A 71,794-nucleotide genomic window follows, 5' to 3' on the forward strand; every position below is an offset into this window, starting at 1 on the left:
TAACGCCATATCAGCATGGCTTCGTGAGGGATCGGTCATGTCAAACTAATTTAATCAGTTGCTATGATCAGTGTCTGTATGTGGGTAAGTAACTGGCTCAGTGATAGAAAACAGAGGGTGGTTATAAACGGTACACACTCAGATTGGGTCACTGTCACTAGTGGAGTACCTCAGGAGGGGTCAGTACTGGAGGGGTCACCATCACTACCGGGGTACCACAGGAGGGGTCACCATCACTAGTGGGGTACCACAGGAGGGGTCACCATCACTACCGGGGTACCACAGGAGGGGTCAGTACTGGAGGGGTCACTGTCACTCGTGGGGTACCTCAGGGGTCAGTATTGGGCCCTATTCTCTTCAAAATATTTATGAATGATCTTGTACAAGGCTTGCACAGTAAAATATAAATTTTTAGTGGGGAAAATTGGCTTCTACCTCACAAGTTTTGCCTTCCTCTGGATCAACGTGTTGCCAGTCTCACCGATCTGCTGCCACCTGTCGCGGGAACGTCCGTGACAGTCACCCACCGAACTAACAGACGGATTAACTATATTAATTTCCCTGTCACATATGCAGTGCACGTGTATCTTGCACCAAAAATGGGAATATGTCACCGGCCGATCTAACAGTCAGATTAACTATTATATTTTTGTGTCAGGGGTACAAAAATGGTACATTGCACCCACAAAAACTCACTATAGGTCACCCACAAAACAAATAGCCAGATTCCTAACACTCTCCCTCACTTCAGCCGCTTCCTGTCCCTGCACTACTCAGAGCTGATGGGCGGGGCTACACGTGATCCAGCTTGTATAGAGGCTTGGTCACATGATGCACCAGCCAATCACAGCCATGCCATTACTGTGGTGGCTTCTAAGTGCCCACAGCTTAAAAGCTTGTTGATTGGCTGCCCTGCCCTAAAAAGCTTTAATAAATGCCCGAACACCAAACTTAAACCCAAACCTTTCTGGCAAAGTTCTGGTACCCGAACTCACAAAGTTCGATACAGACACGAATTTTACAGTTCGTGTTCGATCAACACTAGTCAGGAACCATTGCAGGTCGTCTATCACCCAGACCCCGTTGATGTAAACGGTTTCCAATAGTCTGATGTGACACTTGGTGCCTCTCACCTCCCTTATTGTGCCTGGAGTTGTGTGGCGTTCATCATCCGATTCCGCAGAGCATTGTTCACAATGAAGCGGTCATCAGTGTGGGATGTGGCCAAAGGACGTCCACTTCTCTGCCTGTCTGTGACTCTTCCAGTCTCTGTATCTCTGATACAACCTGCTGATGACTCTCTGTGAAGCTCTAAGCTCAGGGGCCACTTCAGACTGAGAACATCCTGCTTGAAGCCACGCACCGACGAGGTACTGGTGATTAATTGTTAGGTGTCATCTTAGTCTCATGATGTCACAATGTGAACAGCATGATGAGGAGGACTGTATAAATACCAATTCTAATGGAACCAGGAAATTTATTGGGCGATTCATGGATCAAACAACTGATGTGAATTTTGCTGTTAAGCTCCATGTTAGAGAACAGCAAGTTGTGCAAAAAGTCCGGAAACATTGAGCAGTTGGACAGGAGCATTCAGAAGGTCACATTAAGTTCTCCTGTAAAGTTTAGAGGTAGGGATGAGCGAATCGACTTTGGATGAAACATTCGAAGTCGATTCGCATAAAACTTCGTTAGAATACTGTATGGAGCAAGCGCTCCGTACAGTATTAAAATGTATTGGCTCTGATGAGCCGAAGTTATTACTATTACTCGCGAGACTTCGGTTAATAACTTCAGAAATTAATTTCTACTGTTAAAAACCTTTCACCAAACTTGGGTTCGGTTCCAAGGTGCCACAGTAGAAATTCATTTCTGACGTTTTTACTTTGCGAAGTAATAACTTTGGCTCTGATGAGCCAATACATTATAATACTGACTGTATAATCTGAGGGAGTGGTGGCTGTATAATCTGTACAGTAGTGAGCTCCCTCTAGTGGTGGCTGTATGTAGGGAGCTCCCTCTAGTGGTGGCTGTATAATCTGTATGTAGTGAGCTCCCTCTAGTGATGGCTGTATAATCTGTATGTAGTGAGCTCCCTCTAGTGATGGCTGTATAATCTGTATGTAGTGAGCTCCCTCTAGTGGTGGCTGTATAATCTGTATGTAGTGAGCTCCCTCTAGTGATGGCTGTATAATCTGTATGTAGTCAGCTCCCCCTAGTGGTGGCTGTATAATCTGTATGTAGTGAGCTCCCTCTAGTGGTGACTGTATAACCTGTATGTAGTGAGCTCCCTCTAGTGGTGACTGTATAACCTGTATGTAGTGAGCACCCACTAGTGGTGACTGTATAATCTGTATGTAGTGAGCACCCACTAGTGGTGGCTGTATAATCTGTATGTAGTGAGCTCCCTCTAGTGGTGGCTGTATAATCTGTATGTAGTGAGCTCCCCCTAGTGGTGGCTGTATAGTCTGTATGTAGTGAGCTCCCTCTAGTGGTGGCTGTATAATCTGTATGCAGTGAGCTCCCTCTAGTGGTGGCTGTATAATCTGTATGTAGTGAGCTCCCCCTAGTGGTGGCTGTATAATCTGTATGTAGTGAGCTCCCTCTAGTGGTGACTGTATAACCTGTATGTAGTGAGCACCCACTAGTGGTGACTGTATAACCTGTATGTAGTGAGCTCCCTCTAGTGGTGACTGTATGATCTGTATGTAGTAAGCTCCCTCTAGTGGTGGCTGTATAGTCTGTATGTAGTGAGCTCCCTCTAGTGGTGGCTGTATGATCTGTATGTAGTAAGCTCCCTCTAGTGGTGGCTGTATAGTCTGTATGTAGTGAGCTCCCTCTAGTGGTGGCTGTATAATCTGTATGTAGTGAGCTCCCTCTAGTGGTGGCTGTATAATCTGTATGTAGTGAGCTCCCTCTAGTGGTGGCTGTATAATCTGTATGTAGTGAGCTCCCTCTAGTGGTGGCTGTATAATCTGTATGTAATGAGCTCCCTCTAGTGGTGGCTGTATAATCTGTATGTAACCCTTGGTGTATGCAGGGAATTCAGAGCTAAGAAGATACAGTAAATCATTATTCCCACTGTCACATTTAGCTCTGGTCGTCCGGTATCGGCACCGGTGCACAGTCTCTCCCCTATAAATGATGACGTTGCTGCCGCAGAGCTGATGGTTCGTTTATTTGTACAAATGATAAAGATTCTCATAAGATTGCAGTGAAATGATAGCAGATACCAGTGTAACATTCAATTCTATGACCGTGCCCTCCTCCCAAAACCTGAAAATGCCTGGAGCTAGACTCGATACTCCTCTCCCATATCATATCCTCTCAGAAAGCTGAGGTCTGGGCTGCTGTTTGCAGGGCCCTGTCCATGTCTGTGACACCCTGACAATGACAGATTAAAGGGGTTTTCCGAGATATACTGAAAATCTATCCTCAGCATAGGTCATCAGTATCTGGTTGGTGGGGCCATGACACCCAGGATCAGCTGTTTGAGAAGACGCTTTTCTAAGGCCAGTGATAACATGTTGATCGGTCACGTGGCCTAGGAGCAGCTCAGCCCCATGGAAGTGAATGGGGCTGAGTGCAATACCATGTACGGCCACTACACAATGTACGGCGCTGTGCTTGGTGAGCATGGAGATGGCCGTGGCCCTCACAGGAGCAGAGGCCTTCCAAAACAGTAAAAAAAAATAATAATAATATCTTGGAAAATCCATACAGCAGCCTGGATCTCAGCTTCTGGACTAATGTATTATATAGGGAGGAGGATGAGGCCTCCATTTTCAGGTTTTTGTGGAGTTGTGCCTTCTGGCCACACATATAAGGTGCTTGAGGCTTTAGGGGCCCTCTCCCATCCCTCACTGTAAATGGCTAGAACACAGCACAGGGAGAGCTCATTGTCACAAATGGAAAACAGAAATCACTCCAGCTAAAATCTACACATCATTTGAGGGTGAGGTCCTGTGCTTGCTCATAATACTCTGTGCTGCGGCTACTTCTCAGCTTCCTCCTTGTGACGAGCCTTTCTCTCAAGGTTCATCTTGGCCAGACTTTCCTGCTGCTTGGCGGCCTGTGTAAGAAGGAAACGCAAGGTTAAAGAATACTATCTATAGAAATCAGAGAGGTCAGGGGCCTCGGGGGAGGGGTTATAAATGAGGGGGAGGGGCTAAAGATTTCATGGCATCAGCTAAATTGTGTGCTATTTACTATCATAGCTACACTGGCCACCACATTCCCACCCATTATCTGCCCCTAAAAGTGGCAGTCAGGGCTGAAGGTATGGGCACTGCCCCCTGGGTTTCCTTGGCCCCCAGGGCTGCACATGACACCCCTCCCTGTGCTGAGCAGCAGTGAGGTCTCCTTAGTTAACAAGTAAATTATTTCCGGCCCCTGACTGGCACTTGTGTTTTTATTCCAGATGATAAAATCCCAAAGCCACGACCTTCCCCGTCCTGAGACTCCCTGCCAAGCTCTGAGAGCACAGGGCGGTGCACCGGGCACAGGGCCAGGAGGGAGGGTCGGGGATCTGCACCCTGTGCCACCTGAGATCAAGGTGCTCCACAGACCAGCGGAGACAGAAACTGAGACTTCTACAAGACACACACCAGTCACATCACTGCCAGAGCGCAGCTCTGGAGTATAATACAGGATGTAACTCAGGATCAGTACAGGATAAGTAATGTATGTACACAGTGACTGCACCAGCAGAATAGTGAGTACAGCTCTGGAGTATAATACATGATGTAACTCAGGATCAGTACAGGATAACTAATGTATGTACACAGTGACTGCACCAGCAGAATAGTGAGTGCAGCTCTGGAGTATAATACAGGATGTAACTCAGGATCAGTACAGGATAAGTAATGTATGTACACAGTGACTGCAGCTCTGGAGTATAATACAGGATGTAACTCTGGATCAGTACAGGATAAGTAATGTATGTACACAGTGACTGCACCAGCAGAATAGTGAGTGCAGCTCTGGAGTATAATACAGGATGTAACTCAGGATCAGTACAGGATAAGTAATGTATGTACACAGTGACTCCACCAGCAGAATAGTGAGTGCAGCTCTGGAGTATAATACAGGAGGTAACTCAGGATCAGAAGCTCATTTACAGATGACATCCAGTGGAATCTAGCTTCTTTCTCCAAAGGAAGTAGCCACCGCTCGAGTAAAGTGGGCCTTTACAAACTCAGGTGGCTCAAAACCCTGAGACACACAAGACTCCCGAATTGCCTCTTTAATCCATCGACTGATGGAGGGCTTAGAGGCCTTCCTACCCTTGTGGGTACCGGGAAAAAGGATAAGGAGATTTTTATCTTTCCTAAATACCTTGGACCGCTCCAGGTAAATCCCGAGACATCTCGACACATCAAGGGTATGGAGCCCTCTTTCTTCTGAGGAGGGGAGTGGAGCCAAAACTGGAAGAGAAATCACCTGGTTGATGTTGCTGAATGAAGGCACCTTTAGAATAAAGGGAGGCAAGAACTTGAGCAGCACCCGGTCTTGCAGGAACTTGGAGTACGGCTCAAATGCAGAAAAAGCTTGGAGTTCCCCCAACTCGCTTTGCAGAAGTGATAGCCAAGAAAGGCAAGAAATTTGAACTCCACCTCCTTTAAAGGCTCAAAGGAGGGAGATGATAACCCCCTGAGCACGACCGTTAAATCCCATACCGGGATAGGTCTGATTACTGTAGGCTTTAACCTTGAAGCTCCCTTCAGGAACCTTTTGATAAGGTGTTCTTGAGAAATGGACCTGTTGAGATCGAGATAGTCCTTCTATTTTAGGAAGGGACTGATCAACCTCCAGGCTGTCAGGTTGAACATTTGAGGAGATCTGAGTGTCCCCCGACACCAGTACTCTCTCTGGAGAAAGCCTCCAAAATTGACCCCGACTCATGTGAGTGAGTTGGGTAAACCAAGCTCTTTTGGGCCAGTATGGAATGATGGCGATGACTGATGCTTGGTCCTGCCCGATTTTAATCAATACCCTCGGAATCAAGGAAATTGGAGGGAAGATATAGGCCAGCCCGAACCTCCATGGGATTGACAGTGCATCTATTGCCACCGGGTTGTCCTCCCTGTAAAGGGAGCAGTACCTCTCTACCTTGGTGTTGAACCTCGTTGCCATGAGATCGATCTCTGGCATTCCCCACATGAGCGTTATCTCCTTGAAGATGTCTGAATGAGAGACCACTCCCAGGTTGGAAGACCTCGGCTCAGGCGATCTGAAATCATATTGTGGACTCCAGGAATGTGAAGGGCTGATAAGTGGGTGAGGTTCAATTCTGCCCAATCCAATAGCACACCTATCTCTCTCAGGAGACTTTGTGACTTCGTGCCTCCCTGCTTGTTGATGTGCATTACAGCGGTCATGCTGTCTGACTGTACCTTCACTGCTTTGCCTCGAATGCATGGTGCAAAATTAAGAAGGGCTAGTTTGATCGCCCTGATCTTTAGGAGATTCGATAACTTCTCCTGAGATGTCCAGGTTCCTTGAACGGTCTTATTCAGAAGAAGATGTGCTCCCCAGCCTACTAGGGATGCATCTGTGGTAAGTATGATCCAAGAGGGTTGGATCAGGGACTTGCCGTCCTCTAGATGGGTCCACCATCTTAGGGGGGGACCAGACACGGTAAGACAGGGAGTGCACGGAATTTAGTCCCACCGGACTGCGATTCCCTTGGCTAGTACCTCCGATTGTAGTGGACGAAGGTGCCATAATGCCCAAGGAACAGCCTCTGCGGTTGATGACATTAGTCCCAACATTCTCATCAAAGTACGAATGGTTACTTTCCGAGGTACTAAGAGAGAGCGGGCTGTCTCTTGAACAGATAACGATTCATCTTACTCCTGAAAGAAGGCTATTTCCACTGAGTCCACCACGAATCCCAGGAACTTCACTGAGGTAGCTGGCAGGAGATGGGACTTGTCCCAGTTGATTATCCATCCTAGCTGGTGGAGGAAGGTTACAGCCCGCTGAATGTGTTGGCACAGGATTGGGGAGGAGCTCTGAAGAGCCAGTTGTCCAGCTATGGAATGATGCTCAGACCTTGAAGTCTTAGCTGCCACCACGGAAACCACCACTTTGGTAAATGTGTGTGGGGCTGAAGAAATTCCAAACGAGAGGGCCACAAAGTGATTTAGGACTCCCCAGACTTGCACTGCGATCCTTAAGAATTTTCTGGACCCAGGATGGATGGGAATATGGAGGTAAGCATCCTTGAGATCAAAGGTTGCCAGGAAATCTCCTGGCAATAGAAGATTGGTCACTGACTGGATAGTTTCCATTCGGAAATGCTTGCGCTTGATGAACTGATTGAAATATCTCAGATCAATGATCATCCTCCAGTCTCTGGTCACCTTGGGTACCAGGAAAACTTGGGAATAGATACCTGCTCCCTGATCCTGAAGAGGCACCTCCTTTAAGGCCCCTTTCCGAAGATACTCCAGGATATAGTTTTCTAGAATCTTCTGTTTGCTGGATGGAAGTAGTCTTGTTAGAACAAATTTGTCCGATGGGGGACTGTCCAAGTCTACCAGGTATCCCCGAGATATAATACGAAGCACCCAAAGATCTTGGATCTGCCAGGATTCTAGAAAGTGTTGTAGGCGACCGCCTACGGGAATATGGGGAGCAGGGAGTTCTGAGAATCCAGTCAGACCGGCATGGTACCAAGAGCCTTGAGGAGGCCCGCAATCAGAGCGCTGAGGATTTCTTGGGGGGGGGGGGGGGGGGCTTAGAGACCCTGGAGGATTTCCCCCCTCTATGGGAGCTCCAATCTCTCTGGGCTTCGGGCTTCGGTCCAGACCTGGACCCATAACTTTTGCCGCCGACCATGAAAGGAATGTTGGGGAAGGGACTTGCCCCTCTTATCCGACAGTCCCTCCATAATATGGTCAAGCTCTGTCCCAAAAAGTTTGCCGGGTTCATATGCCATGGTGCAGAGATTATGCTTGGAAGTTGTATCAGTCTTTCAGGTTTTTAGCTAGAGTGGACGCATGCCCGCAGCTGAGAGCGCCATGGTCTTGGAAGCCAATTTTTTAATTGTTGTGGAGCAGCGTCACAAAAAAATTATAATAATAAAAATCAATGGCCAGACCGGCCGTCTTACAAGAGGCCAAGATGTCATCCCTAGAGACCCCCTGTTCCAGGTCAGACTGAACTTGGGCAAACCTGATCTTGAGAAAGTTCGCCACTTCAGAGAACGCTATTGCGACCGAGGCAGAAGCCGATGCAGAGGAATAAACACGCCTAAAGGCGCAATCAGCCTTGCGGTCCATCAGATCCGGAAGACTTGATCCGTTGTCTGATGGTACTATGGTCCTCTTGGAAATGGCCATATCCACCTTTGGTATTGGCCCCCAAGAGGACAATTGATCTTCTCTCAACGGGAAGACAGACTTAAATCTTTTGGTCAGCACGGGACCTTTTTCTGGTTTCTTTCTCTCCGTCTTCATTAATGACACGTCCGCTTTAAAGGCCCTGGGCCCCTTATAGGCGGAGGTAGAGGCTTCATCTTGATAAACATCCTGGTCCCCTGACCGGATGGATCTCAGCAGCCGCTGGGCTTTCTCAGGAGGAGAAACCCATCCTCATCTTCAGAAGAAGAAGAGCTAGATCCTTCTCTAGCATCCCGAGCCCCCGATACCTCCATGGCCCGATGAGGAGAGGAAGGTCTTTGGCGCTTAGATATAAGAGCCTGCTTCAGCTCCTCTATAGAGGAGTTCACCTGGTTCCTGTTGGACTCCATGTAGTTCTTCATCCAGTCAACTACATCATAGACCGTAGGTTCTTGTTGGCGGAAGAAGCTTAGCTCTACAGGGCGGATATCGAGAAAATAAATAATTGTTGTGGCATTGAAGATGGCGTCTTGCCAGAACTCTTCCTGCCAGGGTCCCGATCACCATCCCCTGTAGACGACATGGCTGCAAGAAAAAAAACTGAATTAACTGTTGAGTCTGGAAGAAGGAAAGGAAATCCAAGCAAATAGGCTTTTAGCCAGAAAAAACAAGAAACTGCTTCAAGCAAACCCGCAAGGTAATTAGCAGAGGAACAGCACTAGCTGATCAAAGCAAAACCGCTTGGAAGAAGGGAAAATTCGCTTCAGCCAATATCCAAGATAAGCAGAGTAAAGAAAACCATACACCTGCGCTCCAGGAGGCCGAACGACCACTGGGGTGCAGGATTAAAATAGCAACATTGGAGCCGAAAAATAGTCTCTGCCCCAAAAGGGGCAGAGCTAGCGCTAAATCTAATAATCAATAAAAGTGCCTTCTTAAGATAGAAAATAGAAGTAACAAACTAGAAGGGAGACTATAGTAGCTAAATTCGCCACAAATGGCGAAAAAATACATTATAAAAAGGATGGAAACACTTCCTCCTAAGAAATCAGGAAGTGACGTCACTCCCAAAATGGCGGCGCCCACAGGAAACAAGTGGGGCCGCCGATTCCTAGCTCCCAGCGCTCCCTAGGAGCGTCTAGATAGAGAGGAGGCGTGCTACAAGCATCATCTCTGCCCCGAGCACGGGAGCGGAACAGATTACCCTGCGACCAACCGCAGGAAGGAGAAACAGCCACCAGAGATGGCAATGTTAACCCCAAAGGGCAAGTGTCGAGTTAATTAGATCTCCACCAGTGGGAGATCCCCACCAGTACAAACCACGGGGTGGAATACCCAATCAGTGCCACTGGTTAGGACGTAAGGGAATAATCTGTTCTCACGTCACAGAGCTCAGCGGATGCTCGCTGCCGCCTCCTGACCTGTACATAAGTCACACAACCAACCGCTGTCTCAGCTGCTCCTGGTGGTGGCTGATCACATGATCGCCGGGGATGGCGGTGACAGCAGGCGGCACTGGACTAACAGTGTTACCGCAACACCGCCGATTTCTCCTGTAACCGGGGCTCCTACTGTAAAATTGAAGAAGAGTGGTCACCCAATGCTTGGACCTTCGAGGGACAGAATGCTAAAGATAAGCACGCGGCTCCGTGAATCATGATGAAAAAAAAAAAAAAATTCAAAAATTACATAAAGGGGTTCTCGGGAATTATGTAAAATGGCTGCCTGCCACCTGTCCTAGAATGTGAGCAGAACTGCTAGCCTCCATGGCAGAGCTGCCTGCGGGGGGTAAGGGTTCGGGCCTCCCTACACTGCTCTACGCTAGATGATAATGCAATCCTGCCTACAACACGCCATCATGGCTGAGCAGCCCGACAGGAACGATCACCTGTGTAGCGAGGCCACGTCCCCTCCTACCGCAGCCTGGGGAAGGGGGGGGGGGGGTGTTTGGGGCCGCACTACACTGCTCTACGCTAGATGATAATGCAATCCTGCCTACTACACGCCATCATGGCTGAGCAGCCCGACAGGAACGATCACCTGTGTAGCGAGGCCACGTCCCCTCCTACCGCAGCCTGGGGAAGGGGGGGGGGGGTGTTTGGGGCCGCACTACACTGCTCTACCCTAGATGGTAATGCAATCCTGCCTACTACACGCCATCATGGCTGAGCAGCCCGACAGGAACGCTCACCTGTGTAACGATGCCACGTCCCCTCCTACCGCAGCCTGGGGAAGGGGGGGGGGGGTGTTTGGGGCCGCACTACACTGCTCTACACTAGATGGTAATGCAATCCTGCCTACTACACGCCATCATGGCTGAGCAGCCCGACAGGAACGCTCACCTGTGTAACGATGCCACGTCCCCTCCTACCGCAGCCTGGGGAAGGGGGGGGGGGGGTGTTTGGGGCTGCACTACACTGCTCTACACTAGATGGTAATGCAATCCTGCCTACTACACGCCATCATGGCTGAGCAGCCCGACAGGAACGCTCACCTGTGTAACGATGCCACGTCCCCTCCTACCGCAGCCTGGGGAAGGGGGGGGGGGGTGTTTGGGGCCGCACTACACTGCTCTACCCTAGATGGTAATGCAATCCTGCATACAACACGCCATCATGGCTGAGCAGCCCGACAGGAACGTTCACCTGTGTAGCGAAGCCACGTCCCCTCCTACCAATAAGCAGTTCTACACGTGGTGACAACCAATCCTGCTCACATTCTAGGACAGGTTGCTGGCGGCCATTTTACATCATTCCTGGAGAATCCCTTTAAGTAATTTTTGCATTTTTTCACCATGATTCACGGAGCCGCGTGCTTATCTTTAGCATTCTGTCCCATTCATTCCTAAGGAACACCTTTAATTGACCAAATGCTAAAAAGTTACAGCAAAATCCACAAATGCTAAAAAAAAAAAAAAAATGGAAAGGAAGGGGTTAACACAGACCCAGGACAATGTGCAGCTCCTCCTTATCCAGACCTCGCTCTGCTGGTTGTCAGGACTTTCTCACAGGCGCCTGCAGGAAATGACAGCTGGGGGCAGGAGATGCTGTGAGGGTCCTGTGGGGACAGCAGCTGCACACAGCACAGTCTCGGTGGGCGCCCCCAGGATCAGAGAGCCCCCGTAATCTGCCTGTGACAAAGACTACAAGTCCCATCCGTGCCCCTGTGTATCACATATCCATATACATGCAGTGAGGACCCGCACACTGCACACACAGTCCACTGACTTCAATGGCCACTGTACAATAATATCAGGGTCATCTACAGCAAAGCAGAATGGATGATTGCATCTGAGTGACAACCCCCCAAACCCCCGACTGCCCCCCCAAACCCCCGAAATCTCCTGGTATGAGTCTCCTGGTGGAGCTGACACTTCCTGGATGGAGACAGCAGCCAAAACCTCAGCTAATTATATACAAGCCACGACCTTCACCGTCCTGAGACTCCCTGCCAAGCTCTGAGAGCTCAGGGCGGTGCACCGGGCACAGGGCCAGGAGGGAGGGTCCGGGATCTGCACCCTGTGCCACCTGAGATCAAGGTGCTCCACAGACCAGAGACAGAAACTGAGACTTCTACAGGACACACACCAGTCACATCACTGCCAGAGCGCAGCTCTGGAGTATAATACAGGATGTGACTCAGGATCAGTAATGTATATACACAATGACTGCACAAGCAGAATAGTGAGTGCAGCTCTGGAGTATAATACAGGATGTAACTCAGGATCAGTACAGGATAAGTAATGTATGTACACAGTGACTGCACCAGCAGAACAGTGAGTGCAGCTCTGGAGTATAATACAGGATGTAATGCAGGATCAGTACAGGATAAGTGATGTATGTACACAGTGACTGCACCAGCAGAATAGTGAGTGCAGCTCTGGAGTATAATACAGGATGTAACTCAGGATCAGTACAGGATAAGTAATGTATGTACACAGTGAGTGCTCCAGCAGAATAGTGAGTGCAGCTCTGGAGTATAATACAGGATGTAACTCAGGATCAGTACAGGATAAGTAATGTATGTACACAGTGACTGCACCAGCAGAATAGTGAGTGCAGCTCTGGAGTATAATACAGGATGTAACTCAGGATCAGTACAGGATAAGTAATGTATGTACACAGTGACTGCACCAGCAGAATAGCGAGTGCAGCTCTGGAGTATAATACAGGATGTAACACAGGATCAGTACAAGATAAGTAATGTATGTACACAGTGACTGCACCAGCAGAATAGTGAGTGCAGCTCTGGAGTATAATACAGGATGTAACTCAGGATCAGTACAGGATAAGTAATGTATGTACACAGTGACTGCACCAGCAGAATAGTGAGTGCAGCTCTGGAGTATAATACAGGATGTAACTCAGGATCAGTACAGGATAAGTAATGTACGTACACAGTGACTGCACCAGCAGAATAGTGAGTGCAGCTCTGGAGTATAATACAGGATGTAACTCAGGATCAGTACAGGATAAGTAATGCATGTACACAGTGACTGTACCAGCAGAATAGCGAGTGCAGCTCTGGAGTATAATACAGGATGTAACTCAGGATCAGTACAGGATAAGTAATGTATGTATACGGTGACTCCACCAGCAGAATAGTGAGTGCAGCTCTCGAGTATAATACAGGATGTAACTCAGGATCAGTACAGGATAAGTAATGTATGTACACAGTGACTGCACCAGCAGAACAGTGAGTGCAGCTCTGGAGTATAATACAGGATGTAACTCAGGATCAGTAATGTATGTACACAGTGACTGCACCAGCAGAATAGTGAGTGCAGCTCTCGAGTATAATACAGGATGTAACTCAGGATCAGTACAGGATAAGTAATGTAATGTACAAAGTGACTGCACCAGCAGAATAGTGAGTGCAGCTCTGGAGTATAATACAGGATGTAACTCAGGATCAGTACAGGATAAGTAATGTAATGTACAAAGTGACTGCACCAGCAGAATAGTGAGTGCAGCTCTGGAGTATAATACAGGATGTAACTCAGGATCAGTACAGGATAAGTAATGTATGTACACAGTGACTCCACCAGCAGAATAGTGAGTGCAGCTCTGGAGTATAATACAGGGTGTAACTCAGGATCAGTACAGGATAAGTAATGTATGTACACAGTGACTGCACCAGCAGAATAGTGAGTGCAGCTCTGGAGTATAATACAGGATGTAACTCAGGATCAGTACAGGATAAGTAATGTATGTACACAGTGACTGCACCAGCAGAACAGTGAGTGCAGCTCTGGAGTATAATACAGGATGTAACTCAGGATCAGTACAGGATAAGTAATGTATGTACACAGTGACTGCATCAGCAGAATAGTGAGTGCAGCTCTGGAGTATAATACAGGATGTAACTCAGGATCAGTACAGGATAAGTAATGTATGTACACAGTGACTGCACCAGCAGAATAGTGAGTGCAGCTCTGGGGTATAATACAGGATGTAACTCAGGATCAGTACAGGATAAGTAATGTATGTACACAGTGACTGCACCAGCAGAATAGTGAGTGCAGCTCTGGAGTATAATACAGGATGTAACTCAGGATCAGTACAGGATAAGTAATGTATGTACACAGTGACTGCACCAGCAGAATAGTGAGTGCAGCTCTGGAGTATAATACAGGATGTAACTCAGGATCAGTGCAGGAGACATAATGAATGTACACAGTGACTCTACCAGCAGAATAGTGAGTGCAGCTCTGGAGTATAATAATATATCTACATGGGTCTTTTGGAGAAGTTACAGTGTAATTCAGAATCATCTGTATTTAAATCTGATAATCGACCAATCGAACCATCAGAAAGTTAGCAGTCGTCCCTCCCCTGCAGAGCAGAGGGGCCAATCACGATGTATATCAGTCTGGAGGAGGACTATGGGTGATGCTATGTGATCCCGCTGCTCTTGATATAATCACTGCAAGTTGATTGACGTGATTCCAGCAGAGATGGCGCCGCTGCTCACCTGCTTCCCAGATATCACCATGCCGATGCAGCCCACGATGGTCAGAAGCATCATCAGCACCGAGAACTTGACTCGCACTTTGCTTTTCGCTGAATCCACCATCTCGTAGCTGGGAGAGAATACAGACACCAGTTATACTGGGAGGAGACCCCTGGGGTGAGAGTTTATCTCTGTGTCCAGTCTGGGCCAGCGCTGTAGTACACACGGACATCGGACGTCTGCGAGTCTAAATCACTAGTCCTAATCACATAGCTGAGGCTTTGCTACAATGTAGCAGTGTAGATAATCCCCAGCGAGCGGAACAAAGCAGCAGAACCAATCTCTCCCTGCCCTGAACTGTTACCTAAACTGACACATTGTACCACACCCTCAGCTGTGTGTGCAGGACTGGGCCAAGTCTCCACTGTGGATGTAAGCAATGTCTGTTACATGGAAGCGGAGGCTGTGTCCAGCTCTTTAGCGGGACCATCCAGAGCGCTTTAGTAGGACAGCGCTACTTCCTTCTACCTTGTGTTTTTTCTGTCCTGTGTGGACTTGGACAGATGGTTTGCCTTGAAGAAGCCCCACAAAAATACCTAACCTTAAAGGGGTTCTGCACTTTGGGTGGGAAAAGAGATGGTTGTTCTGCAAAGAGAGGCCTACTTACCTGCTTCCTGGCGCTGGCTCCCTGCTCCGCTCCCAAGATGTCAGCTTTCATTTTAGTGCTGCTGCAGCCAATCACTGTGAATCTGTTTTCCCTTAGTCCTTACAGCAGCTCAAGCTTTCTGCCCCAAGTACGTCACTCTTCTAAACACAAGGAAGGAACTCAGGGGTCTCGGTTTAATTAGCGATTCATTTCGTGAACCCTTTTGCTACCAGCGCCATACATGTACGGTGCTGGAGCGATGGGTAAACATGGTGCCCGCTCGCACGTGCAGCGGGCGCCATGGCTGGCGGGTCTATGCTTTTTCAAACAGAGACCCACGGCAATAACGTTGATTGAGGTCATAACAGCTTTTAGATGCCGTGATCAAGTGTGACCATAGCATCTAAACAGTCAATTACCCTGAAGCGCATGCTTCCGGATCATTACTGGCACCCCCCTGCGACCAACGGGGATCCCGGCAACTGCCTTTAATACACTGGGTCACTCTGAGGAGCTGCAATTCCTTTTATAGGCCAACATAAGAGATGAGCAATTCACATATTTCCTTTATGGAACATGCCAATATTGAGAGATATATATATATATATATATATATATATATATACACACATATATATATATACACACACACACACACACACATATATATATACAAATTTAACCCCCCCCCCCTTTCCTGAGAATGAAAAATAAATACATAAATAACAAAAATTATAAACATCATGGGCATCACTATGTCCGAAAGCTCCCATAGTATTAAAATCTGAAAATATTTTTCCAATACGGTGAAGGCACAACGGAAAAAAAAGTATTAAAATGGCAGATTCGCCATTTTTTCGTTGCTTTCTTACCCCAAATGTAATGAAATGTGATCAAAAAGTCACACACTGCAAAATGGTATCAATAAAAAGTACAGATCGTCCCAGAATATGGCGATTTAAAAAACATTTTTTTTCAGAGTTTTAATTTATTTTTACATTATTCAGACATAAAAACCTATACATATATGGTTTCGTTGGAATCGTACTGACCCAAAGAATAAAGGGCACAAGTCAATATTGCCCCAAAGGGAACGCTGTGAGGACAAAACCCGGAAAACTGTGGAGGAATTGCGTTTCTTTTCCAATTCCACCCCGTTTAGAATGTTTTTCCCGCTTCCCAATACATTGTATGCCATATTAAATGAGGGCATTAGAAAGTACAACTTGTACCGCAAAAAACAAGCCTAAGCTTATATGGATACGTGAACGGAAAAATAAAAAGGTTACGGCTTAAGGAAGATAGGGAAGAAAATGTTAAATGCAAAAACTAAAAAAACTCCGGTATCCAAGGGGTTAATTACAAATTCCTTCTGTCCCCCTAGTACACCGGGGCAGCAGGACCCCAATATTGTGCTGCTGTTAGGACTAAGGGAAAACAGATTAATATTAGAAATCATCGCAGCCATACACAAGTAGTCCTGCAGATAACTTTGAGAGCTGACAACAGGGGGCAGTAGGAGAATAAAAAGTAGTGCTCTGGAGCCCTTATCTGCAGGACTGCTCCTGGATCCCTGCAGATTACAGGCCACCATCCGGGGGACAGGTGCCCTTTAAAGAGACCGCAGCTTCGTGAAACGTCCGGAGCGCATTTTCTGCAGCCTGTTAGAAAGACTCCGTCAGTAATACAACCCTCATTCTCCGTCTGTCATTACATTACTCACGACACAATTTCAGGAATTTCAGACTCGTTCTTGTATCGTCCTCCCCAGATCAAAATCTTCTTCTCAAAGTTGGTGGGTCTGTGTCCAGGAATCTTAAAGGACGGACCTGGAGAATAAGGAGGGGGGGTCAATAATAGGGAGCGATGAGCGGAGATAAGGTAAATATTAGGAAGGGCCGGGGAAGGTAAAGGGAGCGGCAAGTGGGGATGAGATGGTAAAAAAGGAGGGGTCATAGCGAGCTGGTGAATTAGGGTGGGGGTAACAGGATAATTGGGGGGTAATAGGGAGAGGGTGAGTGTTAGGGAGGGGAGATAATAGAGAGCAGGTGAATTAGGGAGGGGGTAATGGTGGGATATTAGGGAGGGGGGATAATAGCGAGCTAGTGAATATTACGGTGGGGGGGGGGGTAATAGGGAGCGGGTGAATATTAGGGTGGGGGTAATAGGGAGCGGGTGAATATTAGGGTGGGGGTAATAGCAGGACGGTGTTTAGTGGGATTAGACTGGATATTCCCAGGACGTCCACCAGACGCTGTGATATCTGCTCTGGCCACAGGGGGCGCTGCACCATTAGATGGCTGTAAGGGGAGGTCCATACAGGTGAGCACTGAGGGCAGGTGGTCACTCAGGGACATTTGCACAGTAGGGTCCCTCCTCATAGCCCCGTGGGCAGCTGCCCATACGCCTGGACCATATCCGTCTTCCCCGATTCCTCTGTCCGGGTGGCCGACAGATTGTGTGAGATCAGGGGCCGCCAGGCACATCCGACGCCGCTTACCATGGATAAAACATGGACCATACAGACAATACTGTAGAGCAGTGACCGTACTCGGAGGAGCAGCCCCCAGGACCGGGGCGGTCACCCACTGAACTCACCTTCCGATTTGGCCGTGTCCCCCTCCGGTTTGCTGCACTGCCATCTCCTGCTCCCCAGAGACTGAGGGACGGGAACCGCTGATCTCCCTGGAAGAAGACAATAAAGTGTTCATAGCCAGCGCTCTGCAATCAGAGGTTGTCAGACTACAACCCCCAGCATGCTCTTACTGTCTGGGCACGTTGGAAGTTGGAGCACCCTATTCTTAAAGGGGTGCAGTACTTTCCAGGGGTTATTCTGCAGGGTGAGCACAGGTTTAGCAGGTTGTCAATGGTAACAACACGAGTCTGTGTGGTTGCCAATGGTAACAGCACGAGTCTGGGTGGTTGCCAATGGTAACAGCACGAGTCTGGGTGGTTGCCAATGGTAACAGCACGAGTCTGGGTGGTTGCCAATGGTAACAGCACGAGTCTGGGAGGTTGCCAATGGTAACAGCACGAGTCTAGGTGGTTGCCATAGGTTACAGCGCGGCATAGGTTTGTATGCAGGGTATATTACAGGTGCACAGAGCCCCTTTTCACACTCCCCCCTCCCCCACTTATTATATCCCCTCATTACACAGTAATTTGGAGTCAGGGAGTGACAGCGCCCCCTCAGGACCGCGGCTGCGTGGCCGGTCTGTGGCCCTACGCGGCTCCGCGGGCCCCATGGCCACTCACCAGCCAATAGGCGCACGCCGCTGCTCCTGAGCACGGCTCCCAACATCTTCAGGCAAAGTCAAGGGCTGTGTGCTGTTTGACGTCACTGCGAGCAGTCCCCGCCCACCAGATGTCAGCCAATTAACTGTCACTGAGAATAGGAGCGTCACCCAATAGAAAAGAGGGACTTGTTAGAGTTTAACCAATGAGAGAGCAGATTAAACAGTCATTTAACCAATAGTAGGAAAGAGCTGCAGAGCCGTGGCCAATGAGATTGAGAGTGGTATGTCCAGGTTTTCAGTCTTTAGTGTGGCGGCCATTTTCTTGTGGCCAAACTGTATTGTTGCTATGAAAAATCACAAGAATAACGGCCGCTCCAACGTCTTTTACCGGAGACATATTTTGAGGGCGAGGAAGAAAATGTCAGACGGAGGCGTGAGATGCAGACTGCGTGTCACGGAGGCCCAGGGTCTCTTGTTGTGATATCAGGTAATTTACAACACTTTACTTCAGGCCGCCCACAAGATGGAGGCGCACCATCGCGGGTCAGGCATTCACCGTGGACACCTCCTGTGGAGGTCAGAGGTCGGGGACGCCGAGGACCCCTGGCTTTCCCAATATGGCGGCGCCCAGTGGAGAGGTGAGCTGCGAGGATTTCACGGAGTTTCAGGTGAGGTTTGAGGATGAACGTGTCCCGGTACCGGGAAGTGTCAGAGCCGGAGGGGGGAGCTCAGGCCCCGGGGCGGGAGGAGGAGGAAGGGGTTCCCGCTCTTATTTATCTGTACTTAATGGGACGCCTCTGACCTCCGGCCCCTCATACACAGCAGTGCAGGGGCCACAGTGCACCGCTCACAGGGCAGAGGAGGGGCCCGAGGTTTGTCAGCAGCCGAGGAACTGCAAGTCCCAGCATACCCTGGCAGAGACTGAAGGTCAGTGCATGCTGGGAGTTGTAGTTCCACGAGAGACCAGCTCCTGACCTTGGACTGTAGCATCAGAGGTGGCAGAACTACAAGTCCCAGCATGCACTGGCCGGTCCTGCTGTGCACATTTCCCTCTGTATGGAGTGTGCACTAGTGGGGGTGAGAACCAGTATTCCAGGGCAGTGACCCTCTGGGGGTCACCCAACTTTCCCTGACACTGATAAGAGTCCCTAGCTCCAGGCCTGTTGGCTGTGGACGTCTCGGTACAAGTCTCCTGGTTGCCATGTCATGTGGGGGCGTCCCACAGCGTTACCGGCGCTTGATTGTATTACATCATGTGTTACGCTCTGGTCACACCCAAAGCTGTGCTGACGAATGTCTGATTTATTAGCTGAGATCCCACAATGCACTGTGACTGCTGACTGAATGCTCTGTATGTGCACTGAACCAGCAGGGGGTGACTGCGATGTGAGAGCCGTCAGGACAGTTCATACGGACTCATGTGGTGCGCGCCGGTCAGGACTCTGAGCAGCCTAGGATCGATCCCATAATGCACTGCTCTGTGACTGCTGACTGAATGCTCTGTATGTACACTGAACCAGCAGGGGGTGACTGCGATGTGGGAGCCGTCAGGACAGTTCATACAGACTCCTGTGGTACGTGCTCCGGTCAGGACTCTGAGCAGCCTAGGATCGATCCCATAATGCACTGCTCTGTGGCTGCTGACTGAATGCTCTGTATATACACTGAACCAGCAGGGGGTGACTGCGATGTGAGAGCCGTCAGGACAGTTCATACGGACTCATGTGGTACGCGCCGGTCAGGACTCTGAGCAGCCTAGGATCGATCCCATAATGCACTGCTCTGTGACTGCTGACTGAATGCTCTGTATGTACACTGAACCAGCAGGGGGTGACTGCGATGTGGGAGCCGTCAGGACAGTTCATACAGACTCCTGTGGTACGTGCTCCGGTCAGGACTCTGAGCAGCCTAGGATCGATCCCATAATGCACTGCTCTGTGGCTGCTGACTGAATGCTCTGTATATACACTGAACCAGCAGGGGGTGACTGCGATGTGAGAGCCGTCAGGACAGTTCATACGGACTCATGTGGTACGCGCTACGGTCAGGACTCTGAGCAGCCTAGGATCGATCCCATAATGCACTGCTCTGTGACTGCTGGCTGAATGCTCTGTATGTACACTGAACCAGCAGGGGGTGACTGCGATGTGGGAGCCGTCAGGACAGTTCATACAGACTCCTGTGGTACGTGCTCCGGTCAGGACTCTGAGCAGCCTAGGATCGATCCCACAATGCACTGCACTGTGACTGCTGGCTGAATGCTCTGTATATACACTGAACCAGCAGGGGGTGACTGCGATGTGAGAGCCGTCAGGACAGTTCATACGGACTCATGTGGTACGTGCTCCGGTCAGGACTCTGAGCAGCCTAGGATCGATCCCACAATGCACTGTGACTGCTGACTGAATGCTCTGTATGTGCACTGAACCAGCAGGGGGTGACTGCGATGTGAGAGCCGTCAGGACAGTTCATACAGACTCCTGTGGTACGTGCTCCGGTCAGGACTCTGAGCAGCCTAGGATCGATCCCATAATGCACTGCTCTGTGGCTGCTGACTGAATGCTCTGTATGTACACTGAACCAGCAGGGGGTGACTGCGATGTGAGAGCCGTCAGGACAGTTCATACGGACTCATGTGGTACGCGCTCCAGTCAGGAGTCTGAGCAGCCTAGGATCGATCCCATAATGCACTGGGCTCCAGGGATTTTCTGGCTGCGGTTCATTGCCTGGTGTCATCAGAGAATAAAGCTTTGTGGAACTGAATACAGCTTTCGGTGTAACTAGAGTAAAGTGCATGTAACGGTCACTTATGCCACAGTCACAACCAGAGCTGCTTTTAACATCCCCAGTGCTGTGGCTGACACACAGCAATATTGAGACTGCAGCTCTAACTGTGACTGGAGTAAAGTTCACTTATCAGTGTTTTTCATTCTACACTCACATCCAGAGCTGCATCTACCATTCTCACTAGTGTGCCTGATATACACAGTAGAATAGTGATTGCAGCTCTGGCTGTGACTGTTGTAAAGTTCATGTGCATTATTTCTTATGCTACACTCCCATCCAGAGCTGCAGCTACATAAAAAAAAATTGCAGCTCTGGCTGTGACTGGAGTAAATTTCCCGTCGCTCCTTGTCTCTGTAGGAAATCCTCCGGGTCACGCGGACAATAGACGACCGGATCGTCCACGAGCTGAACACGACCGTCCCCACCGTGTCCTTCGCTGGAAAGATCGATGCCAGTCAGACGTGCAAGCAGCTGTACGAGTCGGTAAGTGCCCGCCGTGACCCCGCGGCACGTCTCTGCGCCACGCCCGCCTCCGGTTACTCTCCCCTTTTCCTCCGCAGCTGCGCGCCGCGCACTACTCCCGGGAAAAGGCCATAAAGAGCTGCATATCTCAGACGTCCTCTAATGTGAACAGGTGTCAGGAGGAGAGAAAGAAGGAGCCCGACGACCTGACGGTGATGAAGAGGCTCCGGAAAGAGCAGACGAAGGTGCAGGGGCGGGGCCTGTGTACCGCCATATACTGCGGGAGAGTAGTGATGTCACATGGGCAGCAGGATGATGGTGGGGGTAGTCTTTCAGTGACCCAGATAAAAGGTCTATGCTGGGCGACCACCAATATGGCTGCCGGTATTCCTCCCAGCTGTCTGAGCAGCAGATCTATCAGGCAGTGCAATGTAGCCCCCCCTCCGTGTGACCCCTGACCCCCGCCTCATCTTCCTTTTTTGTTTTGCAGTTGAAATTGCTGCAGTCTGAGCTGAACGTGGAGGAAGTTGTGAACGACCGGAGCTGGAAGGTAAGTCCCAGGGTCACTTAGAACGTTACATCTATAAAATCTTGGTTACCATCGGTTACATTGTATCTGTCTCCTCCAGTCACATCCAGAGCTGCATCCACAGTTTCCTGTTAGCTTCCCGCTGGGTTAGTGGGGGTTGTACCATTGGTACCTGCGCTGTACAGTGCAGGAGGGGCCGGGTGCAGCTCTGGATGTGACTGGAGTGGCGAGCGATGCGTTGATTTGCGTTGTCTTGGTGATTGCAGGTATTTAACGAGCGCTGTCGGCTGCACTACAAGCCTCCGAAGGAGCAGTGACCTCAGGGACTGTGTGATCGGGGAGCGCCCCGGGTGGTGCACGTCCTCCTGCCAAGCGTCCGAGAGGGAGAACCGGATGACGTCTGTTGTGTCTCGTCTCTGATTGGACGTAGCTGAAAATGAGCGCAGCCCGTTTTCAGTGTGAAGATGGGGGCGGCCGGTGCCGAGGGGGACAACAAGCTGCCATTTTGTATAAAATCTGTAGTTTTATTACATTAAATATAATTTTCAGATGATGCGAGAATTCCCTGCGTCGTCTCAGAATGGCGCCGGGTGTGAAGTCACTGCTCGGAAGGATCCGGGATTGTCATTAGAGTCCGGCGGCGGCTGCTGCTACAAAAGCTAATGGTAATTTATAGACTGAGCAGATGCCTGACAATTCACTAGAGCAAGATGGCTGCCCTCTGCTGGCCTCTTACACGACAAGGCCACGGGCACCCAAGACTCGCTAACGAGGGGTGTGTTTCTATCCTACCAAAGAGGTACTGACAACTCCTGGTGATCATTGAAGGGTGTCAGGAAATCTCAGCTCGCTCTGTAGTGCCAACAATGGGAACACGAGCATCAGAACTGCACCATGGAGCGATGGAAGAAGGCGGCCTGGTCTGAGGGATCACATTACATCATGTGGACGGCTGGGTGTGTGCGTCACTTACCTGGAGAAGAGATGGCACCAGGTGCACTATGGGAAGAGGGCGGCCTGGTCTGAGGAATCACATTACATCATGTGGACGGCCAGAGGTGTGTGCGTCACTTACCTGGAGAAGAGATGGCACCAGGTGCACTATGGGAAGAGGGCGGCCTGGTCTGAGGGATCACATTACATCATGTGGACGGCTGGGTGTGTGCGTCACTTACCTGGAGAAGAGATGGCACCAGGTGCACTATGGGAAGAGGGCGGCCTGGTCTGAGGAATCACATTACATTATGTGGACGGCCGGGTGTGTGCGTCACTTACCTGGAGAAGAGATGGTACCAGGTGCTCTACGGGAAGAAGGCGGCCTGGTCTGAGGGATCACATTACATCATGTGGACGGCTGGGTGTGTGCGTCACTTACCTGGAGAAGAGATGGCACCAGGTGCACTATGGGAAGAGGGCGGCCTGGTCTGAGGAATCACATTACATCATGTGGACGGCTGGGTGTGTGCGTCACTTACCTGGAGAAGAGATGGCACCAGGTGCTCTACGGGAAGAAGGCGGCCTGGTCTGAGGGATCACATTATTATTATTAAAGCTCCATTCCTCCCCTGGCGCTGTACACATGATAAGCGGTGCACATACATAACACAGACAATTGTACTAATCATAAACAAGGTGAGTTACAGACTGGTACAGAAGGAGAGAGGGCCCTGCCCGTGAGGGCTTACAATCTACATGGTATGGGAGAAGGACACAGTAGGTGCGGGTGAAGTTGGTCATGGCGGTATAGAGGCAGCAGGGTCACTGGTTGTAGGCTTGTCTGAAGAGGTGGGTTTTCAGGTTTCTTTTGAAGGATTCCACTGTCGGTGAGAGTCTGATATGTTGGGGCAGCGCGTTCCAGAGTATGGGGGATGCACAGGAGAAATCTTGGAGGCGATTGTGGGAAGAGGCGATAAGAGGAGAGGCGAGAAGGAGGTCTTGTGAGGATCGGAGATTGTGCGTGTGGGGGTGTATCGGGAAAGTAGCTCAGAGATGTAGGGAGGGGACAGGTTATGGACCGCCTTGTATGTATTTGTTAGTGCTTTGAAGTGAATTCGCTGGGCAATGGGGAGCCAGTGAAGGGATTGGCAGAGGGGAGAGGCAGAGGAGTAACAGGGGGAGAGGTGGATTAGTCGGGCAGCAGAGTTGAGGATAGATTGGAGGGGTGCGAGAGTGCTAGATGGAAGACCATAGAGGAGAGTGTTGCAGTAGTCTAGGCGGGAGATAATGAGGGCATGTACATTTTCACAGATTCAAAGTTAAGGAAAGTGCGGATGCGGGATATGGTGGAAAGGGCTTGGATGTGCGGTCTGAAGGAGAGGGCAGAATCCAAGGTCACTCCAAGGCAGCGGACTTGGTTGACTGGGGAGAGTGCGCAGCCATTGATCGTGATAGATAGGTCTGTTGGGGGGGGTTTCAGCAAGATGGGGGAAAGATGATGAATTCTGGTTTATTCATGTAAAGTTTTAGAGAGCGAGAGGAGAAGAAGGATGATATAGAAGATAGACATTGTGGGATTCTGGAGAGTAAGGTGGTGATGTCTGGACCAGAGAGGTAGATTTGTGTGTCGTCAGCGTAGGAGTGATACTGAAAGCCATGGGACTCTATGAGAAGTCCCAGGCCAAAAGTGTAGATAGAGAAAAGCAGGGGTCCTAGGACAGAGCCTTGCGGGACACCAACAGAGCGGGAATGAGACGAGGAGGTGGTGCGGGAGTGGGAGACGCTAAACGTCCGGTCTGTGAGGTATGATGTGATCCAGGAGAGGGCCAGGTCATTGATGCCAAGAGATGAGAGAGTTTGTAACAGAAGGGAGTGGTCAACAGTGTCGAAGGCAGAGGACAGGTCAAAGAGAAGGACAGAGTAATGTTTTTTTGTTTTGGCTGTTAGTAGGTCATTGGTGACTTTGGTAAGGGCAGTCTCAGTCGAGTGGTGGGGTCGGAAGCCAGATTGTAGGTGGTCAAAGAGGGAGCAGGAGGAGAGGTGGGAGGACAGTTTAGAATGGACATGTTGTTCAAGTAGCTTTGAGGCATACGGAAGAAGTGATATGGGGCGATAACTGGACAAGGAAGAAGGGTCAAGTGAAGGCTTTTTGAGGATGGGTGTAATGGTAGCATGTTTAAAAGCAGGGGGGAAGACACCAGAGGTTACTGATAGGATGAAGAGATGAGTTAGGGCTGGGATAAACACTGTAATGAGGTGGGATTGGGTCAAGTGCACAGGTGGTGAGGTGGGATCTGGAGAGTTTGTCTTCTGTAATGGTGGAGAAGAGGACCGAGCAGTTGTATAGAGGGTCTGTGGGGACTGTGTAGTGAAGCTTTCTCTGATGTGGACTATCTTTTGTTTGAAGTATGGGGCAAAGTCCTCAGCTGAGATGAGAGGGTGAGGGTGCTGGGGGGCGGAGAAGGGAGGTAAAAGTGTTAAAAAGTTGTTTAGGGCAGTGGGACAGGGAAGATATGAGGGATGAGAAGTTGCCTGGTTTTCATCAGCGAGTGAAGATTTAAATATGAGGAGGGATTTCTTGTATGTGGTGAAGTGATCCTTGGAATAGGATTTCTTCCATCGCCGCTCAGCAGCCCTGGAAGCTTGTCTGAGTTTTTGGGTCAGGTTGGTGCCAGGGTTGTCTGTTGATTTTTCGGGTTTTGTTGTGTGTGAGGGGGGCAGCAGTGTCCAGAGCTGTACTTATTGTGGTGTTATATAGGGTGGTGGCAGCTTCTGGGTCTTGGAGGGAACAGATGGTAGAGAGTGGGAGAAGAGCGTCAGAAAGCAAGCTCTGCGGGGGTGTGCTGGTGTGTGGACCGGGGGGGCAGCAGAAGAGACCAGTGAAGAGAAGGTGAGTAGGTTGTGGTCGGATAGGGGGAGAGGCGAATCAGAAAGGTTAGATAGGGAGCAGAAGCGGGTAAAGATAAGATCCAGAGTGTGACCATCTCTGTGGGTGGGAGATGAAGACCACTGTGATAGACAGAAGGAGGAAGAGAGCGACAGGAGATTAGAGGCGGCCGAGTGTCAGGTGTCAATAGGGATGTTGAACGAAGAAACAAAAATGGCTCCGGCAGCATCTCGCATCAGCCAGTATTTTTATTGCGACCTCAAGACAAATACAACAGCAACGTTTCGGCTGAAACTCAGCCTTTGTCAAGCCTAATGACATCAACATCAATAGGTGTATATATACCCCACATAAAACAACACCCCCCTTCAGATCATCAATGTAAATCACTATTCATTAAAACACTTCTATCCATGTATTCATTACCTTGCACCTGGTCAGGGATTCAGTATGGCCATGCTGTTCATGTCGGCGTTGTCCCATGTGAAGTGCGCAGCCGCGCACAGCTGCACTTGCTCGACCGGATGTATCAATCGTATCCACGGCAACTGACGGCGCTCATTCATGTGGCCAATCGGCCATCTCCGAATACTCATGACGCCCGCGATCACGTGCCATGTCCACAGACGTCATCCAAACGCGCCATTGTGCGTCAGATGATCACATCACGCGGACCCTCACGTGCGGTGTCGATACAGCGCAACGTCAGTGCCATTGTAACGGGGACGCATCCGCAGGAATCATTCCTGTCACTCAAGTAAGGCAAATCGACTTAAATCCATGTAGCCAATAATCGCATGGGACAGTTCCGACAAACATCAGTAAAAATAATCGCATACTCAGTACATCATTAAACATAAGTAGTATGTATCTATATCATATATTATGGATACATCCTATAAAGGCTCACATTCATAGAATTATAACATGTCAGTGAATTTATGAATATCTGATTGCCCCACGAAATAGGGGATGGATCCTCAAGGATTATTTTTCACATATTATTATAAAAACAAGATGTCCCAATACCTAGAGGACAAAGTAGTTTCTCACCCTAGTCGATGGAAGTGACGTTAAATTCTATATTCAGGCCAAATGGTTGAAGAGACCTAAGAGTATGAATCCATTTTAGCTCCTTTCTCCTCAGGATTCCCTTTCTGTCCCCGTCTCAGATATCCTACACTGTCAATGGCACGGAATCTTAATTGATTTATGGAATGATTATGTTCAATAAAATGTTTTGCGACCGGTTTATCTAATGCCCCCTTTCTTATTGTACTTTTATGTTTATTGATTCTTTCTCTCAATTCCATCGTGGTCTCCCCCACGTAGATCAAGCTGCACGGGCACTGTATCATGTATACCACATCTGTGGACCTACATGTATAGTGTCCTCTGATTTTAAACCGCTTACCACTGTATGGGTGCGCAAAACCGTCACCTCTCATGATGCCACTACAGTTGCAGCATGAAAGGCAAGGGAAATTGCCACTCTTCAATGGTGCCAATCTCTTCTGTCTCTCCATATCTTTGCCCCCTATATCCGCTTTTACAATTCTGTCTTGCAAATTAGGACTTCGTTTGTAGGCCATCATTGGGGGAGCTGTGAATTCAATGACATTGGGCAATCCTTTATGCAAGATCTGCCATTCTTGTCTAAGGATGGTAGCAATATTACCGCTATCACCCCCAAAGATAGACACAAAAGGGATCCGAGGGGTATCATATTTCTGGAGCCTCCTTATAAAGGTGGAACTACATTCAGTGGACACAATTTTAGAAGCCTAAAAAACCTCTGGAGATCTAACTCCAGCTTTTTTAGGCGTCTAAGATTGAAAGCCTTTTTCTCAGTTAAGGATAATGATGTATCTGCTACACAATCTAATGTGCCCACCAATATTTTATCATGTCAAAATTTGGAATTGAGGAACAAAAGTCATTTTGGTCCGCCACAAAATAATCATGTGGTTGAAACCTACATTGAATTTGTTAGGAAACGTATTGACCAATTGAGGGCCGAGGAAGCTCATGTGTACAGACACAATTTGCCTCAAATAGAGAGACTATTTTTGAGCTGGAACATAACACAGAATTGACAATAAAACCAGCTGACAAGGGGGGCGCCGTGGTCGTGATGGATACCTGCAAATATGTCGATGAGATTACCGGACAGGTAGGAGACAGCGAAGTATATGAGATGTTAACAAAGGATCCCAAGTGGGATATAGCGGATGTCATAGGGGTGATATTGGATGAAGCCCTGAGTCAAGGAATCATCGATGATGATCTGAATAGCTATTTGCGTGTGGGCCATCCTGTCACCCCTGTGATATACGTATTACCAAAGATCCACAAGAGTTTTGTGGATCCCCCTAGCCGACCTATTGTGTCGGGCAGGGGTTCCATCTTTAACACTGTCTCGATATTCCTAGATAAAATTTTGCGGATCCGCGCGACCACGGCCCCCTCCTATATCAGGGATACTGGTCATTTCCTAACTAAGTTGGGGTCACTTAATATACCGGCGGATTTTGTGTTGGTGAGTTTCGATGTTGTATCTCTCTATACGTCCATTGACCATACATATGGTCTTAATGTCGTCAATGTGGCCCTGGCCAGCACAGATCTCTCTCTTGGAGCGCGCCGGCTGATCCTCGCCCTTTTGGAGGTGGTCCTGAGGAGGAATTATTTCCTCTTCAGGGACACCTTCTACCAACAAAAGCGGGGTGTGGCGATGGGGTCCAATGTGGCCCCCACCTACGCAAACATCTTTATGGCAGAGGTTGAGGATCGGCTGGTCTATCGCTCTAAATTTTTTGAGAGAGTTCTGTGCTGGTGGCGCTACATCAACGACATTTTCTTGATCTGGACGGGTACCACATCGGAACTTGATGAATTTCATGTGCACCTGAATTCTGGAGTCCAGGACCTGCAGTTCACTGTGACACACTCGGTCCGTGAGCTGCAGTTCCTTGACGTCCGAATTCTTGTACAGGAGGGAAAGATCAAAACTGATTTATTCCAAAAACCCACAGATAAAAATACCTTATTGATGTATGACAGCAGTCATCCTCACAGTATGGTGAACTCCCTACCCTGGAGTCAATTGCTTAGGGTACGGCGCATTGTCTCTGATGAAATTCAGTTTGAACATAGGGTTGATGAAATGTGCAATAAGTTCAGTAATAGAGGATACCCTAAAAAATTGATTAAACGTACTAAACAGAAAATTGTGTCCACTGAATGTAGTTCCACCTTTATAAGGAAGCCCCAGAAATATGATACCCCTCGGATCCCTTTTGTGTTCATCTTTGGGGGTGATAGCGGTTTTGCGCACCCATACAGTGGTAAGCGGTTTAAAATCAGAGGACACTACACATGTAGATCCACAGATGTGGTATACATGATACAGTGCCCGTGTAGCTTGATCTACGTGGGGGAGACCACGATGGAATTGAGAGAAAGAATCAATAAACATAAAAGTACAATAAGAAAGGGGGCATTAGATAAACCGGTCGCAAAACATTTTATTGAACATAATCATTCCATAAATCAATTAAGATTCCGTGCCATTGACAGTGTAGGATATCTGAGACGGGGACAGAAAGGGAATCCTGAGGAGAAAGGAGCTAAAATGGATTCATACTCTTAGGTCTCTTCAACCATTTGGCCTGAATATAGAATTTAACGTCACTTCCATCGACTAGGGTGAGAAACTAGTTTGTCCTCTAGGTATTGGGACATCTTGTTTTTATAATAATATGTGAAAAATAATCCTTGAGGATCCATCCCCTATTTCGTGGGGCAATCAGATATTCATAAATTCACTGACATGTTATAATTCTATGAATATGAGTCTTTATAGAATGCATCCATAATATATGATTTAGATACATACTACTTATGTTTAATGATGTACCTTCTTCCCCATTATAATCGGGGTTGTTTTATGTGATGCATTGAGATATACCTTGCAGGCTACATGATCATGCTGAGTATGCGATTATTTTTACTGATGTTTGTCGGAACTGTCCTATGCGATTATTGGCTACATGGATTTAAGTCGATTTGCCTTACTTGAGTGACAGGAATGATTCCTGCGGATGCGTCCCCGTTACCACGGCACTGACGTTGCGCTGTATCGACACCGCACGTGAGGGTCCGCGTGATGCGATCATCTGACGCACAAGGGCGCGTTTGGATGACGTCTGTGGACATGGCACGTGATCGCGGGCGTCATGAGTATTCGGAGATGGCCGATTGGCCACATGAATGAGCGCCGTCAGTTGCCGTGGATACGATTGATACATCCGGTCGAGCAAGTGCAGCTGTGCGCGGCTGCGCACTTCACATGGGACAACGCCGACATGAACAGCATGGCCATACTGAATCCCTGACCAGGTGCAAGGTAATGAATACATGGATAGAAGTGTTTTAATAAATAGTGATTTACATTGATGATCTGAAGGGGGGTGTTGTTTTATGTGGGGTATATATACACCTATTGATGTTGATGTCATTAGGCTTGACAAAGGCTGAGTTTCAGCCGAAACGTTGCTGTTGTATTTGTCTTGAGGTCGCAATAAAAATACTGGCTGATGTGAGATGCTGCCGGAGCCATTTTTGTTTCTTCATTCATCATATGGCCTGTTGGATCAAGGGCCAACAGCGAGGCTGCTGCATTGAATTTACGCATCAACAAAAGACCGTCTAGTGCTGCTTCTACCCGTACTTTATTACTAGGGATGTTGAAGTCACCCATGATGATAGTGGGGATGTTGGCAGAAAGAAAGTGTAGGAGGCAGGTGTTAAAGTGGTCAAGAAAGATGGTGGCTGGGTCTGGGGGGCGGTAAATGATGGCTACTAGAAGATTGGAGGGAGAGTAGATGTGAACAGAGTGTACTTCAAATGACGTGAGCATAATGGAGGGTGGCAGTGGAGTTGAGCTGTAGGAGCAGTTGTCTGACAGAAGACCAACTCCTCCACCATGTTTGCAGCCGGGGCGGGGGGTGTGAGTGAATCCACTATATGAGAGTGCAGCAGGGGAGGAGGTGTCAGAAACGTTTTTGAGAGATAAAAAGATCATGAATGTAGGACAGTTTGTTACAGACAGAGCGTGCGTTCGATAATGCTCCTGCAAGAGGAACCAAAGGAGCAGGGGTCAGAGGAATGGTAATTAGGTTTAATGGGTTGCAGAAATTTGTAGTGTGACATGGAGATGATAGTGGGGATTTGCTGAGGGGGGCCTGGATTTGGAGAGATATCACCAGCAAGAAGGAGAACCAGAGAAAGGGTTTGTAGGGGAGAATAAGAGAGGGCAGGAGGTGTCTGTGTGTGTTTGGGAAGGAAGTGTTTTACATTACCAAACAGGTTTGTGCAAGCGGTCAGATGAGAAGGTAAGATGGAGGGAGAGATGAATAGTTCCTTGCTGGGTGAATGGATGTAGGGATACTTCAGGAGGTTGTGGAAAAGTAAGATGAAAGATTGAAACATTGTTTGCAGTAACTGTGTATGTAATCAACTGTGGTCCTCTTCTGGTATAATTCTGTATGTGCACTTGAGAGATGTTGCATTTGGAAAGACCATGTGGACTGCTGAGTGTGTATGTCTCTTACCTGAAGAAGAGAAGAACCCCTTTAGTAGCTTTTAAAAATCAAACTTCTTTCTCAGCGCTCACCAGCAGGTGGCAGTGTGGATTATTACCCAATGGCTCCAGCCTGCTGGGAGTTGTAGGTTTTGTGGAGCACAGGCAGCAGCCGAGCTGTGGAAACGTCACCCTGATAGCAGATATCAGATCAACAAGGGGTGCACGCCCCGCAGCAGGCCGCTCCGTCCTGAGGTCATGCCGGCTTACCGCAGCGTTTACCAGGACCAGCACAACACTACTACCCCCAGAAACTACCATTCCCAGCATGCTCCATTGATTTCTAAGAAGCAAGTATGTAGGGGTGGGCGATATGTGATATAAATTTGTGCCACGATATGGATTTTGAGCATATCGCCAGATCGCGCTCACCATCTTCTCCTGAGCCAGCACAGTGGAGAAGGAGAGGGTCCCTCCCTCCCCACTGTGCGCGGCTGCCGCTGACCACCAATGACGGAGGAGGAGGGGGAGGGGAGGGACTGACAGTAAATCATTAAGTTTTCACGATTTCAGTGAGCGCGTGAAAACTCAAATCCAATGGTATATTCTAACCCCTAGGCGTTCCCATGGTGACAGGGACGCTTGCCTGGGGGTTAGAATATACAGGGCCACGCCGCTGACAGTAGAACATTTAAAAACTAATCAGTAACTTTAACAATTGGTGATGTCTTACTGGATACCTTAGTCTGTCTTGGCTCCGGTAACAGCAGACAGTGCGGGCGGCACTCACTGATGTCACGCGCTTGCTCCTCCCACTAGGCACGTGACATCGGTGAGTGAGCACCACCCCCCGCACTGCCTGCTGTTACCGGAGCCAAGACAGACTAAGGTATCCAGTAAGACATCACCAATTGTTAAAGTTACTGATTAGTTTTTAAATGTATTCCTGTGAGCGTCGGAGGGGATCTGTGGATGGCACCGTTTAGGGGAGGGGGGGATCTGTGGATGGCACCGTTTAGGGGAGGGGGGGATCTGTGGATGGCACCGTTTAGGGGAGGGGAGGGGGATCTGTGGATGGCACCGTTTAGGGGAGGGGAGGGGGATCTGTGGATGGCACCGTTTAGGGGAGGGGAGGGGGATCTGTGGATGGCACCGTTGTAGGGGAGGGGGATCTGTGGATGGCACCGTTTAGGGGAGGGGAGGGGGATCTGTGGATGGCACCGTTTAGGGGAGGGGAGGGGGATCTGTGGATGGCACCGTTTAGGGGAGGGGAGGGGGATCTGTGGATGGCACCGTTTAGGGGAGGGGAGGGGGATCTGTGGATGGCACCGTTTAGGGGAGGGGAGGGGGATCTGTGGATGGCACCGTTTAGGGGAGGGGAGGGGGATCTGTGGATGGCACCGTTTAGGGGAGGGGAGGGGGATCTGTGGATGGCACCGTTTAGGGGAGGGGAGGGGGATCTGTGGATGGCACCGTTTAGGGGAGGGGAGGGGGATCTGTGGATGGCACCGTTTAGGGGAGGGGAGGGGGATCTGTGGATGGCACCGTTTAGGGGAGGGGAGGGGGATCTGTGGATGGCACCGTTTAGGGGAGGGGAGGGGGATCTGTGGATGGCACCGTTTAGGGGAGGGGAGGGGATCTGTGGATGGCACCGTTTAGGGGAGGGGGGGGGGATCTGTGGATGGCACCGTTTAGGGGAGGGGGGGGGGGATCTGTGGATGGCACCGTTTAGGGGAGGGGGGGGGGGATCTGTGGATGGCACCGTTTAGGGGAGGGGGGGGGGGATCTGTGGATGGCACCGTTTAGGGGAGGGGAGGGGGATCTGTGGATGGCACCGTTTAGGGGAGGGGGGGGGATCTGTGGATGGCACCGTTTAGGGGAGGGGGTCTGTGGATGGCACCGTTTAGGGGAGGGGGGGGATCTGTGGATGGCACCGTTTAGGGGAGGGGGTCTGTGGATGGCACCGTTTAGGGGAGGGGGTCTGTGGATGGCACCGTGTAGGGGATGGGGTCTGTGGATGGCACCGTTTAGGGGAGGGGGTCTGTGGATGGCACCGTTTAGGGGAGGGGGTCTGTGGATGGCACCGTTTAGGGGAGGGGGTCTGTGGATGGCACCGTTTAGGGGAGGGGGTCTGTGGATGGCACCGTTTAGGGGAGGGGAGGGGAGGGGGAGGAGGATCAGCTCCCTGCTGTTGTGTGCACAAAGCACAGAGCAGCAGGGAGAGTGTAAAGTCCTATTCACCCTGATAGAGCTCTATTAGGGTGAATATGACAAGGGTTCTAGCCCTTAAGGAGGCTAATAGTTATTAAATAAAAAGTAAAAAAAAAAAAAAGTTTAAACACGCCCCCCAAATATAGAAACAATATATCGCACATGCTTAAAATTATATCGCAATATAGATTTTAGGCCATATCGCCCACCCCTACAAGTATGCATGTTGGGAGTTGTAGTTTCACAACAGCTGGAGTGCAGGAGGTTGCCCACCTCTGTTCTAAGGAGTAGAAGCCCCCTTAAACTGATACAATTACAGAGACCCTCACAGGACTGCCCCCCATACAGTGAGCTCCCCCTGGTGGCGGTTGCAGGAAACACAGCTGCTCAGAACCAGCCGCCTGGCAGTGGTGCCAGTTGTGGCTTGAACTGGGGAAGTAACGCAGCAGGAGGGGTCGTCTCCCACAGTATCCGCCCCGTCAGTGGCGACACCCCAGACACAGAACTAGAGGGATCAGACGAAATCACACACCATTAGTAAGAAATGTCTTTATTGTGCAGGGGCCCCGTCCGAGCATTGGCCCCGGAGCGGGGGAGGAAGCCATCAGATGGCTGCATTATAGGAGATAGAACTGAAGCAGAGTCTAGTAGGATGCGGGGGAGGGGGGACTACTGGAAGTGGACGATCTCCTCCTCCTTGGTCTTCCCGGCCTGGGAGGCGGAGAGGCTGAGCTTCTCGCCCGCGTGGGGGAGGTTCTTGTACAGGCGCAGGTGGATGTATTGGTCATCGCCCACTTGGACCTGAAAACAGACGAGAGACGGTTACACCGCGGCTACGGCAGCCGGGGGGGGGGGGGGGGGGTTAACAAGGGCCCCCTCCCCCATTACCTTAACGAAGTAGTTGGTGCCGGCCACGCACTGGGTCTTGTACTCGGTGGCCACATACGTGGAGTATTTCTTGCCGTGTTTCTCCTCCACCTCGGCCTTCACCTGGAAGAGAAGAGGACGCCGCGTCAGCCGCTGATCTGAGGTCTCACATTAACCCTTTCACAGTCAGCAGGGCGTGGGAGATCTCCATGGTCGGGGGGGGACAGGTGACCCTGCAGAGACGACACCACCCACCCGGTGACTCAGGATCATGAACCGTGTGCAGATTAGTCACATGACCAAAACACCGCAAACATCAAGTGGAGATGAGTCACCGGAAGGGGCGGCCACACAACCACCAGGGACATCTGGTCTTAAAGGGACACACAAAGCCTAAAGGGCATCTGTCAGCAGTTTTGCACTTATGACACCGGCTGACCTGTTAGGCTACTTTCACACTAGCGTTCATGGGTCCGTTCGTGAGCTCCGTTTGAAGGAGCTCACGAGCGGACCCAAACGCCTCCGTCCAGCCCTGATGCAGTCTGAATGGACGCGGATCCGCTCAGACTGCATCAGTCTGGCGGCGTTCAGCCTCCGCTCCGCTCGCCTCCGCACGGACAGGCGGACAGCTGAACGCTGCTTGCAGCGTTCGGGTGTCCGCCTGGCCGTGCGGAGGCGAGCGGATCCGTTCAGACTTACAATGTAAGTCAATGGGAACGGATCCGCTTGAAGATGTCACCATATGGCTCAATCTTCAAGCGGATCCGTCCCCCATTGACTTTACATTGAAAGTCTGGACGGATCCGCTCAGGCATCTTGCGCACTTGCGAAATTTTTCTAAGTTATTAATGCAGACGGATCCGTACTGAACGGAGCCTCTGTCTGCATTAATATGATCGGATCCGATCAAGCGCAAGTGTGAAAGTAGCCTAACATGTGCACTTGGCAGCTGAAGACATCCGTGTTGGCCCCATGTTTCTCAGCAATACGGGCTCATATGAACATGAGGTTTATTATATGCAAATGAGCCTCTAAGAGCAACAGGGGCGTTACCATTACACCTAGAGGCTCCGCCCTCTGCAACTGCCGCATGGTCGCCACTTTGACAGGTCCAGGTGTGATGAGGTTTTCACTGCCTGGTTCTGCCTAAGGAGGGAGCATGACATCTGCAGAGGGCGGAGCCTCTGGGTGTAATGGTAACGCCCCCGTTGCTCCTAGAAGCTCATTTGCATATATTAAATAATCGCTTTTCTGAGCAATTTGGGCGCATAGGAACATGGGACCAACACAGAGGTCTTCAGCTGCCGAGTGCACATGTTACAGGTCGGCCGGCGTCATAGGTGCAAAACTGCTGACAGATGCCCTTTAATTCCTACAGAATCTGAAATTCTAAAACTTGGGTAGAATTTCTGCTTGAATTCTTCGAGATCTCGGCTTGCTCCTGTGAATTAAAACAGTGCCTTCATTTCCCAAAGTATCAGGTGTGAACAATGCTCCGAGCTGCGGTCTCGCGCGTCAGCGCAGTGTTCGGCCTTAAAGGGCCAGTAGCTATAAATATTAGACGTAACGAGCCCCCAAGTGACATCAGTGGAACCGCTCTACGGCGCTAAATACACAGCCGCAGGGTCAGCCACAGCAGCACCCACCACCCATGGGTGCTCCAACTCCCTCCCATTACAGGGGCTTCTGGTCCCAGTCCATTACCTATAAACCATCCAAACTGCAAGTCATACAACTGGTCCTCATGTACTCCCACTAGCAGAGTCACATGACTACATGGTTATCGGGACAGGTAGATAGCAGGGGCAGAATCCCACAGATCAGCTGCCGCCGACTGCAGTCCACACCCCAAGGCCTAACAGCACAGGAGGACACGCCCGCACTCACCTGGTCGCAGAGCCCCTGCACCTCCTCCGTTGCCGGCTTAGCGCCTCCTAGACCCCCAGCGATCGGCATCCTGACTAACAGTCAGCTGATTGACCTGGGCGCCATTATATATCCTGAGCGGAAGAAACCATCGGGAGCACAGAGGGGTGATGTTCCCAGCATACGGCGCGGCATGTCATTCTGCCGACAGCACCTGGAAATAAACATCCCCCGTCCCAAGCGTGGTGTGCTCCAAAGCGATCACGTGATGTAAACGAAAAGGCGCGGTCGCCCTGAGAGGAGTCATGAGGCGATGAGTTCTGCTCCTCCGGTCATTAGTGACGTAGTCTCAGCAGTTTTAACGGCCGCAGTACAAGTCCCAGCGTGTCCCCCAACCCCCAGCTGTGCGGTTATTTGGCTGCACGGCTTTGAAACTGTACTGTACGGCCATAAACCGCAGCACAGCCCTGCGGTTTAACCCCTCAGATGGGAATGTCGCCGGTTCGAGACCCTTAAAGGGACAAAAAAAAAATAATTGGTGTAATCGCGTCTGAAAATACCTAAAATATTAGTGAAACACCCCAGTACCAGAGCTGCCATCTTTGTGGTCACCTCCGCCTCACAAAAGGGAATAAAATATAATCAAAAAGTGGCAAGTTCCCCAAAATGATGCAATTAAAACTCCCAAAAGTACATAAAGCCCCTGTTTTTGGGCTTATTTTATAAAACTTAACTTTTATTAGAGTAAGGCTTCCTGCACACCGTCCGTGGGGCAGCGGATCGCAGACCCATTCACTTTAATAGGTCCGCAATCTGGCCGTTCCGCAAAAAGATAGGACAATTTCTATCTTTTTGCGGAACGGTAGTACGGGACGAAACCCCACGGAAGCACTCCGTAGGGTTCCGTTCCGCATCTCCGGATTTGCGGACCATTTGAAGTAATGAGGTCCGCATCCGTGATGCGGAATGCACTCGGAACGGTGCCCATGTATTGCGGATCCGCAAATGCGGTTTGCAATACGGCAACGGGACATTTACTCTAAAATACCAATGAAAACTACAAGTCGTCCTGCAAAAATCCAGCCCTCACACAACTCCATAAAGAAAAATAGAAATGTTATGGGCCTTGGGAAGCGGTGATGCAAAAAGATTTTCTTCCTTTTTTAAAAAAAAAAAAGGGGTTTTATTGAACAAAAGTAGTAAAACATTTAAAAAAAAAAACTATATGTGTTTGGTATCACTGTAATCGTACTGACCCAGAGAATAAAAGTATTTTGTTATTTATACTGAAAAATGAAAGTCGAAAAATGTATAACGTTAAAAACACAGTGGCAGTGTTGCTGTTTTTCCCATCTCCCTCCCAGAAAGAGTTAATAAAAGTTAATCAGAAAATTGTGTACCCATTAAAAACTACAACTTGTCCCGCAAAAAACAAGCCCTCATGTGGCTACATAGACGAAAAAATGAAAAGGTTATAGCTCCTGAAAGGCGACGATGAAAACAGGAAGAAAAACGTTTGGTAATTAATGGGTTTATTTATCCAACCTTTATAGCTGAGACCCTACATAAGACAATCGCCCCCCCCCCCCCCAAAAAAAAATATATGGCTCTCAGAATATGGAGACACTAAAACATGATTTTTTTTTGTTTAACAAAATGCTGTTATTGTCTTAAACTGAAAAAATTAAAAAAGTTGACATATTAGGTATCGCCGCGTCCGTAACAACCAGGTCTATTAAAATATCACACGACCTAACCCCTTACTCGAGCACCGTAAAAAAACTAAAAGTGTAATACCAAGCGATCAAAAAGTTATATGCACCCCAAAATAGTACCGTCACCTCATCCCGCAAAAAATGAGCCCCCCAAAAAAAAAAAATTATGGCTCTCAGAATATGAAGACACATCCGTAGTGTATTGCATATCCGCAATGCACCCGGCCGGCACCCCGCATAGAACTGCCTATTATTGTCCGTTAATGCAGACAAGAATAGGACATGTTCTACTTTTTGGCCTGAGCCGCAACCCGGAAGTTTGGGTCCGCGCTCCGTAAATGCAGATACAGAGAGCACAAAGTGTGCTCTCTGCATCTCTTCCAGCCCCATAGAGAATGAATGGGTCCGCACCTGTTCCCGATGTTGCGGAACGGATGCGGACCCATTTGCGGAAGTGTGAATGGACCCTAAAACATAATTTTTTTTAAACATGCTTTATTATGTAAAACTGAAACAACCAAAAAAGTAGTCATATTTGGTATTGTCACGTCCGTAAGCACCTGCTCTATAAAAATAGCACATGAAGACTTCCGGTTCCGGCGCTGGGATGCAGGGCGCAGAGTGAAGAAGCTCTGTGCTTCCCTCTTATGAAACCTGGCTCCGCTCAAGCCTAATCGACAGTAAGGGGATCCCCCAAGTGGGAATCAGTTACCTGCATCACCGAACACCCCGGTCCATCTAAAACCCTGTCAGTGTCTTTACAACAACTACATGATGCCGTGGCATCAGCGGAGGAAGACACGGCCAAGGCTAACTATCATTTACAAGACCTCCATAAACAGAATATTATATTGAAAGACCGTCTAGAGGATTTGGGAAACCGAACCAGACAAAATAATCTGCGGCTACTGGGCCTACCTGAAAGTGCGCAACCCCAGGTGAAACCCCAGGCCCTCAAGGACATCTGTGAGGGGGAGCTGCCATTGGCGCTGGGTCTAGAAGGGAGGCACAAAGTAGAGAGAGCTCACCGGGTGGGACCTGCCCTCGCAACGCTACACCACCATAGCGGGGGACCTAGAGAACCGTATCCAAGCCCCGTCAAGTCATTATGAGGTACCTCGACTACTGCGACGAAGAAGCAATATTGCGAGCATTTAGATCCAGAAAGGCGCCGTTGACAATAAGAGGGCACGCAGTGCTGATATTTGCAGATTACTCAGATTCAGCGGCGAAAAAACGGAGGGAATTTAGCCGAATATGCTCAGCTTTATACAAAAAAACAAACAAATCCAATTACAGCTACAATATCCAGCCAAGTTGAGGTTAATCAACAGGGATGGAACAGCGACAACGTGCCATGACCCATCAGCGGCGGAGGACTTGCTACAATTACTACTGGGCGAAGGGGATGATTTGGAACCAAGACTGATACTGTATGGAACTGCATCGCGGCAAGATCCCGCCGAAAGCCCAGAATGGAGAACAGCGACGAGACAAGAAGCAAGCAGATCGGGGTGGGAGACGCAATCCCGGGACAGACGCTCGCCTAGAAGTGGCAGGGCTTTCAATAAGCAGCGCTGACGTTTTTCCATTGCCCTATCCTGGAGGGGCTCTTGATATCGCTATCATTGTATTCTGATGATGTTATATACACTCACCTAAAGAATTATTAGGAACACCATACTAATACGGTGTTGGACCCCCTTTTGCCTTCACAACTGCCTTAATTCTACGTGGCATTGATTCCACAAGGTGCTGATAGCATTCTTTAGAAATGTTGGCCCATATTGATAGGATAGCATCTTGCAGTTGATGGAGATTTGAGGGATGCACATCCAGGGCACGAAGCTCCCCTTCCACCACATCCCAGAGATGCTCTATTGGGCTGAGATCTGGTGACTGTGGGGCCATTTTAGTACAGTGAACTCATTGTCATGTTCAAGAAACCAATTTGAAATGATTCGAGCTTTGTGACATGGTGCATTATCCTGCTGGAAGTAGCCATCAGAGGATGGGTACATGGTGGTCATGAGGGATGGACATGGTCAGAAACAATGCTCAGGTAGCCCGTGGCATTTAAACGATGGCCAATTGGCACTAAGGGGCCTAACGTGTGCCCAGAAAACATCCCCCACACCATTACACCACCACCACCAGCCTGCACAGTGGTAACAAGGCATGATGGACACATGTTCTCATTCTGTTTACGCCAAATTCGGACTCTACCATTTGAATGTCTCAACAGAAATCGAGACTCATCAGACCAGGCAACATTTTTCCAGTCTTCAACAGTCTAATTTTGGTGAGCTCGTGCAAATTGTAGCCTCTTTTTCCTATTTGTAGTGGAGATGAGTGGCACCCGGTGGGGTCTTCTGCTGTTGTAGCCCACCTTTCTTTCCCATTCTGACATTCAGTTTGGAGTTCATGAGATTGTCTTGACCAGGACCACAACCCTACATGCATCGAAGCCACTGCCATGTGATTGGTTGACTAGATAATCGCATTAATGAGAAATAGAACAGGTGTTCCTAATAATTCTTTAGGTGAGTGTGTATATATGCAGGTGGGGGTGGGTTAGCTTACCAATTGGGAGGAAGGTGCATCAATGTTGTGAATAAAAGTTGAGAGAGCAAACAAACGTCTCTACAGCTAGCATCAATGGAACCATGGGAGAGCTAAAATGATGGAAAGTCTTGAGGGACGGGAATGTGTGAGATATGTACGATAACTGTAACGTATACTATAATAGACGAAAATAAAAAAGGTCAAGTGAAGAGGGATAGCCTGCAGCCCAGAAAAAGGGAAGTCAGGAAAGGAGAAGAGAGAAAATAAGAAGAAGTAAAGGAGATGTTTATAGGGAGGAGGTTATGTTTGAAAAGGGGAAGGGGGAGAAGAATTTACAAGTTTTGGGTTTTGATTTAGAAGGTTTGCAGCCTCTCCGGAGTCTCAGGTTATATCCAGGTTTTCCCAGTGCGATCATACACCAGATATATTTACTGCTTTATGAAAGCAATCTCCTGGAACGTTAAGGGCCTGAGGTCCCCAGATAAGAGATGGATGGTGCTTCGACATCTTAAAAAACTTAAACCTGATATAGTTCTCCTACAAGAAACTAATTTGGAATCTGGAGATTTTGACCGCATGAAGCATGAAAAAATTGTGGGTGGGACAGGTGTAGGGGGCGGCTTCAGTTAAGCGGAAGGCGGGAGTTCTAATCCTGATTAATAGTTAAATTGTCAAGTTCTAGGATCTTCTGCTGATGGTCAGGGACGATGGGCACAGGTATCTATGCAGGTTCTGGAGCCCCGATACAGTGTTTATAACATATATGGTCCTAACTCTATAATACGCAATTCTTTCCGGACTTGGAAGGAACCCTACTAGCAGACTCTTGTGTTCATAGAATTGTGGGGGGTGACTTTAACTCGGCGGTGCAAGGGAAAGAGGATAGAGGACAATCTACACATACAAGGTACAAGGCCCACTGATGGAGAGTGTAGGTCTGAGAGATTCATGGCGTCTGTTACACCCAGATGACAGAAGTTACACCCAGATGACAGAAGTTACACCTTTTACTCACACGCACGAGGTTCATGGCCCAGAATTTATTATATCTTTGTTCGACATTCCTTACAGGGCAAAGTAGACCACACCGAAACGTGATCTCAGACCATGGCCCCAGTAACACTAGAACTGAATGACACCTTTCCTAGAGGTTCAGATTACTTGTGGCAATAAATCGGGGCGCTTGCTGACCAACTTATCAAAGGGACAAAGGCAGCCACAATTCATCTCTAGTCTGAGGAATGCAGAGGACAGAATAGGCACAGACCCTGCAGCTATTAACTCCATTCTGGGAACTTTCTATGAATCCCTTTATAGGGACGACTCCAGGGCCGAGTTGACAGATACCCTTCTTAAACATGTGATTCTCCCTAAAATCAGCTCTGAGCAACTCCAGTCCCTAAACGCAGAGATCACCACAGAGGAACTTCAGTCCGTTATTAAGCAACTGGGAAACTCAAAGTCCCCTGGTCCTGATGGATTCACCGAGGAATATTCTAAAGCTCTGGTGACCCAGGTGACTCCAGCCTTGTTGTTGTGGTTTAATGATGTACTGAGAGGTAATGCACCCCCTGATGGGGACAATCTCTCTTATATTAAGCTACTCCCCAAAACCGGGAAAGACCCTCTAGCGCCAGGATCTTACACGCCGATATCACTCATCAATTTTGACACTAAAATACTGGCGGATCGACTGGCGACAATATTGCCATCTCTGATAGCCCCAGAGCAGTCGGGATTAGTTAAGGGGCGGTCAGCTGTAACCAATATAAGAACAGTCCTGTCGGTTCTAGATCGAGTACAACACCTCCCGGGGTGGGTGAGACGCCAGCTCTGCTCACCTTGGATGCAGAGAAAGCCTTTGACAATGTCAGATGGTCTTGGCTGGATGCGGTATTAGATCGAATGGGGTTCGCAGATGTATTTAGGGCTTTCCTATCCAAACTGTATAGCAATCCTCGGGCACGAGTATACACTCAGGGCTTTCTCTCCAAACCCTTTCATCTTCAAAAGGGAACTCGGCAGGGATGCCCACTATCGACCTTGCTATTCAACTTGGCCCTGGAGCCCTTGGCCAGACATTTGTGCCAATCTAACCTGTTTGAGGGCATAAAGGTAGGAAACAGACAGGTTAAGGCTGCATTATTTGCCAACGATGTAGTGCTATTTCTGGCGAAACCAGAGGAGCAGGTAGGGAGGATATTTGGGACCCTACAAAGTTTTGGTGACTACTCAGGCTATAGGGTGAACACTTCTAAATGTGAGCTGATGTCCCTAGCCCCAGGTGATAAACGACAGACTAAATTGGCATCTCACCTCACAGTTACACAGGTTAGATCCCACATTTCCTATCTCGGTATAAAGTAGGGGGATCACCACACTCTTTATATCAGCTAAAGTTTTCTAACCTGATATCCAAAATCCTGAAGGATTTAGACAGGTGGCAAAGTCTGCCGCTTTCGCTAGCGGGAAGATTTCACTTAATTAGAATGATGTGTATATCCAAATTTTTATACCCCCTCCAGACTGTCCCACTGCTCTTATGTCATGCAGACATACAATTGTTGGATAGTAGATGGAATGGCAAAAGATCAAGAATCTCACTGGAGAAGCTAAAACTGAAAAAGGATCATGGTGGGCTAAACTTTCCCGACCTACGGGGTTATAACGTAACATGTATTAGTCGCCATATCCTTGACTGGGTTAACAATACTTCATATTATTCAAACCTAAAACTGGAACAACAACTGGCCAGACCATGGAATTTAGTGGCCCTACTACACACCAAAATATCGGGACTCCCGCCCCCTGTTAAGAGATCCTTAGTTCTCAGAGATACCATAATTAAAGTAATTAGAAAGCATTTTCGCCTACCATATCAATTCTCTAAGCATCTCCATCCAGCCTTTGAGCCTGGTAGAAATAGTAAGATCTTCAGCCATTGGGTGAGCAAAGGAGTTAGAAAAATGGGAGACTTAATTCATGAGAAAGTACCACGATGGGCCACATTGCCCGAGGAAGAAAAGAAGTGGGGACTGAGAGGTCCCAACTATTTCCCCTACTTACAGGTTAGGAATTACGGTAGAATCTTAGTCAGAGACGTGACTCGGGAGTGGTCTCCTAATGGTTTTGACTCCTTCCTTAAATGTACTGGCAGACCATCTATAACATCGTTATATCAAACGTTGAGCACCAGGATAAGGACCAGAGACCCCAAAGAGTTATTTAAAAAATGGGGACAGATACTGGGCATCGCCCGTAAAGGCCTTATATAAAGCAATAATAAATAAGAACTGGAGGGAAACTCATATTAAAATATTACACCAAGCAATTTATGCATTTGACCTCTCCCGGGAAACCAGATAGGCTAATAGCATGTGCAGTGTCCCAGGGGGTCAGTAGTGTATGCTGGGCTTTGTAGTGCAGATTGACCACTAACCTGGGATCCACTGTCGTCTTCAATTGGGGCAAATACTGGAACAGGCAGGTATTTAAAAGTTCGTGACGCCAGTGTCAATTAAACGGTGACACGCCGTGTAAAGTATGGTGGAAGAATGAAGCAAGCACAGGATAGCCAACAAAAACTGGAACTTTTACTGAATATCAGTCAGGATAATACACGGACACTGGTAGTGCACAGTTCCATAAAAGACGGTTGGTTTTAGAAGAATACAGATGGTTCTTGACATTACAGGGAGGCCGGTCTTAGCGATGAATTATACAGAGTGTTGATTACAGGAGATGCAGTACAGGCGGCTTGCACACTATTCCTGACTGGTCCTGCTACATGTGACTTTCTCTCCAAGGTCTAATGCCCTTTATCTGGCGTACCCTTGAAGCTGTCCTTATCTAGTACCTCCTCTGTTATCTTGAGTACCTCTCGCTTTATCTGATCGCCCTCTGTGGTATTCTGTGTCTTGGCTTGTGGCTCGCTTATGCTGCTTCAACTGAACGGATGGTGACTCAGGAGGGGAACCTTTTCCTTGGATCCGGAACCCGGTTACAGGGCCTTTACTACCCTCTCCTAGCCGGCAGGCTTCAGGCCTGCTCTGCTCTCACAGGCCCATAGCCTTGACTTTACTCAGACACAGGATCATCTCTGACTCCTTCTCCCACTGTCTGCCTGCTTACTACTTCCTGACTGGGCCTTATATAAACTAGGGCTCCCTAGCTCCCTCTAGTGACTCAGAGCTGGAACTACACCCTAGCCGGCCTGCAAATGCACGTTTCACAGTAACAGGAAAATACATAGCATGACATTATAAGATATTCTATACCAACCTCCCCAAAAATACAGGGGGAACGACAGTACCCAAGTGACCCTTCAGTAGTGACGGGGTATTACTCTCCCGCACACTACATACCCCGCTGCTTTAAGCTGAGTACGACCTCGTACTCCATCAGGGCCCGCCCAACTGGAATCATGACCGGAAATAGAGGAAGACACATGCATGCATACAGATATGTCATTTACACTCTTATCAGACCCAATTGGAAATGGTGAAGTGCGGTGACAAGGGGCGTCGTTCTCTTCTTCTCAGGATAGTGAGTGGAACGGGGGCGCTGACCTGGCATAGCGGATGTTGAAAGAACCAGGATAGTCCATGACAATAAATAAGTCCATAAATAAATCAACATCTCAGAGGCTTGCACATAGGAAGTCCATCTCTGGGCACATAGACGTGAATAAAAACAACCGGTTATTGAACACTGTCAGCAGCACATATATAAAATGACAATACAGGACTCTGACAATACCAGGGCCATGTTATCCTGGCAAGTCCTGCTTACCCTTTAAAATATTGCTGACATAAAAATGTCTTTTCAACCTGAAATGGGGGTGAAAAGGGAAAAATAGTGCAAAATAAGGCACAACTGGGATTGTAGCAGCGAACCGGATGTCCCAAACAAAACAAAGGCAGCTGGAAGCATTGATACACAGTGGCACATTATTTAACTAGGATGCCACCGGCCGTGGGTAACTGGCAGCGAGGCTCACCAGCTCTGCCAAATGGAGGGACAAACGGCCATTAGGGAGATGGACATGAGGAAAGGAGTACTCACAGGCGAGTGTCATATTCTTCCTCGGATGACGAGTCAACGAACGGCACTTGTAGCAACTGTTCAGGCCTAGCCGGCCACATCTGGAATCCATCCCCTCTTACAATCTTTAGAGGGGGAGGCTTGTCTTTCATGGCCTCCATTTCGGCCTCCGTCCTCGGAAACGGGAACCACCGCACGCCTCCAGCGCAGCCGAGGTCCGCCACCCAATACACCCTCTTGCGTTGGGCCTCTAGGTCAGCTTTGGTGCAGGTGGTCGGAGCTACCGGAGGTTCAGGGACTGTGGCCGCTGGGGTAACGGTGGCAGCTGCTGCTTGTCGCCGGGCCTCAGCACATTCCTCTGCCCGCCGGCAGCTGTCCTGTCGCTCCTTCTCTTCCTCACGTCTCACCGCATCCGGAGGGGGATATCGTTCCTCCAGCCCCTGCAGCACGATGGGCTCCCAGAAAACGTCGGGACTGAGGTACGCCTGGTTATGCAGATGGGTGGTTCGGGCCGGTTCCACTTGCACTCCCTCTGTCTCAACCGGATCTGTCCTCTCTTTCCCAGAGTCCCAGGTCTCAGCCGGCACCTTCGGGCGAGTGACTGCGGTAGCGTAGGGGCCCCGTAGACTTTCGGCGGGGGTATACTCTACGATCTCTCCCATAGTCAGATTATGGAGATGCTCCGGGAGGTAGTGCCGCTTCACCGATCGCCGGTTTACATAGAAGTCCCGGCCAGTCCCCAACTCCTGGATAAACCCGTAGCCTTTTTCCCTATCAAAGGACACCACGATCCCGCGGCGCCTTTCTAGCTGGGGCTTACCCGGAAAGGAGTCTCCTTGTATGGACTTGGCCATCTCTTCAAACCGCTTTTTCCGGCTGGTGTTCTTTTTCGCCACCGCGGCTCTCAACTCCTCCATAATAGCCGGCCATTCTGCGTGCCGGCGACGGATCGGTGGGGACTCAGGACGGGTGATGCTTAAGTCCATGGCCTGGGCCCAGGGGGTGGCCGTCCAGGCTAGAGGGTCCCATGGCCCTAACTCAGGAAAGTCCGGAGGAGTGGCGCCCCACTCGCACGAGGCCTCAGCGCACGTGGTATCGAACTCCGGCTCTTCCGCGTACGCCATCTCTTCACTCACTGGCGGCAGAGTCGACACTGACTCCTCCCATACACGGGGCCGGTCTACCTCAATCTGAGGCCCGCCTCCCAGGCGTAACTTACCAAGGGACTCAGCCACGTCATCACTCCTCAAGGTGGGTGGCGCTCCAGGGCAATCGTCTCCTCCTTCTTCTGGGAAGGTTTCGGCGCCAATTATTCGCGCCTCTGCACATCCTGATGGCGCAGTAAAAAGCCTCATGGCGCCGGCGGCCATTTTAGGTTTCCTGATGCTGCAATTCACTGACAGCAAGCAGGATGATGAAAAGTCCAGTAAAACACAGTCCACAAATGCGATTTTCTCTCTGGGGGTAGCGCAACACAGTATAGCGTCTCTGATTCCTCCCAGGCGCAATTGTAATCCACAGATTGTAGAAATAAAGGGTTACAGTCTTTGTAATACGGTGGTGGAATATTCAAAGCACACAGTTCACACTTCTCTGCACTGTAGAAGTATGCGTATCCTGTTCGTGACGCCAAAAAGAGCGATGCAGTGTCCCAGGGGGTCAGTAGTGTATGCTGGGCTTTGTAGTGCAGATTGACCACTAACCTGGGATCCACTGTCGTCTTCAATTGGGGCAAATACTGGAACAGGCAGGTATTTAAAAGTTCGTGACGCCAGTGTCAATTAAACGGTGACACGCCGTGTAAAGTATGGTGGAAGAATGAAGCAAGTACAGGATAGCCAACAAAAACTGGAACTTTTACTGAATATCAGTCAGGATAATACACGGACACTGGTAGTGCACAGTTCCATAAAAGACGGTTGGTTTTAGAAGAATACAGATGGTTCTTGACATTACAGGGAGGCCGGTCTTAGCGATGAATTATACAGAGTGTTGATTACAGGAGATGCAGTACAGGCGGCTTGCACACTATTCCTGACTGGTCCTGCTACATGTGACTTTCTCTCCAAGGTCTAATGCCCTTTATCTGGCGTACCCTTGAAGCTGTCCTTATCTAGTACCTCCTCTGTTATCTTGAGTACCTCTCGCTTTATCTGATCGGCCTCTGTGGTAATCTGTGTCTTGGCTTGTGGCTCGCTTATGCTGCTTCAACTGAACGGATGGTGACTCAGGAGGGGAACCTTTTCCTTGGATCCGGAACCCGGTTACAGGGCCTTTACTACCCTCTCCTAGCCGGCAGGCTTCAGGCCTGCTCTGCTCTCACAGGCCCATAGCCTTGACTTTACTCAGACACAGGATCATCTCTGACTCCTTCTCCCACTGTCTGCCTGCTTACTACTTCCTGACTGGGCCTTATATAAACTAGGGCTCCCTAGCTCCCTCTAGTGACTCAGAGCTGGAACTACACCCTAGCCGGCCTGCACATGCACGTTTCACAGTAACAGGAAAATACATAGCATGACATTATAAGATATTCTATACCAACCTCCCCAAAAATACAGGGGGAACGACAGTACCCAAGTGACCCTTCAGTAGTGACGGGGTATTACTCTCCCGCACACTACACATGTCCCAGATGTCCACTATCAAATTCTGACTTGTATCACGGCCTATGGAGCTGCCCAAAACTGTATTAGTATTGGATGCGAGTGGGACACATACTGAATAGGGTCAGCAGATCACAAGGAATTATTACACCATCCTTAGCTATCCTACATATAGAGGAGGTTGTGAATGAGCATGGAAATGGGGGCAGGGGGAATAGGGGCCTTCCCCCAATAAGACACAAGTTGCTGATGATAGCCAAAAGATCTCTGTTGGCACAGTGGCTGACCTCGGTTATTCTGGACATGGATGTAGTGATTGGGCAACTCAGGCATATCTTTCATCTCGAATGGCTTGAATCTCTCAAACAACCAGAGACACTTGGGAAAAAAACGTTCCAAACATGGAAACAATTTATGCTAGAATACATCTCGGGTTCGGAATACCCGAGGCTGTTAGGACCCTTCAAACTTTCGACCTGGTACTTGTTAGAAGATCTGAAAGGCACCCTGGGGAAACTAAAGGTTAGTTAAGCCTCTGGTCCCTTGGTGCTGAGAAAAACGATCGTATAGGGAAAGTGAATAGAAACATAATAAGATGATAGGAAAGAGATAGGCTTGTGGGGTGGCTGCATAGGGAATAGTTTCTTTGGGAGGGATGGCAGGGCGGGTGCGGGAGTTGTGAGGGGTAATTCTGGAATTGTTATATCCAAATGAAGAGCACACATTGTGTTGACTATTGGATCGCTTTATTTGTGTATTAATGTACATCTATTTGGAAATAAAAAGCAATAAAAAGATATAAAAAAAAAAATATAATAATGAAAAACAATCAGACTGGCTCACAGTATTTTTGCATATGTGGAAATTTATTTGCCCACTAAAATGTTTAAAATATTAGACATATCCTGATTGCATGTCAACATATCAGCATGAATATATAGATACATACAATGCGGAGCTCGCGCATAGAACTATATAACAGGAGTACTCCAAATGTGACCCAGCTAGTGGTGCGTTATTTCTGTTTCTGCATAAAGGACTTCTTTTGATCATCATATTGAAGCTATCCTGAAAGGGGTGAGCACGTCACTAGCCCCGAGCGGTGTCAGCGGTAAAATACCATCACAGCGGACTAACCTATGCCGATTGGTTTGACATTATACAACAACTTTATCAAACAGAACTGAATCTTACATCGACGCAACTCTGCTTCATCGATTTCCGCCATCCCGACCAACGTAAGTGGATGACATCACCGACCAACAAAGCATCTTCCGGGTTGGTCACGTGAGACGCCACGAAGAACAGGTCGAGCGACTACCCCGTAGGAGGAGGTAGGAAACCAACAATAGTTGAAGGCGGTATAATCGTAGCATTAAACAGTGTTTGAATGCAAAGATCTCTTACCAGCGACCGCAAACCGAACATTCTTTGAACAATCCATGTTCAGACTACCGGCAAAATGATATAATCATGTGAATATTTGAGTGATCTAATCGTACCGTTTTGCAGACAGACACCATTTAGCTAATTAAGAGGTCACATTTTGAGTACTCCTGTTATATAGTTCTATGCGCGAGCTCCGCATTGTATGTATCTATATATTCATGCTGATATGTTGACATGCAATCAGGATATGTCTAATATTTTAAACATTTTAGTGGGCAAATAAATTTCCACATATGCAAAAATACTGTGAGCCAGTCTGATTGTTTTTCATTAATTTACTTGGTTTTCAGCTGGTAACAGAAAGGCTGGGCTCCAGTAGGTTGCCGGTGTAGCTTCTCTAATTATTTACTGTTAGCCTGATTATAAAAAATAAAAACGGTGTCAGAACAGGCATTTTTTCTACTCTAGAGGTGCATCAGGGGGTCTTCAAATGTGACATGGCAGCTTAAAATTATCCCAGTGAAATCTGCCTTCCAAAAACCATATGGTGTTCCTTCCCTTCTGCGCCCTGCCGTGTGCCCGTACAGCAGTTTACCACCACATATGGGGTGTTTCTGTAAACTACAGAATCAGGGCCATAAATATAGAGTTTTGTTTGGCTGTTAACTCTTGATGTGTTACAGGAAAAAAAATGGATTAAAATGGAAAATCTATGAACACTGTCAAAATTGATATTTTGCCAAGGTTTTTATACCTTTTTCAAACTATACCTATACATGTACCTAAAAAATATTTCTTAGAGATTCAAAGGGCCCTCAATAGGTTTATTTGGCACACTAGTAAACCTAGATTGAATAAAAAAGACCTGATCAAACATAAATCCCTTGGGGGGTTTGGATTACCGGATATTCGCCTTTATCGTGAAGCGGCAGTGCTTCTAAGGCTTTTAGACTGGAGACATAAAGGCTTAAAGAAACTCTGGGTCACTCTGGAACAATCTTTATCGCCTCTCTCTCTTCAAGGCATACCCTGGCTAAATACAAAGGACAGACCCCCTCATGAGGAATTCCTGTTCCTTGTACGACATGCTCTTGTGATCTGGGAGGAATGGATTTCCAAGTCTCAAATCACCTTCAGACCAGGTCCTATGACCCCACTTCATGGGAATCCAGCGTTTATACCGGGCATGATTCCATCATCCTTTCTCATCAAAACCACACATAACGATTTAATGAGAATTAGGGATGTCCTGTTAGGTGGGTCATTATCCTCCTTTGAAAATTTACGTCAAAACACAGCATTCAGCATGGCTTCCTGGTTGGGATATGCTCAATTAACTTCCTTTTTTGGAACCACATTCTCTGGAGGAATGGTGAGTCCAATGACAGATTTTGATAGACTATATCTACAACAGGGCATAATTGAAGGTACCCTGTCCACACTATACAGAGTGCTCCTGGATTTACATAGTGGAGAAAGGGCATCATTCTTTGATAGATGGAAAACGGATTTGCAGGTCAGGTTCACGGGGGAGGAGGTGGAGAAGATGTGTACGTTCTCCTATGGAATTTCACTGGCGTCATAGGTTAAGGAAAAGAATTACAAAATTCTCTCACGGTGGTACTACTGTCCTACTAAAATACCACAGATGTTCCCTGCAGTGTTGGATAAGTGCTGGAGATGCGAGAATGATAGGGGTTCCTTGTTGCATATTTGGTGGAGCTGTCCGAAAATCCATTCGTTTTGGGAACGTATCTTACAGATCTATGCAAAGTACTCAAGCAGGACAATCCCGAATACTCCACAACTTACCCTTTTATCCCTGATTCCCGGCTCTCTTGCCCAGATCAAGAAAGGGGTTCTGCGATATTTCCTTTACTTTTATATTTATATTAGCATCTTTCAACGATGTTTTTTCCCCCCACCACCTCCCTCTTCTTTCCATCCTTCTTCCTCCTCTCCTTCTGTCACTCCCCATGTTGTTGTTTTGCTGAATGGCGATATTTTCCAATGTTATAGACTTAGGGCCACTAAGTAGGTATTAGCACTGGCAATCGGTTGCACAGACCATTGAGTATTGCTGGTTTTCATCATCATAGACACATGCAGCAAGTTATATACATATGCATTAATATGTCTATTCATTAATTGATGAAAGTATGCTTCATGTATGTGTAGTTGATAACAAATAGCCTCATTGTTATTTTATATATTAGACCCTGCGCGGTCCGCTTGTAACATTTATGTTCATATAATGTCACCTCTCCCTTTTGAAATGGGTGATTTCAATAAAATTCAGAGTAAACATAAAATGGAAAATCTGCCCAAAAAGTAAAATTCTGAAATTTCATCTACATTTTCCTTTAATTCTTGTGAAACAAAGTTTGTAAAATCAGTTTTGAATAACTTTGTTTTTATTATTATTTTTATTGGATTTTTGACAGTACATCGTAACAACAATGTGCACAACATGTGAAAGACAGAAGATCTTCAATGCGGGAGAGCGGTCATAGTTGGATGGCGGATGATAATCAGTGATGTAATATTCATAGTACACAAATAAAAGAAGAAAATAATCAGGGACAGGTCGGGGGGAAAAGGGGGCAGGTTGGGGCAACTAGTACTGCATCTCAGGTCCCATCGGATGATTGGTTAGTATAATTACTACAGAGGGTCTGAGTAGAGAGTGAGATCGGAATTACTAACAGTCATTAGTGTTTTCCTGTTAACACTGTTGTGTATTATCCTTCTGCGCTAGAAAGCTGGGAACCCTCAAAATTTCTGCCAAGGCTGCCATATTGCTGCAAGTTTTTGTGGTGTACGCTTTTCCCAGTGCGACAATTGTTCTAGACGGTATAGGTGGTCCAATGTTGAATTGATGGGGGGGTCTGTCTGCTTCCAGCATGTAGCTATTAGCTAGTAAGATCCAACAGAGCACTTGTATATGTTTAGACCCTTTGAAGCCAGTAAATATACCAAATAAACACATTTTTGGAGTTACTGGAATCGTTGTTTTACAAAGGTTAGACAGCAATGGGCAAATCTCAGTCCAGTATACTGCAATTTTAGGACGAGTCCACCATCTATGAGCATAGGAGCCTATATCGTTGTTACATCTCCGACATCTGGGAACTTTTGATGTAGACTTTGTGGTGTGTATTACCGTTGAGTCGATATTTTATAGCTGTGCTCCTGCAGCTTGACCCACGTGGTGGTGCCAGATAGTATGAAACTCGTTCTGTAAATTGGATCTTCAACTCTTCTTCCCAAGAGGAAATAAAGGGGTATTTTTTAGGGCTCATAAGACATAATAAAAAGTTGTATAATAATTTAGAGATCTTCTTTTTAGGTTCTGTACTTTGTAGAGCCAGTGTCTCAAAGACAGAGAGCTCTGGAGAAACGGGGGAAGCTACTTGTTGTTTTTTAATGAAATGTAGAACGTGGCCTATCTGAAAGGTAGATAGGCCACGCTACTAATGGGTTTTCTCTTAGGCTCGTATAGGATGGAATATCATCATTAGTGTTGAGCGCGAATATTCGAATTGCGAATTTTTTTCTCGAATATCGCAATTTCGAGATTTCGCGAATATTTAGAATATCGTTCTATATATTCGCGAATTCGAATATTCGTTTTTTTTTTAATATTATATTTTTTTCTTTCCCACTTCTCTAAAGTTGTTCTTACCTGTCCTTTGGATTCCTGGCTTCCTGGCTGCTCCAGTCAGTGGCGTTTTCAACTTACTGCTATATTCCATATTAGCTAAATTACAATCTAATCTATATGTGTATTTTACGAAATTTTGCAAATTGCGATGCGAGTAATATAATACGAAATAATCGCATGAAGATTTCAACTTAGCACTGCTATATTCCATATTCTAGCCTAGTGTGGAATAGAGCAGTGCTAACTTAGCACAGCTATATTCCATATTAGGCTAGAATATGGAATATAGCAGTGCTAAGTTGAAATCTTCATGCGATTATTTCGTAGTATATTACTCGCATCGCAATTTCGGCTTTTGAAAATGTTCTTAATATTGCTCTAACTTCGTCTCTTAGAATATTACGAATATTCTAAAAGACGAAGTTAGAGCAATATTACGAAATTTCGTAAAATACACATAGATTGTATTTAAGCTAATATACTGCTATAGTAATATTTTTTAATAGTGTACATATTTTACAAAACTTAAGTTCAGAAGAGGCAAAAAAAAATTAGAGGAAAATATTCTAAGAGACGAAGTTAGAGCAAATCACGAAATTTCGTAAAATACACATATTAGCCTAGCCATAGTCAATTAGCATAGGAATGTTGCCTTATACTATCAAGATAAATAATCGCAATACGCGAAAAAAAAATTTCGGATATTATTCGCGATAATTGAAATAATTACGAATATTCGATTTCGACGAATATAACACGAATATTCATTCGAATATTCGCGAAATATCGCGAAATCGAATATGGCACCTCCCGCTCATCACTAATCATCATCAGGGCAAACAGACAAAAGGGGGACATTCAATAATTTTTCTGCATCGGTTAGCGTTGCCCAAAAGGTCGGTGAGGATACACAGAGTACGTCTCGTATTCGCATAAGGGTCAGGTAATGTGGTGCTAAGCTGGAAAGGAACTTAGAATCAATCCAAATCCTCACTGTATAGTAGGCAGATTTCCTCTTTTTTATATCAGATAATATTTTCGATGCTTTATAACCATGGGCATAGGATTTATATTGGGTAGTTAAAAGCAGCTTAGCAGTTTGGGTATTTAACATGTTCTTCAATTCTGATCTCAGGGCGTCCAGGCGTGCCGAGGTGTCCGCAGTAGAGATCTCTGGTGTTGTAATTCTAAGGCCGAAATCTGTAATGAAAGGTCCTGAATTCTCGCCCGTCGTTGTTTTTTGACATGTGTCCCCAAAGCGATAAAATGGCCTCTCATGACAGATTTATGAGCGTCCCATAACACTGAATCCGAGATGCCAGGGGATTCGTTTAGAGGGAAGTATTCTTCCAAGTGATCAGCTAGCTTAGTGATATGAGGTCCACTAATCAGAGTTTCATTTAATCGCCATCTAAACTGCGATTTCTGCATATTTGGTATTACAATAGTGAAGAAAACCGGAGCATGGTCAGATAAAAGTATACTTCCGATTTGTGAGGAGATGCAGTGCTGAAGGGAAAGGATTGGGAAGAAAATATAATCCAGTCTTTGGTATGAGTGATGAGCAACTGAAGAATCTTTTTCATTTGAGTGCATTGCTCGCAACGCATCCACTAATCCTCGGGAAGCAAGTGCATTTTTAACCTTGCGCAGGGATGACAAAGACATAGCAGAAGACCCAGTTGACCAGTCAAGACTTGGGACCAAAGCCACATTAAAGTCACCTCCCAGCATAATTGTGCCTTCCACAAAATACCCAAATCTGGCAATGGCATCATTAAGGCAGTATTGGGTGCATAAATATTCCCAAAGGTGAACAATTCAGGGCCTGTAGTACCCTTAATAAAGATATATCTGCCTTCCCCGTCAACCATAGTCGTATGATGGACAAAAGGAGTCTTTCTATGAAAGGCTATACTAACCCCTTTCGATGCAGAATGGGGAGAAGGGTTGTGAAACCATTGATTGTATAACTGGTGAGACAGCTTTGGTATATGGTTGACGCGGAAGTGAGATTCCTGTATTAAAACATCTAGCTTTTTTTATGTAAAAAGTGTCAAATCTGAATCCTTTTTGTTGGATCATTGAGCCCTCTGATAATAAAGGTACATACCTGTAGATTAGCCATAGAGAAAAACACAATAACACGGAACCATATTTTCAGACCTGTATCTGTTCCTGGGGTGTGGGAAGGGAAGGCTAGGGAAGAGGCAAGGGCAAAAATGAATGCAAAAAACATAACCGTCAGCAAACCTGACTCATACGCCATTTGAACCTGGGAGGAGGTGGCCCAATTACCAGAGCGGGCATTTAGGAATGGGCCACATACATACACATTATAAAGTTTTCTATAGAGCGGAACTAGTTGTAGACAATAAGTAGCGCTACATAGTGTATCGAAAGCATCTCCACCATTAACTAAAACTAGCAGAGAACATGGAAAATGACACTCTTATAATATAACATATGAGTAAAGGAAATAAGCAGAAAGAAAAGGAAAAAAGGAAGGGTGTTAGAAAAAGATTAATAGTGAGGATTAGACCGTTCGGTCTGAGCTGGTAGAGCTGTAAAGTTCTTCGATGTTCCTCGTATCTCTCTTTGTTGTTTGAAGGCTAGATGTCTTCTTAGGTCTCTGCGATTTTGCTGGGACAGCTTGCCAGGAGTCCATTACTGGTAAAGGAGGTAGGTAAGCACCAGTCTGGGATGTCAAGACCAGGAACGTCCAAAGCCCCATAGATCCTCTGTAGATCAATGTGCTTGTGATCTGGGGTGTTGATCAAAAGACCAAAAGGATGGAGCCACCTATATGTTATTTGACGTTTCTGCAAAACATCCAATAAAGGTTTTAAGAGTCGCCGTTTCCTCAAAGTCCTAGGACAGAGGTCTTGGAAAACAGTTATTGCTGGTCCTTCGATCTCCATTGCCCTGTTAGAACAGGCTGCCACTAATATTTGCTCTTCAGCCAAAAAGCTTGTCAAGCGACAGATCACGTCCCTGGGGGGCTCCTGAGGTTTAGGCACTGGTCAGAGTGCGCAGTGTATTCTGTCCATTCCAAACGCTTCTGGTGATTCAGTTGAGACAAGGCGTTCAAAAAACCGCGTGCAGGGCATCTGGGCTTAAAGGGAATCTGTCACCTGCTTTTACCATTTTAAGCTGTCACCATCGCTATGTTCACTAAAGTACCTCATTTCCAGCAGTCTTCTTTTTACTTTATTTCGTTTTGTCCTTTTGATATGATATGATATGCTAATGAGGCTCCAAGGTGCCCAGAGGGGCGTTTTTTTCCTTCTCCGGTGCCCAGTGACGCCCCCCAGCAGTGCCCAAGAACGCTTCCTGATCCTCAAATAACCTCCCACAGCCCCGGCAAACGGTTCCACCCCCTCCCCACGTCATAGTCTACCGTCTAGAAATGCCCCGTTCTTCTTCCTGTCGGCGGCCAGAAAACTTGCGCAGGCGCAGTACCGACTGCGGCCTGCGCGATCATCAACCTCCTCAGAACAACAGCGCCCAGGTTACATCACTGGGCATGCGCCGAGCCCAGTGAGACCTTTGAGGCTGTTGCCCTCAGGAGCTTGATGATCGCGCAGGCCGTACTGCGCCTGCGCAAGTTTTCTGGCCGCCGACAGGAAGAAGGACGGGGCATTTCTAGAAGGTAGACTGACGTAGGGAGGGGGCGGAACCGTTTGCCGGGCTGTGGGAGGATATTTGAGGATCAGGAAGCGTTCTTGGGCACTGCAGGGGGGGGCGTCACTGGGCACCGGAGAAGGAAAAAAACACCCCTCTGGGCACCTTGGAGCCTCATTAGCATATCATATCATATCAAAAGGACAAAACGAAATAAAGTAAAAAGAAGACTGCTGGAAATGAGGTACTTTAGTGAACATAGCGATGGTGACAGCTTAAAATGGTAAAAGCAGGTGACAGATTCCCTTTAATGACTCAGCAACCCCCTTAAGTCTGATGGTATTTCTTCTCCCTCTATTATCTTGGTCTTTGACCAGGGAATATAAATAATTAAGATGGGCTTGAGCATTGTCTAAGTTATGAGATACTTGCTCACCGATTGTGGCATTCTGAGCGGCCTCCAATGCTTCGACCTGGGAACCCAGTTGTCGCGCGTCCTGTTTTATTTCTTCTAGGTCTTGGCGTATGGGTTCTAAAGATGCATTTAACAGCTCTATCATGAACTCTCTAGATATTGGTGGATCCTCTGGTGCGGCTGCGTCCTCTTGCTCAATTTTCTCTATCACCATCAGAGTCGGCCTCACCTCCCGCCATTAGGGCCGCGGCCATCTTGGCGTCGCCTCTCGCCTCTGTTTTCTTGACAAATCTGTCCATATCACTTTGACTGGAGGATCGTTTTTTGGTCGGCCAGGGGTTTCTTTACTTCTTTCTCTGGTAAGTTTACCCATGACTGCCGTCAAAATAGCTATAATTTGCCCACTCTAGCGAGGCCTGCAGCGGAGCTCGCTGAAACGCGTGCATCCGGCTCGGCGGCCAGACTCCGCCTCGCTAGTTTTGAATAACTTGAGGGGTGTAGTTTCTAAAAATGGGGTCATTTATGGGTGGTTTCTACTATGTAAGCCCCACAAAGTGACTTCATAACTGAAGTGGTCCTTAAAAAAGTGCGTTTGGAAAATTTTCTTAAATGATCCAAACATAAAGTAGATATATGAGAAATGTATAGTAATAACTATTTTATGAGTTATCACTATCTGTTTTAAAAGTAGAGAAATTAAAATTTTGAAAGTTGCACATTTTTCAAATTGCTTTTTATAAATTTTGGATTTTTTTCATAAATAAAAATTAAGTATTTTGACTATAATTTTCTACTATCACGAAGTACAATGTGTCATAAGAAAACAATCTCAGAACGGCTCGGATAAGTAAAAGCGTTCCAAAGATATTATCACATAAAGTGACACAAGTCAGATAAAAAAAAAACGGCCTGGTCCTTAAGGTGAAATATGGTTGGGTTCCTGAAACGGTTAAAAACTGTGTCCTTGTTTTTTTTGTCTTAGCTGTTTATTTGAGACCTTGTATATTTCTGTTGACGCAATGAAACCGGTCTGGAAATGTTTGTGGAGAGGTTGGTTCATTGTGCCTGATAGACTGAGCAAAGAAGCCAGGTCTGAAATGTGTACCGGATATTGTCTCATTTAGCAGAAGACCTCTCAATGACCAAGGACTTGGTTGTAAATGTGTGCGCCCGAGAGTTTGTCTTGGGATTCTGATTTATTATGGATCTGAGAATTGGCCGCTCCAAGGTTCATAATAATACCTGAAAACCAAGATCTGCACAGTGACCATGATGGATTGTGTAATCTAGATACATTCCATTAGGGGGTGATGCTATGAAAGCTGGACTATGAGATAGACGTATCTGCGTGGAAAAGTGTTCCCAATCGAGTCTCTGTGCCAAATACTACTTGATCTCATACAGGATTACTACCTACCTCTGAATGAATACACAAAAATAAGTACAAATATAAACAATATTAGATATAGGCTACTGTCTTCTCTGGCGGGGGAACAGCCTGCCGGATCCGGCCACATTCACTATAATGGGGGCGGGCTGGAGGTCCGGCCGCAGCACGGCAAACATGCCGAGAGGCGGCCGGAATAAAACTGCAACATGTCGTAGTTTTATTCCGGCCGCCTCTCGGCCCGCCCCCCATTATAGTGAATGTGTCTGGAGCGGACTTCCTGCGGCACGATGCACTAGCGGCAGCACGGATCCGGCAGGCTGTTCTACCCCGCCGACACAGCCTGCCGTAGAAGGCTACCGCTAGTGTGAAACTAGCCATAGAGGATCATTCATGATCTACACTGGGCGTTATTCCACCAAAAAGAGATACAAAAATCCATTGATAATGTAAAATGGATAAAAATAATATAAATAAACATTTAGGTCTAAAACTATGAATTTATATTTATTAATTATCCATTTTTTATTTCACAATTTTGTATATATTATACGATGTATTTCTATACATTCACTTATAGAATATTTATTTCACTGTCAGTTGTAATAAGCAGGCACCAACAGGGAAAAGTAAAATGTTTTTGGGATGAAATTTAAATTATTTACTTGTAGTACCAACTGAAAAAGAAAATCCTTCATTGAGGCCCAATGGTCTCGTTGTGTTTAGACGGTAAATCCATCGAGCTTCTTCCTGGAGTCATCTCCTGTCCAAATCTCCCCCCCCCCCCCCTTGGTCATAAAGTTACCTTCTCCACTCCCCAGAAACGTAGATTTCTTATGTCAAATAGCTACTTGCATTGGACAAGCTGGCACCGGGAACCTCTTATAGGGGGATACCGACTGGCCAGTATTTAAGGACTAGAAGGAATCGTTCCTCTGAAGAATCTTCTATAAGAGAGAGCAATGTCTTACAGAAGCGCTTCAGAAGACAGGGGATACCCTAAAAAAGCGCCTATAATGGGGCAAGGAATAATGACCGCCAGGAGGTTAATGATAACGTGGTAACTGGTGTATAGGGACTTGATGTATAAGGACAAGTCGGTCTATGGCTTTCATGGAACTGAGATCCACCCTCAAAAACCTCCAGTAAGAAATCTGGCCGGTGGATCCTTCCCTGTGATGATTGCACTTTTTGCAGCTTTATACCTAGAATGAAGAGGTTTACCGACATGGGGGAATATGAGATCAAACAAAGGATTACTTTCCGTACTCAGGGCTCCTGTCCGAAATTCTATGTCGGTAAGACGATACAAGAATTTCGATGACGCATTTCAAGGCATACTAGTGCCATACAAGCGGAAAAGGAAACATCTGTGGCAAGACACATTAAATCTACGTTTCTGGGGAGTGGAGAAGGTAACTTTGGGACCGAGAAGGGGATTTGGACAGGAGATTACTCCAGGAAGACACGAGATGGATTAATGGCCTAAACACAACGAGCCCATTGGGCCTTAACCCCTTCCCGCATAATCACGTACGTGAGGGTATGTAGTCTCTTGCCGCAGCCTCACGCGCATGTACCTGATGTGATCGGGGGGTATCATAATCTGCTTCAAACTGATGCAAACATAAAGTAGACATACAGTATGGGGAGATGAAAAGTAATAACTATTTTATGAGGTATCATAATCTGCTTTAAAAGCAGAGGCATTCAAATTTAAAAAATTTAGAATTTTCCCAAATTTCCTGTAAATATTTGATTTTTTTTTATAAATAAAAGGTGAAACATACTGACTCAAATTTACCACTGACATAATGTACAATGCTCACAAGAAAAATAGTCGGCACTCGCTCTGTTTGCACGTTGCACGGGATAGGAATGAAATCCACTTATGTTCAAAGAAGGATCCCAGCAGTCGTGTCTTCAATCAATAGGATATTTATTTCATCAAATTAGAAATGTCCACAATCCTGGACGCGTTTCGGCTAGCATGCCTTCATCAGCAGATACAGGTATATGAAATGACTTAGTTTATATAAAGGAATACACTCCTCCCCTTATGACATCACCTACTCCCATTACCTGCACAGGTGATGGGAGGGGTGAATAATTAACAAAGAAAATACGCCCATTAGTAAATCACTAGAAATGGGTCTGTGCCTCAGATTATGTTTCACAATCACATACAGGTCCTTCTAAAAAAATTAGCATATTGTGATAAAGTTCATTATTTTCTGTAATGTGCTGATAAACATTAGACTTTCATATATTTTAGATTCATTACACACAACTGAAGTAGTTCAAGCCTTTTATTGTTTTAATATTGATGATTTTGGCATACAGCTCATGAAAACCCAAAATTCCTATCTAAAAAAATTAGCATATCATGAAAAGGTTCTCTAAACGAGCTATTAACCTAATCATCTGAATCAACTAATTAACTCTAAACACCTGCAAAAGATTCCTGAGGCTTTTAAAAACTCCCAGCCGGGTTCATTACTCAAAACCGCAATCATGGGTAAGACTGCCGACCTGACTGCTGTCCAGAAGGCCATCATTGACACCCTCAAGCAAGAGGGTAAGACACAGAAAGACATGTCTGAAGGAATAGGCTGTTCCCAGAGTGCTGTATCAAGGCCCCTCAGTGGGAAGTCTGTGGGAAGGAAAAAGTGTGGCAGAAAACGCTGCACAACGAGAAGAGGTGACCGGACCCTGAGGAAGATTGTGGAGAAGGACCGATTCCAGACCTTGGGGGACCTGCGGAAGCAGTGGACTGAGTTTGGAGTAGAAACATCCAGAGCCCCCGTGTACAGGCGTGTGCAGGAAATGGGCTACAGGTGCCGCATTCCCCAGAAACAGCGGCAGAAGCGCCTGACCTGGGCTACAGAGAAGCAGCACTGGACTGTTGCATGTCATTCGGAAATCAAGGTGCCAGAGTCTGGAGGAAGACTGGGGAGAGGGAAGTGGCAAAATGCCTGAAGTCCAGTGTCCAGTCCCCACAGTCAGTGATGGTCTGGGGCGCCATGTCAGCTGCTGGATTTGGTCCACTGTGTTTTATCAAGGGCAGGGGCAATGCAGCCGCTATCAGGAGATTGTGGAGCACTTCATGCTTCCATCTGCTGAAAAGCTTTATGGAGATGCAGATTTCATTTTTCAGCACGACCTGGCACCTGCTCACAGTGCCAAGACCACTGGTAAATGGTTTACTGACCATGGTATTACTGGGCTCAATTGGCTGCCAACTCTCCTGACCTGAACCCCATAGAGAATCTGTGGGATATTGGGAAGAGAAAGTTGAGAGACGCAAGACCCAACACTCTGGATGAGCCTAAGGCCGCTATCGAAGCCTCCTGGGCCTCCATAACACCTCAGCAGTGCCACAGGCTGATTGCCTCCATGCCACGCCACATTGAAGCAGTCATTTCTGTAAAAGGATTCCCGACCAAGTATTGAGGGCATAACTGAACATAATTATTTGAAGGTTGAATTTTTTTGTATTAAAAACACTTTTCTTTTATTGGTCGGATGAAATATGCTAATTTTTTTAAATAGGAAATTTGGGTTTTCATGAGCTGTGGCCAAAATCATCAATATTAAAACAATAAAAGGCTTGAACTACTTCAGTTGTGTGTAATGAATCTAAAATATATGAAAGTCTAATGTTTATCAGTACATTACAGAAAATAATGAACTTTATCACAATATGCTAATTTTTTTAGAAGGACCTGTATATGCAAGGAATAATTCCAAATCATACATATATTTATACAACGTACATTGCCAGGTATATAAGATCCCTCACCGAATATTAGATGTCTGAAAAATAAAACATAAGTATAATGTTAGCTCCTTAGATATGCAGGATCTCATAATCCCTATTGAGGCCTCTGGGATGTAAAGTGTCCAGCGTGTGGATCCAGTACGCCTCTCTGCGCAGTAACAGCTTCTTCAGATCACCTCCTCTCCTGGGTCTTTTGACCTGTTCCAGAACTTGGAACCTCAGCTGAGCTATCCCATGTCTGCACTGCTCAAAATGAGATGGAATAGGTAACAATAGATTTTTAGTACGAATGGTAGATTTATGTTTCCCAATGCGATCCCTAATCGCTTGTGTGGTCTCCCCAATATATAGTAGGCCACAGGGACACTTTATCAAATATATCACATTGGTGGATTCACATGTGAAAAAACCTTCAATGGAAAAAGGGCGCCCACTATGGGGATGAAAGAATGTAGAACCTCTGATAATATGGGAACATTGGGAACAGTGCAAACATGGGAACGTGCCTTTACGTTGCGTCGCTAATACCGATTGTTTCAGGGTCTTCTTCCAATATCCGAATGCACCCATTTATCCCTATAACTAGAGTTCTTCTTATTGCATATCAAGGGTGGATTTTTAAACTCCTCAATAATAGGATAAGCCTTCTGCAACAGAGGCCAGTGTTTCCGGTTGATATTATCCCATTTCTGGTTATAGGGATGAAATTTATGTACTAATGCCACCCTAGATGATGTATTTCTAGATGATTTACCAGATTCAATGAGTTTTGTTTGTGTTTGACTCAGGATGGAACGGGGATAACCCCTTTGTTCAAACCGCTGAGTCATCTCGTTCATCCTGACCAGTTGCATGTCAGGGTCAGATACAATGCGCTGCACTCGTCGATACTGAGATCTAGGGATAGCTCTGTGAAGTGGAGAATGCTGTTCCTGCTTCCTAGGTCTGTAGATAGCCTGCCATGTTGATCCTTTATCACCATCGTATCCAGGAAGCTAACCTTTTCATTATCCTGAACCAAGGTAAATTTTAAACCCTCGTGTGCATGGTTAAGGTGGTCAAGGAAGGTCCAGAGGGTCTCCTGTGGCCCCGCCCATATGCAAAAAATTTCATCAATAAATCTTTTCCAGATAAGGACATTATTTGAATACCATACGGTGTTATATACTTGTAATTCCTCAAATTGTGACATATATGCATTTGCATAGGGCGGGGCCACATTCGACCCCATCGCGGTCCCCCGCCTTTGTAGGTAAAAGTCATCTTCAAACATTATATCGATTTGAATCATTTTTTTCGTAAACTAAGACTTAAGGCGAATTTTTTGGAATCTTCAGAAAAATCGCATGGTGTGCATGGGGTTGAGGAGGGACATCCTGGTTTACGTCTTGTTGATTTGGGTCTCAAGATTAAGAGCCGTTTCATGCCCCCTAAGGTATACCACCCTATTGAGACTTATATTCTTTTAGTCAACAGAGACATTCAGAGCCAATTGGATTCGATAAAGAGGGGTGAATTGCGTTTTTCACATAATGTGACATTGCAGGAAAATATGGCTATCCGTTCATCGATGGATGATAAAGATCTTGTTCTGAAGCCTGCGGATAAAGGCGGGGCTATTGTGCTGATGGATCGGGGAAAATATGTTGCAGAAATAATGCGTCAACTTTCGGATGAAGACACTTATATGAAATTATCAGGGGATCCGGTGTTTCGTATCAAAGATAAAATTATGCAAATAGTTAACCAATATTTATCCCTAGGGGTTATTGATGGTAAATTACATACTTTTTTGATTACTCATACACCGATTACCCCGGTTTTCTATGTTTTGGCCAAGGTGCATAAGACCTTAATTGACCCCCCAGGGCGACCAATTGTGGCTTCTGTAGGTTCTATATTATCACCATTGTGTTGGAAAAAAATTTGACTCCTTTAATTAAGGATACAAAATCTTTCCTATCTGATACACAGCATTTTCTCAACACAATTGCCGATCTGGAAACAGTTCCACTGACAGTCTCTTAGTAACTATAGACGTGGTAAGTTTGTACACCTCTATAGACCATGCTACGGGTGTTGAAGCAGTCAAATCATTATTAGGTAGGAGTCAATATACTCAGGATGAACAGGCATTTTTGTTGGAGTTATTGAAATTAGTATTATATGAAAACTATTTTATGTTTGAAGATGACTTTTACCTACAAAGGCGGGGGACCGCGATGGGGTCGAATGTGGCCCCGCCCTATGCAAATGCATATATGTCACAATTTGAGGAATTACAAGTATATAACACCGTATGGTATTCAAATAATGTCCTTATCTGGAAAAGATTTATTGATGACATTTTTTGCATATGGGCGGGGCCACAGGAGACCCTCTGGACCTTCCTTGACCACCTTAACCATGCACACGAGGGTTTAAAATTTACCTTGGTTCAGGATAATGAAAAGGTTAGCTTCCTGGATACGATGGTGATAAAGGATCAACATGGCAGGCTATCTACAGACCTGGGAAGCAGGAACAGCATTCTCCACTTCACAGAGCTATCCCTAAATCTCAGTATCGGCGAGTACAGCGCATTGTATCTGACCCTGACATGCAACTGGTCAGGATGAACGAGATGACTCAGCGGTTTGAACAAAGGGGTTATCCCCGTTCCATCCTGAGTCAAACACAAACAAAACTCATTGAATCTGGTAAATCATCTAGAAATACATCATCTAGGGTGGCATTAGTACATAAATTTCATCCCTATAACCAGAAATGGGATAATATCATCCGGAAACACTGGCCTCTGTTGCAGAAGGCTTATCCTATTATTGAGGAGTTTAAAAATCCACCCTTGATATGCAATAAGAAGAACTCTAGTTATAGGGATAAATTGGTACATTCAGATATTGGAAGCACAAAGAAGACCCTGAAACAATCGGTATTAGCGACGCAACGTAAAGGCACGTTCCCATGTTTGCACTGTTCCCAATGTTCCCATATAATCAGAGGTTCTACATTCTTTCATCCCCATAGTGGGCGCCCTTTTTCCATTGAAGGTTTTTTCACATGTGAATCCACCAATGTGATATATTTGATAAAGTGTCCCTGTGGCCTACTATATATTGGGGAGACTACACAAGCGATTAGGGATCGCATTGGGAAACATAAATCTACCATTCGTACTAAAAATCTATTGTTACCTATCCCATCTCATTTTGAACAGTGCAGACATGGGATTGCTCAGCTGAGGTTCCAAGTTCTGGAACAGGTCAAAAGACCCAGGAGAGGAGGTGATCTGAAGAAGCTGTTACTGCGCAGAGAGGCGTACTGGATCCACGCGCTGGACACTTTACATCCCAGAGGCCTCAATAGGGACTATGAGATCCTGCATATCTAAGGAGCTAACATTATACTTATGTTTTATTTTTCAGACATCTAATATTCGGTGAGGGATCTTATATACCTGGCAATGTACGTTGTATAAATATATGTATGATTTGGAATTATTCCTTGCATATATGTGATTGTGAAACATAATCTGAGGCACAGACCCATTTCTAGTGATTTACTAATGGGCGTATTTTCTTTGTTAATTATTCACCCCTCCCATCACCTGTGCAGGTAATGGGAGTAGGTGATGATGTCATAAGGGGAGGAGTGTATTCCTTTATATAAACTAAGTCATTTCATATACCTGTATCTGCTGATGAAGGCATGCCAGCCGAAACGCGTCCAGGATTGTGGACATTTCTAATTTGATGAAATAAATATCCTATTGATTGAAGACACGACTGCTGGGATCCTTCTTTGAACATAATGTACAATGTGTCACAAGAAAACAGTCTCATAATGGCTTGGATAAGTAAAAGCGTTCCAGAGTTAGGCCTCATGCACACAACCATTCCGTTTTTTGCGGTCCGAAAACCACGGATCCGTAAAAAAAAAACGGAAGCCGCCCGTGTGACTTCCGCAATTTGCATAACGGAACAGGCAGCCCATTGTAGAAATGCCTATTCTTGTCCGAAAAACGGTCGCGTGCATGAGGCCTTATTACCACAAAAAGTGAGTCAGCTATATCAGTATATCAGATACATTCTCAGTATACGGCTACATGCACACGACCGTTATGTGTTTTGCGGTCCGCAAATTATGGATGGCGTCCGTGTGCGTTCCACAATTTGCGGAACGGAACGGACAGCCATTGATATAACTGCCTATTCTTGTCCGCAAAATGGACAAGAATAGGACAGGTTATATTTTTTTTTGCGGGAACACGGAACGGAACAACGGATGCGGACAGCATCTTTTGCGGCTCCATTGAAGTGAATGGGTCCGCATCTGAGCCGCCAAAACTGCGGCTCAGATGCGGACCAATACAACGGCCGTGTGCATGAGGCCTACCAGATACATTCTCAGTATATCGGATACAGATGGATACATCTAGGTAATGTGGGATGGAGCATGCGCAGTGCTCCTTCCGCTGTGAGGCCGCTGCAGCAGCAATGTACGGGGTCTACCTCTGTCAATTTCTTAAGTTCTCGCACATGCGCCGACATACGAGGTCTCACCTATTTAGCGACACTGCGCCAGCATCCGTGCGGTATTGGGTAAGAGATCAACCCCTTTTATCTTTATGCTGACGCCGATAGGTTTTCTCAAAAATCACTTATAGCCGACAAAATGTGATTGGCGCACTGATCGATGTGCCGGCGTCATCAGGGGTTAGGAGCCGAGCCTTTAACTTATCCACCCATAAACTATAAAGGCTCGGCTCCTAACCCCTGATGACGCCGGTTTCACTGTGAAACACGTTTTGCTCACAATGAAAAGACTCTCTTTAGCCTGTTTTTGTATCACCACGTTCCTCCGCTTTTCAGTCCACATCTGAGGCTTGTTTTGTGCAGTTTTCGTTGGTACTAGTTTTGTCACTTTTTTACTCTTTTTTTTTTTTTTGGAGGGGGTCAGAAAAATCTGAAAGCAGCAATTTGCCGCAGCTCATGTTAGACATATTTATGAAATAAGTTGTCGCGGGTGCGGATCTGCTGAGTCTCTGAACAGTTTGACTTTGGGCTCCTCCTGAGGGCTTTACCCTGCCACTCCCTTGGTCCTCACCTTTTACCCCTATACAGGGATGAGGACTCAGCTGCAGGGGAACCACCAGGCCACTACCAGGAGGACAGGAGGATCAAGTGGGACAAGAGACACCGTCACGTAGTACTGAGAGGTCAGGGCAGTCAGAGTTTGTTGAATTTGATGTACAGGCAGTAGGTCAGGGCAGGCGGCTCACAGTCAGTGCCAGAGTCAGGAAAAGGTCAGATCAGGGTGAAATCCGTCAGAGGTCAAGCATGAGAAATCAGAATGGAATATAGCGAATCTTCGCAAAGACTAGCAAGCTTGAGAACCTATTGCTCAGGTACCAAGGGCAAGGCACTTTATAACACAGAGGGATGGGGACACCAACTAAGATGGCTGCCTGAGCGCTCGGCTCCTGCCTGCACCACTGCAATTTGGCTAGCGACACCCTCACCAACGGCCATATGGTGAAAAAAAAACTGCTCCCTGCAGGTCCTCTCCTCCTCCCCTATCTCCCTCATTGCCCAGGATGCTGGAAGAGTGCTGGACGAGGGCTCCCAGGGCAGCCCTCCCTGCTAGGCGTGCTACACAACAGGGAGCTTCCCACCATTGCTCCCTCCCTCCACCCTGACATAGCGCTCGTGCGGGAACATCACAGAGTCGTTCAGATTGTCCAGGGACCCTGTGCCCTAGAAGACCAGACCGGAGCTCTCCCCTGCTGCAAGGGAATTTATGCATGCCACTCCTAAGTACTCATGGGACAACATGGCTGCCCTGGAGGGCAGTGGAAATCAGAGGACGGAGGACTCAGGTACTGTGCCCCCACCCATACCTCAAATCTCAGCCTCCACATGCTCCCCTAGAAGACCACTGTGATGAATACCACACCTCGTGCCCGCTCAACGTCAACCATGTTGAGCTCACGAGACCTGGTATGATCACGGGGCCACCAAAAACGTGAAGTTACGTCCTCCAGAGGAGCAGGTAAGGTCAGGCTGGTATAGTTTACACACACACCTCCTGTCCACGCGGGCACAGAGAGGCAACAAGCTGAGAGAGCCTTTTCACTGCGGCAGTGAAAACAGCACGCCCTCAGCCCGGGTAACTGCCACCAGTCTCGTTTGATATAAGCCCGGTCTGCTAACGGGATTATATAGGGTCAGAAACCAACCCGCGGTAGCTTATAACTAGGCCAAAACACGGACGTGGGGATTCGTGATCGAGATACAAGATAGCACAAGATTAAATTATATATTTAACCCCTTAAGGACCGGGCTAATTTTCACCTTAAGGACCAGGCCATTTTTTGCAAATCTGACTAGTGTCACTTTAAGTGGTGATAACTTTAAAACGCTTTAACTTATCCAGGCCATTCTGAGATTGTTTTTTCGGCACATATTGTACTTCATGACACTGGTAAAATGAAGTAAAAATAAATAAATTGTTATTTATAAAAAAAATACCAAATTTACCAAAAATTTGTAAAAAATTGCAAATTTCCAAGTTTCAATTTCTCTACTTCTATAATACATAGTAATACCTCCAAACATATTTATCACTTTACATTCCCCATATGTCTACTTCATGTTTGCATCATTTTGGGAATGACATTTTATATTTTGGGGATGTTACAAGGCTTAGAAGTTTGGAAGCAAATCTTGAAATTGTTCAGAACTTTTCAAAAACCAAATTTTTAGGGACCAGTTCAGGTCTGAAGTCACTTTGCGAGGCTTATATAATAGAAACCACCCAAAAATGACACCATTCTAGAAACTACACCCCTCAAGGTATTCAAAACTGATTTTACAAACTTTGTTAACCCTTTAGGTGTTCCACAAGAATTTATGGAAAATACAGATACAATTTCAAAATTTCACTTTTTTGGCATATTTTCCATTTTAATAATTTTTTTCTAGTTACAAAGCAAGGGTTAACAGCCAAACAAGACTCAATATTTATGGCTCTGATTCTGTAGTTTACAGAAACACCCCATATGTGGTCATAAACCACTGTACGGGCACACGGCAGGGCACAGAAGGGAAGGAATGTCATACGGTTTTGGAAAGGCAGATTTTGCTAGACAGTTTTTTTTGGACACCATGTCCCATTTGAAGCCCCCCTAGAGTAGAAACTCCATAAAAGTGACTCCATCTAAGAAACTACACCCCTCAAGGTATTCAAAACTGATTTCACAAACGTCGTTAACCCTTTAGGTGTTCCACAAAAGTTATTGGCAAATAGAGATGAATTTTCAGAATTTAAATTTTTAGGCAAATTTTCCATTTTACAATTTTTTTTCCAGTTACAAAGCAAGGGTTAACAGCCAAACAAAACTCATTATTTATGGCCCTGATTCTGTAGTTTACAGAAACACCCCATATGTGGTCGTAAACTACTGTACGGGCACACGGCAGGGCGCAGAAGGAAAGGAATGCCATACGGTTTGTGGAAGGCAGATTTTGCTAGACAGTTTTTTTGGACACCATGTCCCATTTGAAGCCCCCTTGATGCACCCCTAGAGTAAAAACTCCAAAAAAGTGACCCCATTTTAGAAACTACGGGATAGGGTGGAAGTTTTGTTGGTACTAGTTTACGGTACATATGATTTTTGGGTTGCAATATATTACACTTTTTGTGAGGCAAGGTAACAAGAAATAGCTTTTTTTGCACCGTTTTCTTTTTTGTTATTTACAACATTCATCTGACAGGTTCGATCATGTGGTATTTTTATAGAACAGGTTGTCACGGACGCGGCGATACCTAATATACAATTTTAATATAAAAATATTAAAAAAAAAATATTTATGAAAGTTTTACACAATGAATTTATTTTTGAAACAAAAAAAATATGTTTTAGTGTCTTCATAGTCTGAGAGCCATAGTTTTTTCATTTTTTGGGCGAATATCTAAAGTAGGGTCTCATTTTTTGTGGGATGAGATGACGGTTTTATCGGCTTTTTTGGGGTGCATATGACTTTTCGATCGCTTGCTATTACACTTTTTGTGACATAAGATGACAAAAAATAGCTTTTTTTACACCATTTTTATTTTAATTTTTTTACGGTGTTCACCTGAGGGGTTAGGTCATGTGATATTTTTATAGAGCCGGTCGATACGGACGCGATGATACTTAATATGTATACTTTTTTTTATTTATGTAAGTTTCACACAATGATTTCATTTTTGAAACAAAAAAAATCATGTTTTAGTGTTTCCATAGTCTAAGAGCCATAGTTTTTTCAGTTTTTGGGCGATTATCTTGGGTAGGGTATGATTTTTGCGGGATGAGATGACGGTTTGATTGGCGCTATTTTGGGGTGCATATGACTTTTTGATCGCTTGCTATTACACTGTTTGTGATGTGAGGTGACAAAAAATTGTTTATTTAGCACAGTTTTAATTTTTTACGGTGTTCATCTGAGGGGTTAGCTCATGTGATATTATTATAGAGCTGGTCGATACGGACGTGGAGATACCTAATATGTATACTTTTTTTTATTTATGTAAGTTTTACACAATAATATCATTTTTGAAACAAAAAAAAATCATGTTATAGTGTCCCCATATTTTATTTATTTTTTTGGGCCATTGTCTTATGTAGGGGCTCATTTTTTGCGGGATGAGGTGACAGTTTGATTGGTACTATTTCGGCGTACATGCGACTCTTTTGATCACTTTTATTACCTTTTTTGGGAAGTAAGGTGGGCAAAATTTTAATTTCCTGATAGTTTTAATTTTTTTATTTTTATGGCGTTCACCGTGCGGGGAAAGTAACATGACCGTTTTATAGATCAGGTCGTTACGGACGCGGCAATACCCAATATGTGTAGTGTATTATTTTTTTATTCAGTGATAAATGTGTTTTTATTATCTTTACATTTTTTCACTTTTTTTTACATTTTTTGGACCCAGACCCACTTGGTTCTTGAAGATCCAGTGGGTCCGATGTCTGTATAATACAGTACAGTACAATATATATTGTACTGTACTGTACTGTATTTTACTTACACTAAACAGATCTATGCTTTTAGCATAGATCTGTTCAGCACCATGGACAGCATGACGCCTGAGAAGGCGTCCTGTTGCCATGGGAACCTTCCCCGTCTGCCACAACTGAGCAGACGGGGAAGGGGAAGGAGGGGAGCTCCCTGACTTAACCCTTTTCATACCGCTCCCTGACTTAACCCTTTCCATACCGCGATCCCGCCTGCCGCAGCGCCCGCCTCC

The 71,794-nt window shown here is 46.7% G+C and overlaps 3 protein-coding genes across 4 annotated transcripts; 1 reads left to right on the forward strand and 2 right to left on the reverse strand.

Annotated features, from left to right (window-relative positions):
• Nucleotides 1–3,159: 3,159 nt before the first annotated feature.
• FAM162A (family with sequence similarity 162 member A) lies at nt 3,160–18,333 on the reverse strand. The gene is made up of 5 exons (XM_044284137.1): nt 18,202–18,333; nt 17,545–17,631; nt 16,670–16,775; nt 14,322–14,430; nt 3,160–4,072 (listed from the first exon to the last, which is right to left on the reverse strand). The coding sequence occupies exons 1-5, from the start codon at nt 18,245–18,247 to the stop codon at nt 3,995–3,997; spliced, it is 426 nt and encodes a 141-aa protein (XP_044140072.1). The 5' UTR covers nt 18,248–18,333; the 3' UTR covers nt 3,160–3,994.
• A 360-nt stretch (nt 18,334–18,693) lies between these two features.
• MIX23 (mitochondrial matrix import factor 23) lies at nt 18,694–22,513 on the forward strand. 2 transcript variants are annotated; one of them, XM_044284135.1, is made up of 5 exons: nt 18,694–18,850; nt 21,327–21,452; nt 21,530–21,676; nt 21,922–21,981; nt 22,227–22,513. In XM_044284135.1, exons 1-5 carry the CDS (start codon nt 18,800–18,802, stop codon nt 22,275–22,277), a joined length of 435 nt encoding a protein of 144 aa, XP_044140070.1. In that variant the 5' UTR covers nt 18,694–18,799; the 3' UTR covers nt 22,278–22,513. The 2 variants fall into 2 exon arrangements, with proteins under 2 accessions (XP_044140070.1, XP_044140071.1); XM_044284136.1 differs by having other exon boundaries at nt 18,745–18,820.
• An 11,599-nt stretch (nt 22,514–34,112) lies between these two features.
• CSTA (cystatin A) lies at nt 34,113–36,484 on the reverse strand. The gene is made up of 3 exons (XM_044284142.1): nt 36,333–36,484; nt 34,467–34,568; nt 34,113–34,379 (listed from the first exon to the last, which is right to left on the reverse strand). The coding sequence occupies exons 1-3, from the start codon at nt 36,399–36,401 to the stop codon at nt 34,248–34,250; spliced, it is 303 nt and encodes a 100-aa protein (XP_044140077.1). The 5' UTR covers nt 36,402–36,484; the 3' UTR covers nt 34,113–34,247.
• Nucleotides 36,485–71,794: the final 35,310 nt, after the last annotated feature.

Source organism: Bufo gargarizans, chromosome 3 (genome assembly GCF_014858855.1).
Source record: "Bufo gargarizans isolate SCDJY-AF-19 chromosome 3, ASM1485885v1, whole genome shotgun sequence".
NCBI classification, from domain to species: Eukaryota; Metazoa; Chordata; class Amphibia; order Anura; family Bufonidae; genus Bufo; species Bufo gargarizans.

Excerpts from the sequence above, each read along its gene's own strand:
- FAM162A (XM_044284137.1), bottom strand. The coding sequence starts at position 18,247 with ATGTTGGGAGCCGTGCTCAGGAGCAGCGGCGTGCGCCTATTGGCTG. Across the intron at positions 16,776-17,544 it reads GGACACGGCCAAATCGGAAG|GTCCGTCCTTTAAGATTCCT; the intron begins GTGAGTTCAGTG and ends CTTATTCTCCAG. Across the intron at positions 4,073-14,321 it reads TGGTGATATCTGGGAAGCAG|GCCGCCAAGCAGCAGGAAAG; the intron begins GTGAGCAGCGGC and ends CTTCTTACACAG.
- MIX23 (XM_044284135.1), top strand. The coding sequence starts at position 18,800 with ATGGCGGCGCCCAGTGGAGAGGTGAGCTGCGAGGATTTCACGGAGTTT. Across the intron at positions 21,677-21,921 it reads TCCGGAAAGAGCAGACGAAG|TTGAAATTGCTGCAGTCTGA; the intron begins GTGCAGGGGCGG and ends TTTGTTTTGCAG. Across the intron at positions 21,982-22,226 it reads TGAACGACCGGAGCTGGAAG|GTATTTAACGAGCGCTGTCG; the intron begins GTAAGTCCCAGG and ends TGGTGATTGCAG.
- CSTA (XM_044284142.1), bottom strand. The coding sequence starts at position 36,401 with ATGCCGATCGCTGGGGGTCTAGGAGGCGCTAAGCCGGCAACGGAGGAG. Across the intron at positions 34,569-36,332 it reads TGCAGGGGCTCTGCGACCAG|GTGAAGGCCGAGGTGGAGGA; the intron begins GTGAGTGCGGGC and ends CTTCTCTTCCAG. Across the intron at positions 34,380-34,466 it reads GCACCAACTACTTCGTTAAG|GTCCAAGTGGGCGATGACCA; the intron begins GTAATGGGGGAG and ends GTCTGTTTTCAG.